The following is a 71,777-nucleotide window of genomic DNA, read 5'->3' on the forward strand; positions in this document are numbered from 1 at the left end:
ATTAGTTCCAGACCAGAGGGCTCCCACAGATCGATTACCAGAATTAACCGTCCTCCTTCCACGGCACGTAGAGTCCGCTGGCTGCAGGAGGGCCGAACGCTCGCGCAGGCCGAGCCCGTCGGCCGCAGACGGGGCAGGGCGGGCGGCTTCCACTCCGTCCCGCGCGCTAGCGTCCGATCACGCACGTGTTTTTGGGTCTGATTGGACACTGGTGGGGAGGCGCGGGGCCCCTGTGGCTCTGGCTGCTGCTCCCCCTCCCTGATCCCGTCCCGTCCCGTCCCAGTCCTAGTCCTATCCCATTCCACACCCCCACTTAAATCACCGCTTCCCGTAAATCCGTTCACTGGCGGGAAAGCTGGGTCTTTTCATCCCTGGGAACAAACGCAGGGGATTAGTCAAAGCAACACACTCACATCAAACACACAGACAAGTACACACATCAAACACAAACATGCATGCAAGTACACACACATCAAACATAAACACACAAGCAAATACACACATCAAATGCAAACACATGTACAAATACACATCAAATGCAAATATACACATTAAACACAAACATGCATACAAGTACACACAAACGCACATACAAATACACACACATCAAATGCAAACATACAAATACACACATTAAACACAAAGCACATACAAATGCACATACATATACACACACATTACATTCATTAAACACAAACACACATACAAATACACACATCAAACACAAACATACAAATACACACAACAGAAACAGGCGTACAAATACACACGCAAAAATCAAACACAGACACGCATACAAATACACACGCTACAAACACACGAATACACACGCATCAAACATGCATACAAACACCAAAAAGCAAATACACATCAAAAACAAACACACAAATACATCAAGCACAAATGCACACATCAAACCACAAACACACATGCAATCGCGCACTCATCAGACACAAACACATGCAAATGCACCCAAATCTAATACAAACTCATACAAATACACACACACACATTAAGCATGAACAAATACACACACATCAAACATACAGATACACACTTAGACACACATCAAACGCACGTCAAACACATGAAGACAGACACATTCACTCACATCAAACACAAGCACACACGCATATCAAGAACACATTAAGCAAACACATGCATCTACATACACACACACACACACACACACACTGTAAAAGTGGGTATGTCAGTTTGTAAGCTGAGGAGAGTCGGGGAAATTGCGTTACCGAAGTGCGAAACCTCAGAACTTTCCGGAATCGAAAACAGCTTGAGTTTCCCATTATGTTTTTAATGTTCGGGTTTGTTGTGTTTTAGAACTTGGACGGGATCCAATGGAAAAGCGTCGGCTCTCGCTCTTATGATGAATGGCCCTGACACCGGAGCTTTGAGAGCTAAGAGATGGGGGTGTCGAGGGCCTTTGGTGAAGAAAGGACGTGTCACTTGGTTCTCAGCTCTAAATCTCAGCTGAGGCTGTGCAATCAGTAGGTCTCAGTCTGTGTGTGGTTCTGAAATCTCAGGCCCTGCCTGTCCCCTGTTTAGAGTGGGAAAACTGTCGCCTTGCGCTAGCAGGGCGATAGCCCCATGTTTGGCAGAGCTTCATGTGTGAAAGCGGGGGTGGGCGGGACATCCAAAGAGGATGAATGGGCGTAAAGGTGTTTGTCTGCTCACCCGCGCCCGGCAGGCAGTCGTTTTGACCGGCAGGTGCTGTTTAAGGAGAGCGCTCCCGATTGGTGGGGTCCTGTGGTTGCTGTTTCAGCCTGAGCTTCTCGGGCTGGTATCAGGTCAGCGGGGAGGGGGCCGGAGCACGTCGTCACACACGTCCGGGGACACTTTGAAGTCAGAACAACTGGAGCTGTAAACCCCACGGCCGGCAGCCGGCGGGGAGGCACGAGAAGGCGTCTGTGTGGGAACGTCAGCACCTCTCGCTCTCGTTACTTCCTGTCCCTCTCACCTACCCACTTCCTGTGTGTTTCCATCACCTTTTCACTTCCCGTCTGCTAAGCAGGCCTGCCACGGCCGTCCTCATATCATCAGTGGCAGCTGAGGTATTTGTGTGTGTGTGTGTGTGTGTGTGTGATGTGTACACAAATGTGCAGGCGTCTGCTGATGTGTAAGTGTGTGCGTGTGCGTGTGCTTCTGTGAGTTATGGCTCTGTTTTCCTGAATGACTTCCAGGCCCAGCGTGCAGCATACACACACGAGAGGAGCGATGCATCAATCTCGCCCTGGTGCTGTGCATCCATCCTGCTGTTGTGCATGCTGCAGATTGCGAGCAGATTGCAAACTGTGAGACCTGCCCCCTACTCTCCGTTCTGCCGTTTATATGGAACCCCCCCCCCCCACTCTTGTTTTGCTCCAGATGTGGCCCCTGCCGCCCTGTGTCCTCCTGTGGCCCTGGACCTGGGGGTGGGGCTCCTGTGCCAGCTCTTGCAGGTGTGGGAGCAGGTGCCCGCGGGCGTTCTGGTGCTGACCGAGTGGCTGCTGGGCGAGGGCGAGCCGGAGGCGGGCGGCGAGGACACATCGCGCCTGGTAATGTGCCCTGTGTGGGGCGGGGCGGGGCAGGGCGGGGCAGGGCAGTGCAGGGCAGGGCCGGGCGGGCAGAGGGGGGTGGTGGAGAGATGAGAACCGGGAACTCTGCTCATTTTCATCATTTGCTCATTGGTTCATAAATCTGCAATGGACACGTTGTGATTGGTCTCCAGTCAGAGCCCTGAAAGCCTACTCAGATGGCTTCCTTTCCTTCCTTTTCAGGATGAATATGAAGAGGAGTTCCTGTTTGAAAAGGGGGAGCTGAACCTGTGGGCGGAGCCTCTGCGGTGGGCGCGGTTGCTGCACCGACACCTCTTGGCCCTCCTGCGTGTGCCGGGCGTGGCGTCGGGCGTGGCCGGGACGAGCCGTGCAGAGCTGGACAGGCTCAGGACTCTGGCGGGAGACCACGCCCACACCGCCCGGCAGAGGCTCCACGCCCTGCCTCCTCTGCCCCAGTTCTCCAGCACCATCGACCACGCCCGCCTGGACGTGCAGAGGGAGAGAGCGGAGCTCGCCCTGGAGGTTCTGAAGTCCCTGATACCGGCGGCCCAGTCCCATTAGGGTACCCACAACCCCCCCCCCCCCCCCCACACACACATCGGGCCTGTCCTCCAGGCTTACTACAGCCCCGAACCCCCAGAGAGAGAGACTGGCAGACGCACAGAGTGAGCGCCTGACTGACTGACTGGCTGAGTGAGTGACCGCCCGCCAGGCGCTGACACTGGGATGGTGGTGGGGAATGTGTCTGTGAAGGACTGTGCCAGCTCACAGGGTGATGTTCACTATGAAACTGATGAAACAGCCCAGGTCCTTTCTGTTCAAGTTCTGGAGCCACTAATTCCAGGGGGATGCCTACTCCTCCTGTCAGGGCTTTGAGTCAGTCAGGGGGTGTGCTAGCATGCACACACACACACACACACGCACGCGCACACGTGCACACTCACTCACTGGTAAGTTATGAGATGCCTGCAGTGCATTTTAACCGTCAAATATTGCTTTCTTATGTTTCACTCCCAGTTGACCTGGGGGGATGAATATAATTCTGTTGTACTGTATATGGTGATCTTAAATAGTGCCTTGCATTAGATTATTTTAGTTGAACAGCATTCATTTTAAAAGGACATTGAGTTTGAGTGGTGCAGAGTGAAACGTTATGTTGAAAATACATGCACACAAAGGTCCCACTGGTTTTCCCCCGCATAATAAAAAATAAGCTGATTATATCAATATTTTACATGACTGGCGTAGTCTTGAACTTAGGGGGGGGGGGTGTGCTTGCACATGTGTGTGTGTTTGTGTGTGTGTGTGTGCCCGCGTACGTGTGTTTGTGTGCCTGCATGCATATGTGTATCTCGGGGAGGTCACAGTAATATCTCTGTGTGTATGAGGCATGGGGTTTTTTTGGGGGGGTGTGGAGGGGGGTGGTGGGGGATGTGGTTTCTCGTGAATCTGGTTTTACGCTTCTCTACTTCAGCCTCCTGCAGTCTCAGCTGAGTGCCCCTAACGCTAAGCCACCATGCACATGGTGAGCTGAAGGACACACATCCTCAGTTTCAAACAAAAAAAGAGACTCTTCTGGAACAGCTTCTTTCTACCCCCCACGGCCCGCCTCGTATTATGATCTAGTCACAGAGCTTCCAAACAGCATTATTAGTTGCTGCTTTATGATACACTGACGGTACACAAAGCTAGAGGAGAACTTTCAGCACGTGTTAAAGACCAAAATTTGGACCAAAGGTTTTGTCATATTATTTCATATTAATATCACATTATGTATGCGTTTACGTGTTCAGAAAAATAAATAGCTATTTTTTGGGCCAAGTTCTTCTGTTGTGGTGTTCATCAGCAAAACAAAGTTAACCATTTCATATCTGTTCACCACAGTTTAAGTGCATGTGGTACCAAACGGATTTTGTATTACCTTTTAATTTTGCTGTAAATATGATTTTTTTTGTTGCTCAGTGCATATTTTGCCCTGCATGTTATGTTTATGTTTAAATACTGGCAGTTAAACAGAGATCATGTTGAAATGGCGCTGCTTTTCATGACTGGATGAGGGCATTATTTTTGACTAAGTCCACCTCAGTACTACCACAACCCAAGCTTAGCGTGCTGATGTTTGGTGCCCTGTGATGTCAAGCGAACAGCCTGTGAGTGAGTGTCCTGGTTACTCCTTACTCAGCATAAAAACGCTGCAGCTCACAGACGAGTCTGCGGGCGTTAGTTTATTTACTTACTAACTGCTAGGACCTTTTAAATGCTCTTTTAGATGCCCTCTGAGAAACTCTTTGCTCTCAGCTCTCAGTGTAGGTAACTTCAGGATGAAAATATGAGCCTGTAAAGAGGGATGGATTTGCCCTTTTAATGAGTAATGTAAGGTGGAGCCTGCCAAAGTAACAGCAGCGTATTCATCCCCTGGTGCTGAATTGGGGAGAGCCTGGAAGTGTTCAGCCAGGCTCGCGAGCACCTGAAGGTGACTTCGGGGGTGTTGGAGCTGAATTTTCTCTTGGTGTGAGTGGGCGGACACTGCGGCTCTGAGGTTTCCAGCTCTGAATGTGGAAAACGAAGCCCTGGTATCGGCCTATCACAGATTAGGCATTAGAGAAAACGTGGTTAATCTGTCACAAGGTCAACCCGGCGGGCCCGCTGGCTTAGTCAGTGTCGTCCAAATACAGAGAGCCCCTGTGTGCTCGTCCCCTTGTGTTTGCAGCCCCTGTAAAAACGGCTGCCAGCTCCCCCAGGCTTTTTTCTGTTTGTTCTACGGTCGCCCCTAGAGACGAAAAGGCGATTCATCTTTGCGAGCGGGATTCCCATTGGACAGACATCTGGGGTTCGGGTTCCCCCTGGAGCGCGGCTTTTCTTGCATCGCTCCTTTCGGCAGGGCCTGATTGTTCGGGATTTAGGAATCTGAATTCCGACGCAGGAACAAAATGTGGTTTCAATCTCCCTGCTCAAATGGGGAGGGGGGGGGGAGCATTCAGAGTCAGCGCTTAATATGGCATCCAGAAGAGGAGGTGGATTAAAAAAAAAAAAAAAAAAAGAAAAAAAAGTTCACTCCTTCGCTCCCCAAAGTCGCCTTGGTTACACAATTTAGACATTACAAAGGCGCAGTGTCAGATGTGTGTGACCCTGAGCAGAGAGCTGGGGGGGGGGGGGGGGGGGGGGCTCCAGGGACCTAGTAGCAATATTCCTTTACTGTAAAGTGACGTAATGTTTTGAATGTGCTCGAACGTCCTGGATAAAAACACAGCCAGCGTAATGGGCGAGCGGTTTTTGCGGATGGAGGTTTGTACAGGGGGTTTTTTCAGAGTTCTAAGGATGTCGCCGTCTCCGCATCAAGCCGACTCTTGACATTAAGACATGTTCTGTAAATGCTTTCGCAGTGTAGCTGAAGCTCTAAATTGAGGGTTTGTAGTAAATTCCAGCATGTTATGTCATTGGGTTGTTTTTTTTTGTTGCAGCGGTTGCTGCTTTTTTGTTTGTTTTTCCCTTTTCCTGAACAGCTAATCCTTTACCGTGCAAATATAACGAAATCATCTGAAGACTTCCCAAGTAACCCGAGTCTCAAGCAGCATACGTGAATTATCTCATTTTATTTTTCTGTGTAGTCACAGCCTTTTAATGGCTCAAGAAAATAGGATGCCGTTGTGGTGACTGGAGTCGCAGAAACTGGCAATTTATGGCGATAGAAATTTCACAAAATTGTTATGTGCGACAAACAGAAATAGGCAGGCTGTGGGTTCCAGAAATAGCGCCGCTCCGCTGCCATTCTGCAGCACTCCCTGACTGACACAGGCCGGATTGGAGCAGCTCGGGGAGCACAGGGCCATGCCCTGGGCCAGTGGGGGGGCGGGGGGGGGCAGGGACCACTGCTTTATTTCATCAGAACTTTGGCTAGTTTCCATGACAAACAGATGGTTCCGGTTAAAATAAGATACCCTAATTACCAGGTGATTAAATAATTTTGCTTGATTGGATCTGATAGAATTGCTGTTTACATTTACATTAACTAAATTGATGTAAAAAGGTTAAACATTTTACCTGAATGATCTGAAATGACTCGTATATGAAGTTCTCAAAGGTGAGGTCAACACTGGGCAGAGAGCAGGGAAGTGGGACTTTGTACGGGTGATGTAATATTGGCAGAAGTGATGATCGTTAAATTCAGTTTACTGGCATGGTCAGTACATAAGAAAAGTATCTGCCTACCAAGAGGTTTCCCTGTGCAAACAGGTAGACTAGTGTACACAATATTAATCCCTGGAGGAAAACTGGTTTGTCATACAATCTAACTGCAATACGTTGCATAACATTGGCATTGTCACTATACTCTTTAAACATGTTTATGAAATGTAGTTGTTAAAAAGCCACACAAATTAAAATTCAGGTTTTTATCTAGTACAGGTCAACGTTTCTTTATGAATGGCTGTACTTTCTTGTGACTTCCATCTTCTGGTACAGTTGCATGCGCTTATAGAACTAGTTGTAATGAAGGTAAATGGAACCCATTGTATATGCAACTGTGAAGCTTAACCAGTTGTAAGTGAAAAAGCGAAGAGAACACCAGTAACATGCGTTTTTGTTTGAAAATCGAGTATGAGAAACTGGACACAAATGCTGCCTCTAAACACGAGGGGGCAGTATTGTACCATGCCAGCATTGAAATGCATCACATTCCTGCAGTTCCCTTGAGTTGAGCAGCTTGCTTGGGTGGGGTTTCTCTTTCCGGAATGCAAGAATTTTTTTCCCCTAATTGCGTTCGATAAAATCTGTTCATTCATAAGGAATCGTCCTCACCAAAATTCAACATTCTGGTATTTCTCAATTTCAGAAAACGAAAGAAGCTCCTCAATATGCATGTAACCTATAAACTGTACAAAACTATAGTTGCGCCTCGTGAGCTTTGGTCTGCTCAGAAAAACGGGAATGTATATTATGACACTACTGTGGGTGCCTACAAGCACGTCTGGGGACACAGCGACATTGTTAAAACCTTTTAATGTGGGTTAAATGCGTATTGCGTCTGCTTACAGATTCAGAAAGGGGTCAGTTGGCTTGAGGAATATGACGGTTATGCAAGCACTGCAACCTGTGAAACTTGTCTCCACTCCGTTTTCCCTCCATTCTTATCCCTGGTGCGCGCGCACAAGCACACACATTCTGAGATGTGTCAGTGGGCGAGCAGAGGCGGAGCTCTAATCTCCCAGTTAGTTCACAGTCAAATCCTATTAACAAGTTAGAAACCACATCAAAACCGCAGCTCCGAAATGCACCCAGTTACGGTCTTTCGGTGTTTTGCGTATTTTTTAAATTTAGTAGTTGCATGGTCGCTTAACAGACATCAAAGAAAACTGTGAGACATATTGGACGTTGACATTTTGCAGTTATTTGCAGTACGAATTTAAGATAGATGTACGCTACAGCTAACTTGGTTACCGAGGTTCAAGGATGATGTTTTTAGCTGTAATTCATAGACGTACTTGTTTCATGTAAAAGCTGAAGATTTTAAGACCCTGTATATTCTCTCCCTGCGAACCAAAATGGTTTTCAGCCCAAGTGCGGCGACATACCTTGCATTTACGATTTGGTTTAGCCGTCTGTATGTGTAAAGTTCGCCAACTAGGACTCCAGAATATTCTCGGAAAGAGAACTTGGTCATAAAAGGATTGTTTTGGTTTAAAGAAAATTCGTATGCATGTGAGAATTGGGGTTAGCATACTTTATGAACTGGTTCATGGTTGGTGTCAATACCGAAACGTTGTGGTTTTTAACTTTCAAGTTGTCTTGCTAAGAAAAGTAGCCACTTTCGCGAAGGTGAAAGAGTCCGTTTGTACCTACATTCATTTAGAAAGACGTATCACTTTTTAAAAGCCTGTTTAAAATTCATTTAGGTGATTACGTTAAACGATTAATTTAACCATTAAACTAGTTCTAATTAAGAATGTACTCATTTGTATTATAGCAGTAAATACTGAGCAAACCTAGAACTGCATACGATATAGTGCCAAATAGACCGCTAGCTAACTTAAATCCAAAGTCAAGTTTAGGAGGATGTATTTGTGAAGCGATTTCTTGATGTAGATTTCCACTACTAAAACTTAAGACGCGGAAAACACAAAAGCCAACTATTGTTCACGATCGTGGTCTTGGATCGAGGATAAGGAACTTCGCGTTTACGCTTGCTTATTATGCAGCCCTCGCCGCTCTGATTTAGTACTAATGCAGCCGGACGGAGCTGCACTGAAGAGTAATGAAAGGAGGGGGTGGCCAACCAGCGATCCGGCGATGTTCGAAATAAGCTCCTCCCCCGTAAGCAGCTGCGGGCATTTATATACATGTGCAGGCAGGATTCTCAATTGCAGCACTCTGGCGCGGCGGTTCTGGAGAAGAGATCTTGCAGCAAAACAAGAAACTTTGTGCTTTCAAATAGGTTTGCATTGGATCGATTCTGGAATTGCACACTTCTCTCCTCCCGATTGCGCCTTTCAAAATATCAGTCGTGGCTAAATAAATTAATCCGTGCACCCAAGGATCCTGGTTGGTCCTCCATGAGAGAGTTACTGCGGCCGAAATCCTCAGAAAAAGAAATGTCTGCTACAATTCTGTCCGCTTTCTACGACATCGACATGCTGTACAAGGTAATTAGCTCTTGGTCTTTCGAAGTTATGTTGGGTTTGTGCACAACCACGTTTTTATTCTTCTAAGCTAGCTAGCTAACAACTTTTAACTAGCCTGTCGGTCGTTGGTAAAGTACTGGTACAGAATTGCCACGCTGTCTATTTCTACTCTTAAAAAATAGGAGGAATAATATTTTGGGAGTTATTCAACTTGCACTTACTTTGTCAATATCACTGGCCGATCTACTCACTTTGCTTTTAATTTCTCAACAGCAGGAGAAGAGCCTTAACATAAATGCAATCCACCTAAATAGTATGCTGGACAAGAAAGCGGTGGGGGCTCCGGTGACAACATCGAGCACGTCCAACAACTGTTCTTACTCGACTGGCTTTTTCCGAAGGAACTCGGCTAGCAATGCGGACTCTTTGACCAACTGCAACAAGTACCCAGTGAGTTCCTACAGCAACCTAAAGGAGAACGCGACCAGCAGCTCCACAACTGCCATGATGAACAAGGAAAACAAGTTCCGTGACCGCGCATACAGCGAAAACGGGGAACGCAGCCAGCAGCTGCAAGTCTTGCAGCAGAAGCCGGGTTCACAGATCAACTCAACCCGCTACAAAACCGAGCTCTGCAGGCCGTTTGAGGAAAACGGAGCGTGCAAATACGGAGAGAAGTGCCAATTTGCCCATGGGTACCACGAATTGAGGAGTTTGTCTCGCCACCCCAAGTACAAAACCGAGCCCTGCCGCACCTTCCACACCATTGGCTTCTGCCCTTACGGTCCTCGCTGTCATTTTATCCACAACGCTGACGAGCGTAGACCAGCACCCAGCAATGCCAACATGCAAGGAGAACCGAAAGCGGCCAGGGAGCTGTGCGGCTTTGGTCAACGGGAGACGGTGCAGCAGCACGCCACATATAATCAAAGGGACAGACCAAAACTGCACCATAGCCTCAGTTTCTCTGGCTTTTCAAGTCATCACGGACTTGAATCTCCACTGCTTGAAAGTCCCACCTCGCGTACACCTCCACCCCCTTCATCCAATTCCTCATGCTCATCCAACTTCTACGATGACGTCCTGTCACCCAACTCGATGTCATGTGTGAACAGCGCCTTCTCTTTCCCCGGACAGGACCTGAAAGCCCTTCTCACTCCTCTTGCCATTCATACCCAGAATGGTTATGGCAGTCAGTCCAATGGTGCCTACTACGGAAACCTCCAGACCAACGTCTGCCCCCCTTCTCCCCCGTACAACATGAGCCACTTGCAGTCCCTGCGTCGCCTGAACGAGTCGCCGGTGTTTGATTCCCCTCCGAGTCCGCCCGACTCCCTCTCAGACCGGGAGAGCTATGTGAGCGGGTCCCTCAGCTCTTCTGGAAGTCTCAGCGGCTCTGAATCGCCCAGTTTGGATGCTGGAAGGCGTTTGCCAATTTTTAGCAGGCTGTCGATCTCCGATGACTAACTCCTACTTTAATTACTTTATCTGCAATAGATGTCTGGAAGGGTTTGAGATTCCAATAGTCGACGCTATCTTTTCTGTTTTCCCTTGACAACGTATTTGACGAGCAACGACTAAAGCAACAAGATCTGCTTTTAAAATAAAAACTGCTGAGAGACAGAACCCATTCTTGACACGGCATTAGTTTTTCTTTACGTAACCTTAGCTATATTAAAAACTAGACATCACCAGAAGGCATTCCATCGGTGACTTTTGAGCTGCAATTAACGGCAATCTTTGGTCTATCAGGCAAACTACACACAAGGAGAGAGATTCTGGACAACTTTATAAACGAAAAGACTAAGCGGTTTTAAAATTCCTCCATCCTGCCAAGAATATGCCTTGACATAAGTTCAGTTTCAGAGTTGTGTGCGTTTATGTAAGCTTAAAAACTTCCATTCCAAAACTAATCTGTTTCACAGCGCCACACAGTGGTTTGTTTGGTTAGAGTAGTTTGATGCTTAGTTAAAAGCACTCGGAGTTCGGTTTGTTTTGGGAAATCACTGCTGATGGTTGAATATATATTTTTTTAGCTGTTTTGAGTGATTACATAGCGGTTACTTGCTATGTACTATTTAACTTATTTATTATCTTGTGAAAAGTATAGGCTACATTGGTAATTTTTTTGTGTCCATACTGTATTTATCGAGTATGATGAAGCAATAGATCTATATTCTTTTATTATGTTTAAATTATGATCGCCATTATTAATCTGCATAAGTGGAGTGTATGTTCTTTTCACAGTAATATATATTTTGTTTTTTTTTTGTAACTTCACTTGGTTATTTTATTGTAAATGAGTAAAAAAAAAATCTTAATTTAAGAGATTGTATGTGATATTTATTTCATTAATTTTGTTTCCTTGTTTACGTTTATTAAAAGGTTTTTTGCGTGATTGCTGTTTGTTTGGAGGTCTCGTGTCAATGCTGTGGAAGGTGTTTTTGAGAATCCCTCTGTAGGTTTTTTTCTGTAGAATGTAATTGATGTGGTGTACAGACCGTCCAAACATTATTAGCCTTAAGCTTTTTTCCCTTTTCTTTTTTTTTTAAAGATCAGACTTCAGTGACAAAGAAACCCCACGCAAATAAATTAACCAAAAAAGTATTTTGCACGAGGTCACACTGTGATTCCAGCCACGTGCTAGAGAATGTAGCAATCCCTTGCGCCCCAGTGTTATCCTGTCTAGTGCCTGCAGGGGTCCACAATCTTACATGCCTTAAGATTTATCCAAATAAAGTATTTTTCCTAAATGTATATTTTTACACCAGTTGAATTGAATGTAGTGTTGGGTTTGAATTACATTTTATACCAGGTTGTTACCACTTTTGACCTAACCTGGAGCTGCAGCTCTTTTTTGCAGCTGTCTATTTGTTTATTCCCCATTCCTAAATGTTTTCTTTTATTTTTGATTATTTTAGAGATTAAATGGTCTGAATCTTCCAAACTTGCTGGACGGGGGAGTGGTTGAACAAGTTTTGTTTGTACATAGTAGGTACACGGGATGCGCACTATGTACTTTTTTGACTACTTTATCAGAAGTAAAGCTTTTTGAATGTAACAAAAAAACGGACAAAAAGACAACAGGAGTTGTAATATAAATATTTTTTGGGGAGTCAGTTCACTACAAATTGAGTGTGAGACTGTTAACTTTGTACTGTACATTTTTGTAGTTCTCCCAATAAAATCATTTTGGAAAAAAAAAAGTGGTTTTCCAGTCTTTTCATTTACCTGGAATTCGGAACAAACTTGTCAGTAATTTGGCTTAAACTTTCTCTGAGAGAGACGTGGTGCAGCAGATCAGAACCTTGTCATTCTGCAATCTTTTCACACATTTTTAGTGTTACTTGTGCAGTCCAATTCTGTGTTATGCGGTCAGGCTTTCCAGCAACCTGGTCAATCAACACTTTTGGCTGAAGCCTTTGTTCTGCTTAAGACAGAAAGTATTTTAACTGCCAAGTCAGTCCTTGCCTTCACTCATTCTCTCCTGGCCTTTCCACCGAACTTTATGAAAACCCTTACATGACAACCGACCCCCCTCCCCCCACGCCCACCCCCCCCAAACACCCACACTCAGACTCCGCCAGAAGGCATTCTGATGATTGCATGAATGACAAGACGTTCCGCAAGCATTCCTCTCGAGACGGAAGGAATCCAAAACTTCCTGCAGCCTTTGTCATGCGTCTGGGGCCCCTTTTCTGTGCAGAACGAGCCGTTTGCAGGTTGAACGGCTGCTGCTCCTGCCCCCCTGCATTTCCCATGCGGAATTCCAGAGGTGTGTAAGTACCTGGCTTGCACACTGAGCGGGCGATGTCACAAGGCTCTGAGGGACGGGGGGGGGGTTGCTGCTTATATGGTCCAGGGGGTACATAGATAATATTTTTGAACTGAAATTGCAAAACTCTGTTTATGTGCAAGAGTGCAACAACAGTGCATGGTAAAATTTCAGTTAAATCAGTCAATGGGGAATCATTTTCAGTGGCATAGCAATATAGATTCAGGATTAAAATGTATTTGGGGCTGGGGGGGGGGGGGGGGGGGGGGGGGGGGGGGGGGGGGGGGGGGGGGGGGTCAAACTGACCCAGGCAAGAGATTACTACCAGATACATTATTTCAGTCAACATATGCCAGATGTTTACATGCCAGGTGTACACATTTAGCACTTGTGTATATACATTTAAAAATGCACTGTTTGCCGTTTGGAGTCGCCGTTTCTTGAAAGGGCGTGTCTCTCCCTACAAATCAATTCATTGTCAAATAAAGGGACCGCACCTCTTTGCTAACGGGCCCGAATGTGGCCTGTGATTCTCTGCAGACGGTGTGAAATGGGTTTGCTCTGAAACCCCGGGCCGTGTGGAGGTGTTTCCCGTTTGCACCACTCCCAGAGAACAGTGCCACCCCCGGCGCTCCTGTGCGTGTGCAGCATCACTCTTCAGGCAGAGAGGTGTGTAGCTTTTAGCCTTTCAGTTTAGAATTGGTTGGAAGGGAAGCCTGTTATTTCAGCTACCCTTCTCTCTGTCTCTGTCTCTCTCTCTGTCTCTCTGTCTTGGTGGAAACCTGTTTTTCATGGATCTACAGTATATGTCTGGCCCCATCCCAACAATGCTTTGGGACACTAACACCATTTCCCACGTATTTTCCCAGTGTAATTTTACATGTTTGTTGTTCTTCATGTTTTGTTTGTGGAATGTATTTTGCTGCCACAGGTCATAAGTCCAGCCCAAAATGGCTAGTAAACGCATTTTCACACATTCATAACAGCATTCAGCCATTCTACTCTCATTTGGTGCATCTATCCGATTTGCTTCTAGATGTGCGTGACAACTTTTGGTCCATGGTCATGCACAATACGGCTATTATCCAATGTCTGATTTTCATGAAGTTTTGAGGGTTCACTAATTTATCTCAGATTTGCAGAATGTCTCAAAAAATTGGTTCTTGATGTACTCTTGACAGTAGTTCAAATTCACCAGCCAATTCAACATGAAAACATTGTGGCCTGGAGTCTTCGTTAAATTAAAGGCAGGAGGCCCATGTTGCTTTGAGTACATGTGAAGAACGTTTCCAGCGAAGCGTTGGGTTCAGCAGGTACACACAAAGGGCAGAGCTACGCATGTTTAAAACATCGCGACACAGCTTGTTATTCAAGGGCCTTTCAGAAGCAATCTGCTCTTTCAATGGTCTTTTCTATTAGGTTATCGGGACCAGTAAAGTCATTAAGAAAATAAAGCTCAAGAGGTAATGTAGCGTGGTGAGTTCACGTCGAGATAAGGTGGGTGATAACGTTACGCAAATATTTACAATGTCTTCAGGATTTCAAAACGAAGTGTTTATCAGAAGGACCTGCTAGCCTCACAATGTGTTTTTCCTGTGCCAAGGAGGGCTTGTGTACCTGTGTGTGTGTGTGTGTGTGTGTGTGTGTGTGTCTGTGTGTGCACACATCTGAGATGCCTGTTGGTTAATGGGTCTGGGTTTTACAATGACAGGAAATACTCCGAGTTCTGATTACGGACTGACAGGAAAAGCACAGTTCCCCACCACCACCCATTTCCACCTCTTTTCTCCTCCTGTTTTTGTTGTTTGCCCCCTGCCCCCCCTTCTTTTTTTTGCTACTTCTAGAAAACTCTTTTCTGTTGGTAAAGACAGTGGAGGTGCTCCTCACAGCCATCTGGAAATTGTTACAAAAACCGGATTATGATGAGTTCCTGCGTGTATGTTGAATTTGGTTTTTCTTGTTGAAGAACTGTTCTGGGATGTTCGTTCGTCCCCCCCCCCGCTGCTCCTCCCCCCATTCTTGTGTGGCCTCGACAGCAGTCCAGCACCCCGAGAGTGTGCTGGAGTGGCTGGGGACAGACGCGGGACACTCGGGACGTTCGCAGCTGTGACTGGTGTTCTGTGTTTGCCTCGCCGTCTGCCCCGTCATAAATATTTATACTGCGTGCATGAGGTCAGTGTTTACTCACACGGCCGACGGTCATTCAGGATGCGGACCAAGCCAAACGTAAAGTTAATAAGTTACCACTGCCGAATCTGCCGGGAGACATAGTTCCCCTTGTGTTCACGCGCTCGGCCTCACGCGTTTCAGACTTTACCCTCGGCTTCAAACTCCCAGCTTTTCCCCCCCCAAAAAAAAAAAAAAAACGCTGAAATGGGCAAACCAGCCGTGCAACATGCGGTGGGAGCCCACCCATGGACAGGTTACAGCTCCTTCCAGTGACCCGTGTCCTTGTACTGGGTGTATGTCCATTAATAGGGACTCATTTCCTGTTGAGTAGCCAGAGCAGAGGCCAAGAATCTACAATACAATGCTCTGAATCATGCTTGTGCTTAACAGTGCTTACACAAAGGCCCCGTCAGCAATCAGGTGTGATTCCGGGCTTGTAGCACAGAGCAGATAAGCAACCTGAAGATTCTTCTTCAGGTAGAGTCTCTGTTTGGAATGTCATCCCCAGCCTGTCAAACAAAAATAACATTCTTAGAATGTTGCCATAGTGCTGCAGCAACAAATAGCTGTTCTGAAGTCTTGTGAGAAGATCACATGTTATTAAAGCGTCATGGTCTGCATGTAAGCAAAACTGACCATCTGGTGGCATTATGTTCTGGTAAAGATGGACGGAAAGTGAATGCTCTTTCACGTGCAAACTCATTTTCAGCTGCCGATCCGGTGTGGACGGCCGGCATATATGATAGATTTAAAATTTCCTGTGGCTTCCAGCTAGTGAGGGGCTTCCCTGAGCAGAGAGAGGAAGAGGACCCACCCTTGTCTTCCTCTCTTTCCCATTCATTCACACGTTTGACTGCTGGAGCGCACAGTCACTTCCTGCTTCCTTTCGGGTGGTGGGGCCTCCTGTACGGAATTGGAATACACTAGAATATTTTAAACCAAAAGATAGCATCAAGATCTGAAAAGAAATTCTAGCACTTTACAATATGTGGGCTAATATAAAAATGATTGTTGCTTTCAGTTTCAGTTGTCACAGTAGTTTTTGACAATACATTTCTCGTGAAATATATCTGTAATTATATTTTCCAAAAATACCACACGTGTGGTTTTAAAGTGTATTCTATTTTCATAAGTGGTGGGTGTTGAAAATGAAATGGAGACTTTGGGCAGGGGCGGGCGGTGGGCCCAGACTGTGGGTAGAAGTGTGTAGATGGTACCCCGGTCCCAGCACCAGTGCAGTGCTCGCAGGTGACCTGGAGAAAAACCCCCCAATCGCGCGCGGTTTATAGCTCACACACAGCAGGTGTGCGCATCTCGCTGTGGGGCCGAAGTCTGCCAGTCAGTTTATTGAGCGGGAGTTGTAAAGTCAGATACAGACGCACAATAAAAGAATCCCGTCGGATGTTGCTTTGATTGAGGCGGGAGTGGTCTGCCGAGTGCTTTGTGGCTGTTTGCTAGCCGATGGCTGCGATAAGAGCCTGTTCCTCATTGGGCAGAAGGGGAATGACTCAAACCGGACAGATTAATGGCCTGGTAGATTATTTTCCAGGCGTACAGGCTGAAATATGATCACCGGACACAGATTCGTATACGGAAATAGAGTATACCAAAATATATCATAAATATGTGGAGCCTTGTGAAAATATAATGAATGATATATTTCCACAACCACACACATACTACTACAGGGTTGTTTTTGAAGTCAAAATAACCGTGAATGATACATAAAATATAATAGGTACAGTCTCAAGATAATGTGAGTCTTCAACATGGGTTTTGCCCATGGTTGTATGGTGTTTTTTTTTTTTTTTTATTTGTTTTTTTTTAAAGCTTGCAATGTTCACCCCTTTTCCTTCCACCAGTTCTAGAGCATTTTTAAAAAATATTGAAATAGCATCGCCACATTGTCACAGCGGTACCTTGGGACCAGTCCTTCCTATTAAACAGGAAGTATCCCAGCATTCCTCAGTGCTGAGTCAGAGCAGGCCCTTAAGGTGGCGGGTGGGAAGCATTCAGTCACTCAGTACTACAAAATGTGCTATTGTTTGGCAAAAAAACTATGACGTGTGACAGAAGCCAAAACGTTTTTATGTAGTGCCATGGAAGTTAGATTCTAGGAATTTGGCTTGTAAAACTAAACTAGAAACAGATACACACACACACACACACACACACAAAGTCTTACATTAATTATTATTATAACCATGAGCAGATTATTTGAAACTATAGGATCAGGCATTTTTTAGAAACTTGAATAGATGTGCTAGTAAGCATTTACATGCTGGCTTACAAATGTGTACGTGGCATAAAAATAGATCAGCTGTCCCATGTCATGGCGTGTAGAATGTTGTAAACTTTTGTGTTTATATGGGAATTACTGAGGTGGTTCTTTTTTTCTTTTAAAATGCCACACTGCAGAATGGCCAATAGAGAGCCGATTTAAATCTGGGACAGTGTCCTTTTTGAAGTTTAAAACGGCATTATGTGCTCCTGGGACACAGTAGATGGGGTCAAAGGTGACTTTGACCAGGATGTCAGGAAGGGGACGGGGGTTGTGTAGTGGTGTGCTTATCCACATCAGTATTTCATATTTCTGATTTTCAAACAAAGGGCCGTGTTGATACAATCTCCTGGGGTGGAGAGGAAATGAGTGTTTGTGCACCTTAATGCCTCGCTCTCTCTCTCTCTCTCTCTCTCTCTCTTTCTCTTCCCCTGTCTCTCTCTTCTCTCTCTCTCTCTTTCTCTTCCCCTCTCTCTTTCTCTCTCTCTCTTTCTCTCTCTCTCTTCCCCTGTCTCTCTCTTCTCTCTCTCTCTTTCTCTTCCCCTCTCTCTTTCTCTCTCTCTCTCTCTCTCTCTCTTCCCCCCCCCCTCTCTCTTCTACCCAGCATAAAGTATCAAGGGCAGGATATTATTGAGTCAGGTTAGGCTCACCCTCTGCTTGCTCTCTGAAACGGAAAGGAAACACAGCAAAGAGGAGAAAAAAAAGAGAAACAGAAAGAGAGAGGCGCCGCAGTGGGCCCTGTGGAGCAGCCTGTACCCATGAGAGTGCTGTTCGCACCGATGCCTGCACCTCTCAAGGGTCTCACCGCACACAAGAGGCCTGACAAGAGAGGTGCCTTTAAATAAACTACTATCTGTCCTGTACGGGCCTGTGTGTGTGTGTGTGTGTGTGTGTGCACGCACGCTTCTGTAAAGCTGTCTCCATTTGAAGACAGCCTGTCATACACACACACACACACGCACACACACACGGCAGTGTATGTTGCGACTGCGCAAATATGAAAGGCGTGTGCTTTTCTTGACGTGCGTTTGTGGCTTGTGGGGACAGGTCTGTAGTGTTGGCCTGCATTTCTGCATCTGCAGCCAAAGTGGTGTCAGAACAACAGACAACTGAAGCGTTTTCTTTCTCCGTGAAACCTGTGTTGAAAAAACCCCTCAAATACCCGCTACGCCCCCCCCCCCCCACACCCCCACGCCACAGTTTCCTTTTCACAGCTTCTTCATCTGACTGCCTTGCAGAGCAGGCCTGAACCTGCTGTTGTTTAAAGCCTGGGGAGACGGACCAGTCTCGCCCCCTGCAGGGCATCAGCGTCTCTGCGCCCTCTCGAAAAGCTGTACACAGCGGGACAGAAGCGAGTCCAGGCCCATATTCAAAAAGCGTCTCAGGGTGGGGTGTGCTGATCTAGGGTCGGTTTTTCCCTTTTGCTCATAATAGGTGAGGTGAAGATATGGACAGGGAAGCACTGATCCTGGATCAGCAGCCCTGCCCTGAGACACCTTTCTGAACGCAGGCCCCAGGTTTTGTGGTCGGCCTTTTCCTCCTGGCGTGGAACCGGGGCCGGTGCACCGTGAGGTCCCCCCCCCCCCCCCCCCCCCCCCCACGCGCCATTCCGCTTCGGGCCCGAGCGGCGATCGTACCCACCGCGCGGCCATCAATGAGCCCCTTTAACCTGCTCACAGGAGCGCGGGGACGACCTCACGGGCCGGGCAGGGGAAGGCAGGGCGCTCACAGACGCCCTTTATCCCGCAGGCTGAGGCGGGGTATTCATGGGCCCGTCCTGGAGCTCTCCCTCCACTGATGCACCGCTCTGAGCAGCCACTGTGTCCCACTCGCTCTCAGCGAAGGGCAAACTTTCCTCATTCTGTAGCCCTTAGTGCTGTCCCATGGCCCACCTCCAGGCCCATGCACACAAACACACACACACACACAAACACACACGCTCACGCATACCCTTACACACTGACAAGCACACAAACACGTCCACACTCGCTTTTACGCAAACATGCACAACAACATACAGACACGTGCCCCATGCTCAAACGCACACATTTTCTTTCACAAATACACAAATTCACGCACACATGTTCACAGACTCACAAACACACAAGCACGCTCTCCCATATGCAAATGCACATACACACACATTTTATCTCCCATACACAAGCACACACACAGGCCTGTCCTCAGCTTGCCAGTGGTGGGTTTTTAATCACTTTTTACCTTGACTTCTAAACTGGCCAAATAAGAAATTCTACACCTGAAAAGTGCAGGGGAAAGCCATTTGGCTGGGGAAGAGGTGTGTATATATACTTTAGCTTTTGCTGACCGCAAGTGTACAGGAAATTGGGAAATAAAACTATTCTGTAGTTCACAAGGAACCTACTTTTTCTCATTCAGGATTTTTTGGGAGTAATGACACACATGAAGCTCTTTTCAGGAGTCTCTTCGGGGGAAAATGTGTTAACAGGTTTGAACATTTGAATAGGCTCCAGCACTTTCCAGAAATTTGGTCCGTGCTCCCGTGTGTGAGGCTGATTAATACACAGAAAACTTTATAAGACGTTGTTGGGCTTTCTTTGATAAAATATCAGTCGTTTAGATTTATAGTTTTTCCCTATACATCCAATCTAAGAGCTTGATATTGACTCCATGTTTTCTGGAGGCCTCAATCAAAATTTCAGAATGAACTGCAGGGAAAGTGTTTTGTTGGACGCTTAACGGTGAGAATGCTGCAGCTCTGACAGGGTGTAATGTTTGTTACAGAAACCTTGCCCGGGTCTTACCGTTCCCAGAAGCCACGGAACATGCATCGTGTGTCAGTGCTGACTCCTGATGATCACATGCTTTTCCATTCAGTGAACATAAACAAAAAGAGAGGTGCATTCCCCCCCCATTTTCACATGGACTGTAACCCACCCCACCGTAAATGGGTCTAAAACACACAGCGGCCCGGCGAGTCACCGGGCTGACGTGCGTTTGAAACGCTCTGAGCCTGAGACTCCGACCTTGCCCCGGCCTTGTGGAGGTTGCAGTTTAACTTGCAGAGTGGGCTGAAAACACAGATGCGCCTGTCCAATGATTAACTCCCCGGCTGAGTGGAACACGCTCGCTGAAAGCAGCGTCTGCTTCGCGTAGCCAGTCTGAGTCGCTCGCGGAAACCTCGTCTGCGACGACGCGACGGTGCTGTCAGACCAGTTACACAGCCGCAGAGAGAGCGAGGGATCAATGACTCACCTGGGCCTGTAGGAGGGATCTTTATTATCTGTATTGTTTGTGCAAGTCGTGATATAGGTCATCTGTCACTGCTGACAAGTATTCATGTGACACACATTTCGTCAGTGACTTATGCAGCTGGTGCAGGTTCTGTGACTAAGGTGGGCCGCCCTGCTTGTCGGTATGAGAGAGGTTGGGCGGCTTGCCCGGAGTGAGATTCGCAAACCCCCTGCAGAGTTCCAGAGGTGTCGTTCCCTTCCACTTTCTTCCACAATCTTCCTCTGGTCTTTTTTGCACAAAAAGCGGGAGGCCTTTGCTTTACTGTGGAAAGATACTCTCGAAAATACGCTCCTATGAGAGCTCCTATGAGAGCTCCTATGAGAGCTCCTATGAGAGCTCCTATGAGAGCTCTTCTTATTCCTATTCTTTTGTCACCATTTCTCATGTGGGTTAAGATTCAAAATAGATCTACTGGCCAGCTTCTGAGTGCTGTGGCCGGTGAAGGCATTTGCCAGAAGTGCAGACTGGGCTGTACAGAAATCACCGAAGACCCTGCTATGTTATTAGCCACCCATGACAAGGGAGTTTGCAGTGAGAGGATACAGCTGTCGTTTTCCTATGAGGGGTAGGATGGGTTTCAGTTGACTAGGGGCCCACAATCCTCGCAGTTGTCGTCAGGGAGAGATGCACCTCTCCTGTAGTACTATGTGGTGTGGAAGATAGTCGCTGCTGCTTCCAGGTGAGCAAATTTAGAGGGAGTGCTTCTTGTATGGGTGTGGTGGGCACATGGTAACTAGAGGGGAACAGTTGCCAATTTTATTAAATTGTCGAGAAAAAAATGGTGGGGGGGGGGGGGCTTAACAAAAAGGGGGTGTGGCTGGGAGGGAGGTATCAGAACATGAGAACTGTGAGGGGAACGTGAAGGTCAGCCCATGGGGCCTTGTGGTTTTAGGGCGGAAGGAGCCGGGGGATGAGCTGTCGGCTGATCTGTCACTAACAGCTCCCTCGCCCCCTTCTGCTTCTATTTCACACACATGTGTTCCGCACGTGTGACCCAAACCCAAACCCAAACCCAGCCTGGGGCCGCGGGGCTGGCCTCTCCACCCTGCTCCAGGCCCCGCTCTCCTGAGGCTGGCCGCGAGCACAGCGAGGTGCTGGTGCTCCTGGGCTCAGCTCCACGCCGCTGGGGGCCGCACCACGTGCGAAGGGGACCGCTGGAGAGAGAGAGAGAGAGAGAGAGGGAGGCCTGATCCTGCAGGTCGGCCCAAAGACCGGAAGAGAGACCCCGGAAGAGAGCGCCGGCTATCTGCTCAGGGTGGGCTGCTGTGATGCTGTGGAGTTTTAGAGATGGATCAAAACCCTCCACATACACCCCCCCCCCCCCCCCAAGCAAACACACACACACACACACACATACAGGCAGACACAGACATGCACACACTCACACAAACACACACACACACGCACATACAGACACACAAACACACACACACACACACACATACAGGCAAACACAGACATGCACATGCACACACTCACACAAACACACACACACATGCACATACAGACACACACTCACACAAACACACACACACACACACACGCACATACAGACACACAAACACACACACACACACATACAGGCAGACACAGACATGCACATGCACACACTCACACACACACACATACAGACACACAAACACACACACACACACATACAGGCAGACACAGACATGCATACGCGCACACACACGCACACACGCACACACACACATACAGACAGACACACACACGCACACACACATACAGACAGACACACAGACACGCACGCACACACACAGACATGTACACGCACACACACACACACACACACACACACTGAACATTCTCCCGCTGATCCTGGCCAGAGAAAGCCCCAGCGCAGGGGCGGAAATGAAGCGGGAAGATTTCTCTCCCTGATAGCTTGATAGTCGGCCTTTGAGTAAATGTTTTCATAACTGTACATTACATGGCTGTCCAGCTTAAGCAGAGCAGTTCGGTCTGCTTCCATTTTAAGCTTTCCTCGCAGTTTTCTAACCTCCACAAGCCGAGCGCTAGATAAACTGTTTATAAACTGCTCAAAGTTTTACCCCAGGAAAAATATATGAACCAATTTATTACGAATGAGTGGTTTCGAGTCAACATCAATTCTGGTCACATATCTCGGTTATATAGTCATATTCATGGAGCGGGTTCCATCCAGTTAAGTTTACAGCATTTTTTTTCATCTTCTGGAGGAGGGAAAAACAAACCAGTGATTTTGGAAAAGGCCGTGTGAGAGACACACACCCTGTGTTTTGAGTGCTGTGAGCATAGCTAATGAGCATGGCCTCGTTTCAGCCTTCTACTGCCTCCATCTGAGTGAATTTATACTCCACCAACTGTGCCACCACATAAACGGCAAACCGAATATACTAAGCAAAATGTTACAAAGGGCATTTAATCTACATGGCCAATATTAGTGTACTGTGATGTATTTCCTGTATATTGTCTAATAGTATAGAATGTTTTTATTTAACAGATGATAGGAGGTACGTTGAGATCTGATGTCTGATTGGTGGAGAAGGAGGTCATCTGAAAGAGCATTTTAATGTCATATGTTTCGAGAGGTGGTCCTCTTATGGAAGCAGTTATCAGCTCTCTCTTTGTGTTTTGTTTGGCATTTCAAAGGGCTGTTTTTCGTCATGGATGATGAAATGGTGCACCGTTGCCCCCAGAGACCAGCACAAAATGGTTACCTGGTTACCTGGGCGACCAGCAGGATCGCTGTGCCATCCAAATCTCAGCATGGTTTTTCCTGCTTCTGGGATTACTTGGAGGGAGAAGTGGGGTACTTGTGACAGTGACCTACTTTCGCTGTCCTGCAGGTAAGACGGACTTCAGGTGCTGTGTGTGACTTGTGTTTATGCTGGCAGACCCTGTGGACACACATCTGTCCTGTGGGCGCTCACTGTAATCTCTTTCACAGTGAAAGCATACTGCTATTTAATGAAAAATATACTGCAATGCATTGAACAATATGCTCCAAAGTACACGTCCAATGCAAGCCAATGCAAATTTCTCAATGCAAATTCAGTACAAATGTCAAAATATTGTTGAAATTATATGATGCATTAAAATAATATGTATTCTGTATTTACGTTTGGCAAAATTCCAAGCAGAAGTTTATTTCACAAATAAGTCAGTGTTATGCACCAACAAATAGCTTCATACAGTAGTAGCCTTAGAACCAACAAATACCAAATGCCATACCATGCCCACCTTAGCATAGGCAAACACAGTCCTGGTTTGCCACCAAACAGACAAGCACAGTGCCATCGTAATCCTAGTCTTGACAAACACAGAGCTGCTATATAGCCTATGTAACAGTACCTGTGTACCCCAGTACCAAGGGACTTGTGAGCAAATTACACTTCATCCAAGTAGCCCCCCCCCCCCCCCATTTCACTTAGGGGAACTCTCTTCCTTCTCAATGTCTACATTTAAACATCCCCTCCATCTCATAAATCAAAGTGTGTTTGTACATCCATCCAAACCACTAAGTCTGCATTTACATTCTCAAATACTGTACATTCCAGCTGCAGGACAAGCACACACACTTGAGCTGGCCTGAAATTACTGTAAATGTTCCATGTATCTTCATGAAGTAAGCAGGTACAAGGACAGCGTCTAGCACAGTTTGCTAATAGAACACGGGGTCCACTTGGCTCCAAACCACACATGGCCTGAACGAATCTTTATTGCTTGTCGTCGCTCTCGTTTTCTCTGTCTGTGGGTCACATGATCTCGTACCCAGGACTCTCACCTGCATTGACCCTGCTCCCCAAACTCCCCCCGTTAGCCCTCGGGTTGTGTCCTGTCTGACAGCTGACTGAAAGCCGTAGATGTGTTCCATGTGCTGTAAGGATTGGGGGATGGTGGTACGGGTGTGGCAAAAAAAAACCCCAGCATCACGTGTAAATTACACTCCAAGATGAACTCCAGACTACCACTCCCACCCCACCCCAAGCCCCCAACACCCACCCACGCACCACCCCAATTAGCCCCCCAACACCCACCCATGCACCACCCCAATTAGCCCCCATGTGCATGCAAGCCAGGTAAAAAAAAAAAGAAAAAGAAGCTATGATTCTATGGGAAACCTGTGAATGGCGACAGACACGTCTTACACTGCCCTGCCTGTGTCCTGTCTCCAGCCATGTCCTCTCATTCCAACCCACCCCCCTGTCATAACATCACTCTCAACCAAGCCATATTCTCAATGAGCACAGACGTTATGCAAGAATCCGGTAAGCTTGCTTCTTTCGTCTCATTTTCTGTAAATAATCCGAGACCGTTAATGGCGCTCCGCATGCAACAGGCGGCAGTTTCATTATTCCTCTCGAACCATACCGTTTCCTGCGCCTCTCCTCAGTTCAGAGCCAGCGATTGTTCTGAGTTTTATTTTCGTTTGCTGCGGCTTCAGGAAAGGAAGGCGAAAAGCCAGGAGAGAGAGATGGACCTTTGTTTGCGCTGGAGAGCGAGGTCTTGCCAGCGCAACCTATCCTGTTTACTCTCTGTGTGGCTCGGGGTCCCTAGGGGGGATTTGGTGGACAAACCCCAAACACTCCGGTTCCACGGTTCTGAGGTGATTGTCCGGGAAGCGGATCGATTGTTCTCCCCCCCGTAAAGATAAACAGAAGAGACACATGTTGTCCCCATGGCATTTTTTTCTCTCTCTCAAAGCCAGTTTATCTGAGATGAAATCAGGGTTCTGAGAAACCTCATCCAAAGCCTGGGCCACTATCTGGTATATGGGTTTGTTTGTTTCGGTTTCTCTTTGTTTTTCTTATTTTGAACTGTGAAGCGCGTGGGTTTCTGCCTTAACCCCATCTGTTATTTCAACTGGTTTTTAAGAATTTTGTGCAATTGTTTGATTTCCTTGTTCTCCGTTTATTTTACACTGTGCGGCAGGGAGGTCCCGGCCAATCAGGGTCCCTTGTCTCAGTCTCGTGCACTTTCTTAAGTGCCGGAGCTCCAGAGAAAAGCCATTCGTGAGTGACAGAATGAGTGCACGTCTTTAAAAACCTACCTACCTGGGGAAGTGATGGCCTGGTGGCCTATTCAGACCCTGAGCCTGTTCCTCACACGGCCTCTCATTGTATGACTTGCAAGTTCTCCCTGGGTTTCTTTGCCAAATCTTTGTTCAGGGGCAAGGCCCTGGAACCTGTCGACTGAACACACAGGATGATATAAATGATTTCCTGCTCACATGCTTAATCTGTTTGCTTTACTGTGAAGCACCTGCTAAGCCTTAGAACAAAGAGCCGTACATCTGTGCAGCCCAGGCCCCGTGTCCCTGCGCTGCCGAGCGTTAGCCCTGCCATGTACTTATGAAGCCTGCTCGAAAATGTCAAACGCGCCCAGATGCTGGGCCTCAGGTCCTTCTGGGACGCATCCTCTGGGTCCACAGAGCACAGGCGATGCCGACCCGTATTTCGTCGTTGCCGTGTTAGTTTGGGGGGATGGTGACCAGCGCTTCCGGCCTTCTCCTCGCGGCAATGCTGATTGGTGGTCGCGCTGACCTCCGACCCCGTCCGTCTTCCATCAGCCTATCCCCCTTCCCGTCCCCCGCCTGGAGGATGTTCCGTGGCGGTCCTCTGAGAGACTGGGTGAGCGGGTTCAGCGTGGAATACGGCCAGCGGGGCCGCAGAGGAATTCCCCCGAGCCCCAAGGACAACACCTGACGCCTGAACTCGCCGGCGTTCAGCGTCGGGATGCGCCCTGTTTGTTTGACTTTCTTCCTTCGCAGTGGAGGACATGTGGACAAATATCTGGGAACGGCTTGTGAAAACAGCGCGGACCCTGGTGAAGGCAAACAGCGTAGAGCGAGTAAACAGAGTGATGGAGGGGAAAGAGAGATCTACCAGTGCGGTTGGGCTTATGGAGTGGAAGGTTCAGAGAGAGAGAAGGAGAGAGAGAGAGAGAGAGAGAGAGAGCATGTTGCGCGATCAAAGGTGAAATCCCCTGTAAAGATGAGTCATGTGACTCGATTGTTCCTTCATAAACAGGAGCATATGACTGGCCACGCTGCTGAGTTGATGTTTGCATGGGTTTGTCTACAGCCCTCCTGACCTGTTCCTCGCTGACTCGGCAAACCGGTACAGTAATAACAGAGCTAGGGTAACACAGGTACTGTACAGTGGAGCAGGTAAAGTAATAACAGAGCTAAGGTAACACAGGTACTGTACAGTGGAGCAGGTAAAGTAATAACAGAGCTAAGGTAACACAGGTACTGTAATAACAGAGCTAAGGTAACACAGGTACTGTAATAACAGAGCTAAGGTAACACAGGTACTGTAATAACACAGCTAAGGTAACACAGGTACTGTACAGTGGAGCAGGTAAAGTAATAACAGAGCTAAGGTAACACAGGTACTGTACAGTGGAGCAGGTAAAGTAATAACAGAGCTAAGGTAACACAGGTACTGTACTAACAGAGCTAAGGTAACACAGGTACTGTAATAACAGAGCTAAGGTAACACAGGTACTGTAATAACAGAGCTAAGGTAACACAGGTACGGTACAGTGGAGCAGGTAAAGTAATAACAGAGCTAAGGTAAAGCAGGTACAGTAATAACAGAGCTAAGGTAACACAGGTACTGTACAGTGGAGCAGGTAAAGTAATAACAGAGCTAAGGTAACACAGGTACTGTATTAACAGAGCTAAGGTAACACAGGTACTGTACAGTGGAGCAGGTAAAGTAATAACAGAGCTGAGGTAAAGCAGGTACAGTATTAACAGAGCTAAGGTAACACAGGTACTGTACAGTGGAGCAGGTAAAGTAATAACAGAGCTAAGGTAAAGCAGGTACAGTATTAACAGAGCTAAGGTAAAGCAGGTAATGTACAGTGGAGCAGGTAAAGTAATAACAGAGCTGAGGTAAAGCAGGTACAGTATTAACAGAGCTAAGGTAACACAGGTACTGCAGAGTGGAGCAGGTACAGTAATAACAGAGCTAAGGTAGAGCAGGTACTGTACAGTAGAGCAGGTACAGTATTAACAGAGCTAAGGTAAAGCAGGTACTGCGCAGTGGAGCAGGTAAAGTATTAACAGAGCTAAGGTAACGCAGGTACTGTAGAGCGGGTAGGGCTCCTCTACTCCAGTTTGCTCAGTGTCTATCCAGGCCACTGCCGGCAGCTAGGGGCACAACATGTCTCTACAGCTCCACAGCGTGACGTGCTCCACACAGGTCAGGTGCCGAGAATGCCATGTCTCACTTTCAACGCTCTCACCTGCCTGCGCTTCACCTGCCAATCTCCCGTAAATCACCTGTGACACGTCAACTGGCAAAGAGAACATCCAGGTCTCTTTAACAGGGAACTTTGCCGGAGCTTGTTAAACGTGGCGGGTGGGTCTTATGAAAGTCCTTTCAGCGCTCAGAAAATATTAACACCTACATGCCAGTGGGAAAAAAAAAACCTGGCAATGGGGTCTGTGGAAGACAAACTGCCAAATAGCACAGGCTGACATTTGACATGAAGTGACAGGAATTTCCTTCAGAGAAAGAAAAAAGGCTTCACAGTAGCTTTGCGAGAAGGCTAGGGTGATGGTTGTTCGACACAGTTTAAATGTCAGTGATGGGTTTACAGTAAGATTCGGATGGGTGCCGAGTTGTCCATTGACTGTCCCATTCAAAACTCCCTCTGTCCCATCACCACAGTTTGCTTTGCCAGTGGAGAAGTGGCTTACCGCGTGTCCTAAAGGCCATGTTGAATCGATAAATGGGGACTCGGGAAGGTGAATCCGCTGAGACCAGGTCAGTCCAGCTTCCAGCGGCTTCAAACGCTGCAGCAGTGGCCTGGTGTTTGTGGCTTTTTAAAAAAGATTTTTTTTTACAGAACCAAGCCAAGATAACAGGTGTGAATGTGGCCGACGGTGACCTAGGGGGGCCGGGGGCGAGCCTGTGTGTATTTCTGTTTGTGTGCATGCATGTGTGTGTGTGTGTGTGTGTGTTTGTGTGCACGCACTTGTTTCTGTATGTGTTTTTTCCACCCCCCTTAGCCCTACCCCTTTCTTGGCTTTCCTGTGGCTCTCTCTTCCTCTCTCATCTTGGTAGGAGACCTGGTTCTTGCTGGAGGAAGCACCTAATTGTTTTTACTTCAGAACTGAGACCCACAAATCCCCCAGGGCTTCCCAGCAGGAAATTAAAGTCGTTAAAGACTCGGGCTGAAGGGCCATTTAACTTAGAAAGAAGAATACATCTGCTTATCAAATTACCTCATTTAAATTTCAGCTCAATTCTAGCATCCTTTCCAACCCACCCCTAGAGGACTTGCTGAGTCAGAACCTGAATTCTGGGTTGAAGAAAGTACAGGACTGGTAAGGGAAAAAAAAATTAAGCCAGAGGTGGTTCAGTGTTTGGCTAAATTTATTTATTTATTTATTTATTTATTTATTTATTTATTTATATTTTTAACATTTCTGATACATAGTGGTTTGAAAATGTCATTTCTTTCATCTTTTTCTTTCCAGACAATGTTTTGATAAAACGATCGCTGTATCCTGTTTACTTCTCGTTCAAAACAAACCCCCCCCCCTCCCCCCCGAAACCAAAAGCACTGAACAGCAGAAAGGCAGCGGTGCGGTGATGGCTGTCTCAAAGTTGTTTGCTCGTTAGCGGGCTCTGATGTCACGGCGACGTCGGAGCGCTCCGAGCGGGCCGCGTGCGTGAGCATGTGCGCGTGTGCTGCCGGCGCCGTGGTGACGAGCAGCGAAACTCCGGGTGCTTTTTAACCCCGTGAGCGCTGACTCATATCTGGCTCAGTGTGGGGGGGGGGGGGGGGGCGAGTCCCACACAGTCCCGGTCTTGCAGAAACTCCTCGCGCTGGCGGGTAGAGAGATGGGGCGAACCTGCGCCGCTCTTCCGGGAAGCGCTGCTTCGCGCGACCGAAAAAAGAGCTCGCCCCAAAAGCCCTGCGCCTCTCGGCTGCTCCCCGAGGAGCGCACGCCTCGAGCCCGGCCGTGGAAACTGCAGAGGGAGCGAAACCTCCGAGGCCTTTTTCCAAAACTGGCCCCGTTCCTCCTTCAGAAACGGGGTTAATCTGCGCTGGCTTGGGGCAGAAATCGACGAGACCGCTCACCCCGTGGCTGCCGCTGAATACCCCACGCATTCGTGCTGTGGAACAGAAGCTCTGAATCCAAAACAAAATGTGTTTTCAGTTTTGTACCTGCAAGCATTTCCACTTGTTATTTTTGTTAGGTTGCTGGAAATGACTTGTAGAAAAATTACATTCTTACCTCAGTCTGAGTTGAAGCTGGACACAAACCCTCCAAGCAAGTGGTTAAAAAAAGGAGCTGAGGGAACAGATTTTCTGTGTTCACAGTTGGAGTGTGTGTGTGTGTGTGTGTGTGTGTTTGTGGAGGGGGGCCCCAGCTGTGGATAGATGGGTCACCCCCCAATATCTGGCTGTGGGGTCGAGGGGTCAGAAGGGTAATTTCGCAGCGGCATGGCAGGAGATTTGTTCTGTCTTTGAGCGAAAAAGTGGTCGGCAGAAGGTCTTAAAGTTAATGCTGGTAAACAGTGGCTGACAGTGGCTGACCGTGGCTGAATCTGATTTTGTCCAGCCAATGAAAGAGCGACTGTGTAGGTGAACGGGTGCGATTGGTTGCAGCTTGGGCATGCTCTGACACAGAGAGGGCAGCGCCCTGCTCGGTGGGCCTGGAGTCCAGCTGCTTTCTCACAAGGTCCGACATTCAGAACCAAGTCCTCGAGCTCCCGCCAGCCACGCCCCAGACTGACTGGGCAGTACCGTGCCACTCTTCGGGTGGCACACACTGAGAGATGTGTCTACTGAGAGTGAGATGACACGACAAGCCATAGAAAATGTACGGTGTGGTTACTGGGACCTCAGAGCAGGGAGGGGGATACACGGTCGGGCAGGCCCCATGTAGAATCATACTGGAAAGTCCTTAGAAAATCAGCTATGTGAACTGAGAGGTAGCATACAAGCTCACACGTCATCAGGGACTACTGTAACACGCACTGGTTTGCTCCGCGTGTGTGTGTGTGTTTGAGTGACCCATAGCATCATTCTTTCTGAACTTTTTTCCATAATAAGGAACTAGTTGGGAAACCTGCTGGTTTCTGATGCATAAAACCTTTCCCCACCGTGACTCTGAGGGGCTGCAAGGTTCAGCGGTCTCTGGCTTTCCTGAAGCACATGGCTTACTGCTCCACAAACATCTCGCTCTTCAGGGCTGGTACTTTGGAGCTAGACAGGGGGTGTGTTTAACATTTGGGGTGAGGATGATGTGGGGGGGGGGGGGGGGGCGTGGTATTTATCAGCTTTCCTTTCATTGAAAGCATGATTATACAAAACGCACTTCTCATGGAGTCTGCCCACGCTCTTACTCAAAGCAAACCCCACTTAAGGGCATGGAGGCTTGCCTGCTGGGGTGACTTTATACCCTGTGCCTAACACTGTGATTAGAAACCTAGAGGTGACTCATACGGCTCCTTGCAGGTTGTGAAACTGTTTCAGTGTGCTGCGAACATATGCCTCCTTGTGGGCTTGCTTTTCCCAAGATCTCTGAAAAAAAATATCTTAACTGTAAACCCCTGTGACTTCATTGGTTGTGGGTCCGATGGTTTCTGTGTGTGATTATATTTACGGGTTAACGTCCTTCAAAATGTTAACTGGATAGATGGTTTGAGGTAACTGCTATATGACTAACTACGAAAAATTGTGCTTAGCATTGCCTCCCTATTAATTGCTAGTTAATTTTTTTATTTTTTAGTTCTCCCATAAGAAAATTAGGGCCAAAATTGAGTTTGAATTTAAAAAAGCAAAGACTTTATCCATTTGCCAATCAAAGCTAAGGACAGATGTTGATTAAATTCTGGGTCATCTTAACTGTACATTATTTTTTTTATTGATTTTACTTAGTCAGTTAGTTGCATTTTTAGCTTTGCAGGGTTCACAAGCAACTCATATTGAAGGAACAGGAGTTAGGTGGCTGATCCTACTGCTTAAGGGAAGAGAAGGGGTGAAAATGAATGAAGTTTAAGCCTGATTTTGGCTGACCACAGAGACCGGAAGTATTCAGGCTGAGCCAGAGTTCCAGGGGAATGTGAGACCTGACAGGAAATAAAAGGCAGCATCTGTGGGAGCAACTGGAAGAGATGGAAGGACAAAGGATAGAACTCGGAGGAAGAGTGAAAAGGGGTCTACGACAGGGAGGGACTGACCAGAGGAAGAAAAGATGGCAGTCCCGTGCAGAACAGACAAAGAAAAAGAAGAACAAGAGAGGGCAGTTTGAGACGACCCATAAAAGAAGAGGAAGAGGAATAAAATGGAAGCTCTGTGGATGATCTAGAAGCAGAGGTGGGAATAGTGGAGGAGGTAGGGAGGAGGAGGAGGGGTGGGGGGTGATGATGAGAGAGTAACGTGGGTTAATGTGGTAAAAAAAAGTAGAAATCATGGGTTTTGGAAGCCAGACAGGAATCTATGGATGGAAGGCATCTGATGAAGCAGCTAATAACAGTCCTGGAGCGTGCAGTGGAGTTTACAGCTCAGGAGGCTGGAACGCTGCATGCTGGGATAGAAAAAACCCCACTAGACAGGCACACACACAAGGTATACTATAAATACATGCATACAGACCGACAGAAAGACAGACTGGCAGTCCAGACAGCACGATTGTACAGCAAGGGATACAGACACACACAGATTATATTTCTCTGCCGCACACAGATTCACTAACACACACACACACACACACATATCCACTGTTGCTCACAGTGACATCCACACCAACAGGTTATTTTCTCTCTGTCACACACACACACACTAAGAGCACACAAGCACATAAAGGCACATACATGCACCCTCTCTCTCTCTGCTTCACACACGCTAACATGCGCTCAAACACACACACGTACGCCCGTCCTCAGACGTCGGTGTGAGCTTGTTTATGGCAGTGTCCCGTTGCCTTACTTCCTTATACAGTCTCCTATCAGCACGGCCCAGGCCTCGCTGATAACGGGGCCGCACTTTCTCCGGCCACACCTAGCGGGTCACGTGACTCCAAGTTTCCAGGGCGGCTGATAAGGGTGTCTGGCACGTAGCGATGACACAGTGCGAACTGCGAAAAAGAATTTAGAACGGGAAAGTTTGAAAAGAAAGATTTATAGGTTTATAGGTGATTATAGATTCCAGGGCCCATATTGATAAAGTATCTCAGATCTTGGTTCAGTGTGGCCTTTTATTTCATAATTGACAAGGTTGGATTCTGGACAGGGCAAACCTGATCCAACATTGACACTCCTATTCTGAGACCCTTTTTGAAAATGGCAGCAAAACATACTTCTGTGTCATCAAAAACCTGCTAAAGAGATTTGAAAGGGTGCCCACCTAAATTTTGAATTTCAAAGAAATGCGTGGGATTCTGTACCTGGCCGGACACGTTTGGGCCTCTTCCTGCTGTGGGTAGAGTGGGATTAAGCTCATCAGAGCTCCGTAGTGTAGATCTGCAGCCATCTCTCCCACCTCTGCATCAGGTGCCCCCGGACTGCTCCTCCTCCAGGAGAGATACGCCTCTTGTCTGATCCTGTCTTAGTGTGATTCCTGCAGTGTAAAATAATCATTGGCTCTCCTGCATTGCTGTGAGGCCTAATGTGCGTGAAATAGTGAGATTATGCCGCGTACAGTGGAGTGATAGTCGTCTTCCTCAGGCTCATCCTGAATTTCAACTGAGTTCTGCTTCCAGTAGACAATGGGTCTGTTTTCCTAGTGGCACAATTTGGACTTTACTACGTGTGCTGAAATAAGGTAGGGCAGAGGCCAGCGAAGACATTTTTATCATTTGGCTGCGTGAGCAGGCCTCTCTCCACAGACGAAATGATAAAGTCACCAAATGCTCAACTCCGTATTCTTATGATTGAAAGCACTGTCTTCCGTCCATCAATGCCCAAACACTCCAGTTTGACGGGCTTTTGAAAATTCATTAAGAAATGTGACAGAGCAGTGTAATTGACGTTCGGAAGTACCAGACACTTCAGTTATCCAAATCTTCTGTAGATTAGTTAAGACAAAGCAAAGAGGGGAAGAATGTAGGCGATGACCATGCAGCCTAAAAGATCTGCTCTCCTTGAAAACACAGTCCTTTGGTGTCAGGATAAAAGCCATATATTTATGATGCCAGAAGCACGCCAGAACTTTTTGTTTAATTACAGATAGAGCCACAAGTTGTCTTTGTTCCCTGTTTTGTCACCTGTTTTGAGTGTTTTTCCAAAACACTACAAATTCCAAAATTCCAACCCCAGCTCCCCTCCCCCCCCCCCCCCAGAAGGAAAAACTGTGTCACTGTGCCAAAATTGTTGATGTTTCAAAACTTCAAAGCCTACACCGCGGGCAGATAGTTTTATTCTGCAACCTCAAGCTGACTGGCGCTCTTCCTGTGCGGTCAGATCCCCTAGTCATAGTGTCAGTCTGTACTGGCCCCATCGCGGTGGAACAAACTTCCCAAAGTGGTCAGGGCAGTTTTTGGCTGTCTTCAGACTGACCGCCTCTTCAGGCTGCTTCTTGGTTCCTCTGCCATTGCTACCCCCACAGCATTCCTATCTCCTGTGCCAATTATGTTATGGTATTTTGTAAATATAGTTTTAGGTTATATATTTTATAGGTCTATGTTTCTCCTCTAATCGCTTGCTATAGAGGTAGTCTGTATGTATTTATAATTTGTACTTTAGTTTTTGGTCAGTACAGTGAACTTGCACTGCTATTTTAGTGATGTTACATCTTCACTTTTTGAACTGAGAATGTTGTTAGCCAGGTCTAGTGCTATTTCTCATATTAATCATGTGAATTCACTTATGTTCATCCTATATTGTAAGTTGCTCTGGATTAGAGCTTATGCTATTTGAATGAACTGCATGTTCAAAAAGAGAATCTTCCCAAAAGATAGGACACAACAGATGATGCATAGAAAGATGTAAAAGATATATGGCTCATAAATTGAGCTGTATCATCATTAGTAACACGTACACAGTACATGTTCTGACAGTCCACAGATCTGAGTGATAACCTGATTCAACAATTCCTTCAGCTCAACAGGTTTTAGAAAGCCTTGGAAAAATTCCTTAGTAGGAAGCTCATCGAAAAACAAAACAACATTTCTGAGATTTGGCTGGAGGGATGGCAGAGGAAATGGTAAAGAAATGGGGGGTGGGGGGGGGGGGCAAAATGCTGACAGGAAATTGCATCACAGGAGATTTTTTTTCCAGCTGATCCTTGCCAAATCATGTCATGGCCAATTTATGACTTCTCATTATCGACCATGTTCTGTTGGGGCATGTGTGAAACTGACTGACAGGAGTGAACAGGCAAACCGTGCACTGCTTAGAGATCAGATCTCTGATTTCTTTTGTGCAGGGAGGAGAGGCAGTAACGGTTCTGTTCCAGCTCGGTTATGGTGGCATGAAGCCTGGAGCCTCAGCACACCGACAGACAGCTTATCTTTCCCTTTGGAGTTCTGGGAAGGTGAGTTTGGCAGCTGCTGGCTCCCCAGTGAATGTTATTCATTGGGGGAGTTACCGGAAGTGCTGCCCCCAAACATTACCATAAAAAAACCCCCAGAGACACTGCTATTCTCGGGAATGACTTCAAGCTGGGCATGACATCAAATCAGCCCGTATCAGCGCGACCACAGCCTCCAAATATGCAGAACTGTGAAACTGAAACTGCCAGATATCAACATGTTTTCTTTGCTCAAGAGCAAGGGGCCCTTTGAATGGAAAGGCAACTGAAAACGACTTTGATGAGCTGAATGAGCGCGTGTTCTATTAGCCCTCTGTAAGATATGACCACATAAGAAAGCTGCCTGCTTGCTCTGATGGCCGTCTCTATGGGACGTTTCCATTGTCTGTCATTTCCTGTTTTTCAGACATGGAGGCGGAGCTCCAGTGATTGTGAGAGTTCTCAGTATTTCCAGTCTTATCTGCTCAGGCTGGGGGAGGGGGCCTAATGGAAAGATATATACGGTAATATATTGCTAATATGTGGACGATTCGGAATATAATGATATATATATATATATATATATATATATATGACAGCAATGTATTTTCAAAGAAATATATTTCAAGTAACTAAGTGGCACTAATTAGTATATTTCCCCTTATATTGTTCTATATATATAATAATGACAATATGTTATATTGCGGTATATTCTGTGTCTATAAGGGTGGTGGGAAACTAGAGTACTGACTGTTACACATAAGCCTCCTGGTGACGTCTATGACATGTCTCAATCAGAGTAAGATAGAAGAGAGAGAGACAGAGTGACAGAGAGACAGAGAGAGGCACAAAGGACAGAGAAAAAACAAAGGGAGGTGTGGCAGTTAAGGGAGAGAGGGAAACGAAGGATAAAAAGGCATGAACAGGGAAAGTATGATAGACTAAGCACCTTCCTCTCTAATGGCCCACGCCCCCTATCGCAGGCAGGATTGAAAGAACACAAAAACACTGTGAGGACGCACTTCCTCAATCACGCTGTAAACCAGCCGTAATTTGCACCAGCGTATAGAGACTGCTGGAGGTGAATGCTCGGGACCTCCTCATGTGCTAAGAACCCAGGTGACCCTTTCAGGCTTTAATGCTTCAGTCAGCTTTCTCCAGGCCTGATCGCTCAGGGGGGCGTAGGGGACAGGTTGGATCAGAGAAGGTCACGCACTGACCCAGTATCTCCTCTACCCCTCTTGCACCTTGGCTCTCACGATAAGTGGCACAGGCTAATTTTAGAAGGTGACTGCGGACAGTTTCGTTTTCCTTTTTTTAAATTTTTTTTTATATGCACCAAGGACGTAAGAGCTTCTGAGAATGACCTCCTGAAAAACGATACTTTGCAGCAATTCTAATCGCTACAATACGCCCGTCGATTTCGGCGCTGACCGCGCAAAATTGAGATAACGACTGGAAGAGGCGTGTGATTGGGTCTGAGAGCTGCTGGCATGGGCCCCGGGTCGGAGGCTTCTGGCGGGAAACTCCCGCCGTGTTTGTGCCTTCACAGGGCGCGGAGCTGATTGCGGCGAAATCCAACGGTGCCACAGGAAGCCGGTTAAAGATTGACCGGCCCTTTTGCTGAGCTAACCGCATCCCCGTGAATGATTTACCGCCAAATATTGTAAAAACGCTCGCAGGTCGGCGGCTACGTCCCGAGCGCCCGGACTGCCGAGCCGCTCGCTGCACCCGCAGACAGCCCCGGCAGTAAACCTCGACCCCGGCGACCTTCACCGGCGGCCAGTTGATTTTAAACACCTTGTAGTTTTACGAGGAGAAGAGAGCCAATGATTACCAGCTGCTTCAAGGATAAAGCAAATAGTTACTCAGTGATTAAACCCCTGTCTAGTTGCTCGGGTCTGTTTGCGAAACATCACGTACTGTACGCCGCCGACATTTTAATGTGCTTACTGGCCCGGGCGCTTCGGGAAGAATGAGGACGTACCAGTGTGCTGCGTCTGCTCGGATCAACCGCTTTCATTTTAAGGTCCTTAAAATCTGTGGAGGTAGCCAAGAAATAATTGGTCCAAGAGAACTCCTTTTGCCAGTCTATGTAGAGAAAAACTCTGCTGAGAGGGGACACCTGGATGTGCAGCTGAAGGGCAGCCGTAAATGAGAGCGCGAAAGAGCGGGAAAGATTAAATCCTGAGTCACTAAAACAAACAAAGCGTTTTCGACGTGGTTGGCTGTTACGGTGAAGTTGCTGAATGTTACATTTCTGACGTATTTTGAAGAGAGGCTGGGAGGCAGAAAGGTAGCGATTACCGCAGCGACGGGGAAATTGGGGGCAGAAATGCCGGGAATGCAAACATGTGCCGTAACTCTGAACTTCTCCGCGAGCTCCACGCGGAGAGGGCAGCCTGTGTCAACAGCAGGTCAAAGGTCAGAATAGCACAGAGGACAGGGCGAGAGTAATGCCCTCGCCGGTCCCTGGGGCAGAAGGGGGCGGGGGAGTGGGGATGGACTAGGGTACGGCACAGAGAGCGAGGCCAGAACACCTCATCCCTGTACAACGGCAGTGGTGATAACAATAGCAATAACGACAATAATAATTGTAACTGTGGAAATGGCTGAAATCTGGCTGCTGCAGATCGTGGTAGCTCTGGGGGCCTTGCTGAGGCCCCTCCAGCAGGGATGCGGCCGGGCCGGTCTGCTGGAGGTGGATCTCTGCAGAGGGATGCTTGTTTCTCTAGAGACAGAGTGACCCGGCTGTGTGAGCTGGGGGGGAACAGCTGTGTTTATGGCTGGGTTCGGGGTCTGGTCCCCTCGGAGGGCGTCGGATCGGTTCAAAGACCCCCAGCCTGTCAGGAGGGGGAGACGGATGGGGCAGCAAGGCCTCGGTGATGGGGTCCGTATGGAACTGATCAGTGCAGTGTCTGTCATAGCGCACATACGCACACGTATACACACACATACGCACACACACACACACACACATGCACACGCACACTCACACGCACATACACACACCTACATACACACACGCACACAACCACACGCACATACACACAGACACACAAACACACCTACACACACACTCGGACACACACACACATGCACACGCACACTCACACGCACATACACACAGACACACACACACACCTACACACACACACGGACACACACACACACACACTGAGGGCTTAGACAAGTCTCTTGTCTCTGCATGCCTCTGCATTCCATCTGCCTGTGCATCCCATGGGCTGTTCATACATCTGATTCCACTCTTCACTCTTATGTGATGTGATGTGATGTGATGTGTTCCCGCAGAACAGGAAGCAGAGGATGTGAGTTAGCGGAAAGGCCGCAGCGGAGTCTCCAGTGAAGGCACGGCATGGCACGACGCGGTGCGCCGCGCGACTCATGGGCCACTCTGAACTCAACCGGCACTGGCAACCTGGTCACTCTGCGGTCCAGGGTGAGTAAACAACCAGCCCCAGCCGCTACCAGACCAAATATGCCAAGTCCAGGCGGGCCGGCAGGAGAGGTGCATCATGAGCGCAGAGAATGGGGCTTTGGTGCCTCCAGGTGGATTCTGGGTGACGGGACGCAGATCTCTGGGGAGGGCACGACAGAGAGACCGAGGGCGGGAGGAGACCGCAGTGCTGGGCTCGCCATTTCGGCTCGCTGGCATCCCAAACTGGCGCTTGTGTTCCCAAGGACACGAACCCTCCCAAAGCTGTGATTCCTGCGGCCTGTCTCGCTCTAAAACTGCACTTTATTTCTGTGTGTGAGTGTGTGTGTGTGTGTGTGTGTGTGTGTCTGTGTGTTTGTGTATGAGTGTGTGTGTTTGTGTGTGTGTGAGTGTGTGAGTGTGTGTGTTTGTGCGTGAGTGTGTGTGTTTGTGTGTTAGTGCGTGTGTGTGCTTGAGTGTGTGTATGCGCACGTCCATGTGTGTGCTTATGTGTGTGTGTCTGTGTTCGTGTGTGTGTGAGTGTGTGTGTTTGTGTGTTAGTGCGTGTGTGTGCTTGAGTGTGTGTATGCGCACGTCCATGTGTGTGTTTATGTGTGTGTGTCTGTGTGTGTGTGTGTGTGTGTGTGCGCGTGTTAGCGTGCGCATGTGTGTGCTTATGTGTGTGTGTGTGTTTCTGTGTCTGTGTGTTTGTGTGTGTGTGTGTGTGTGTGTGTGTGTGAGGGTGTGCGCTGGAGGGAAAGGAAGAGCATGTTTTTGCCAGTATCCTTTTTCAGCCTGTGTGTTTCTGGTTGAACCGTACCATGCCCTGCTGCCTGGACTCTGACCTGTTGGCCGAGACTCACGTCCATCAGCATGCCGCTTACTGTCATGGTGAATGAACCGCCACAAAAAGACTCCACCCAGGGAAAATTCTGCCCACATTCTTTATGAGGAACATTTCTTTTGCTTCAGTGCAAGGGAGAAATGTAAGACAGAGTTATGTATGTGTGACTTGACCTGGATTTCAAAAGAGCCCATTATTGCAGTCAGCTGTCAAAGATTTAAAATGTTATGCAATGCACCCTCCAGCAGCCTCCTGATACCAGCCACCCTTCAAAGCATGAGATCAATGTCTCTGATATGCAATAAAGAAAACAACAAAGAGAAAGAAATATTGGCCTGTACCTCTTTTGAAATTCTGAGATTGGCTCATGAAATGGCACATGACTTTAGAAATGAAATAAATAAATAAAAAACGGCATACTGCAAGTGCAATGTTCTTGGATGTTTTTTGAGAAATATGTGTCACATTCCCCTCCTCCAACCCCCCCCCCCCCCCCCCCCCCCCCCGAGGCTGATTACTGACTGTGCTGTCAGTGAATTCCATCATCTGTGCTCCGTAACATTTAACATTCCTTCCAGAACCTTCTCTGCTGAGGGGACGCACTGACAGCCCAGTGCGTGTAGGCTTCTGGGCCCTGAGATACGGAAGGAGTGGGAAAAAATGACGGTATGTCGCTCACCCAGTGACCACCCTCAACTCCCTGGGCAAGCGGTGACCGCAGCAACTGTGGCTCCTCACCCATTGGCTACTGCGGTGACCATGGCTCTTCACCCATTGGCTCTTCCGGTGTTATTGTGACAGTTTGTTTGCAGTCATGTGTCGCAAGGAGTGGCCTCTGGCCCGTAGCTCATCTCTTAATCACTGTGAGAAAGTTCGACGGGACCGTTATTGGCTTGTCAGAGCTTGCTTTCGTGCTGCTGTACTAAGCAATGGAAAACGCCTCAACTGTGCGAGGTCTCTCATTGCCTACTGTGGAGCAAAATAGAGCGGTGGCTTGCCTGGTGCGCGATCTGTCCCCCGTGATCGGGTTCTCGGTTGTGAGCCACTCTGATCTTAAAACAAAGAAGCTGCTAGTGGCGACTTTAATACTGTGCCATTCTGATTACGCCTCCCCTGTGTGGTATAGTGGACAAACCTGTCAACAAATCTGAAAAACAAGATGCAGTTTTTCCAAAATAACATAATTTGGTACTTGCTTAATGCTCCAAACAGAGCCCATGTTGGGGCAAATGAATTCAGAGCAGTGGGCTGGCTATCGCTAAAACTCAGTCACATGTATAAGATCATTAACAGTACAGCACCTGGATACCTGAGCTTACAAATAGCTATGGTTGGTTCTCAACCACAACACATGTAGTACATGTAACTGTAGAGCACCCAGACGAAATAGTATGGCATCCAGCCCATTCTTTTACACTGATATTGTAGTTTGGAACAGCCGTCCAATGCAGGCTAAGCTGTCCCAGGCCAAGGGTATCTTCAAAAGACAGGTTATGGGTTTTCTATGGAGGAAGTTGGATGCTGGGCTGAGATATTCTGTAATTTTATGATTACAGAAGTTGTGAAAATTACTGGTTGTGATTTGTTAAGCATTTAGGGTTTTCTGTTTTGGTCCTACTTATTGATGCATGTGTGCTGAGTAAAATGTTTTTGATGAATGCTATCATAATGATGTGGAGGATTTTTAATATTTCATTGAGGGCCATATTGGAAAGAAGTGTTTAATGCTTTGACATGTTACCTCTGGGCTGTACAATGTGTACATATTTCAACCCAAAAATCAAATGAAATCAAATCATTGAGCAGGAACCTTCTTTTCTGGGAAAGAACCTATCCCTAGAGAACAATACTATCATAAATCGTTGAGTCAGACACAAACCGCGGCCAACGCCTGGTTATGAAAGAGTCTGCTTATTTGGCTCATAAAACTCTCCCACTGAGTCCTGTCAACAACTCCAGATTTAACCAGTCCTAGACCTCTTTTTGACAAAAGATGGGGCTTTTCAGGGAAGGTCCATTTTAGGCAGGATTGCTCTGTTTTTTTAACACAGTAGTATAACCTCTCCATGATCTGTTCACAGACAGGAGTTACCAGTTTCTCAAGAGCGCAAATGGCTACACCGTCAGACTGGAGGGAACCGTCTCTTATCGACCGTGTCACTAACATTAGAGTGACTTTGCCCAAGGCCTGTCCCTCAGCACTTTCACATGAGCTCTCATGCCCACACTCTTGCTCGGGGGGTATGGGTGGTGGAGGGAAGGATTTGCATGGCGTAGCACCCAGCATTTGGGTGTGGCAAATTAACCAGGAAGGCGAAGATTAGATATTGAGAAAGAACCTCATGCGGCATGGTCAAGTTCACAGTTCAGCTGAATTGTGAACCCTGATCTGGTACAGCGAGGTCATGTCTGATAGACAGGGTGCTTAGTCTGAAGCTGCACACTCTTGTTGACTCCAAAAACATTCTTATTATTAAAAATACCAATGTTTCAACACTGCTGTGCCTTTGGCAGTAGTTTGTCATCAGGGATTCTTTGTCGAAAAAGAATACCAGATGAGGACATGCAGGTGTCAAGATGGCGCTTGTAACAGTAAACATTCTTCAACTGCCTGTCTATCAGGAAAACATGGAAAACTTACCAAAACACCAATTTACTCGTATATACTGGCTGAATGTGTTTTATAATGATGCAAAGATCACTATAGATCAGATTGTCCTCTCTTTATCTTCCCATATAATGAATTATGGAAGAACAATAGTAGATATTAGACTATTGTTATTTCTTCCTTTAGTACATATTGTTAAATGTCACATTACTGGGTTTAAGAGCAGGGATAAGGATTTAAATATTACTTTAAATAATTACCCCAGGGGACATTCAGGCTTCATAAGGGGACTATTGCACATGCAGTATATGTGTGAACACTCAGATTGTATATCAGGAAATGTGTTTTTAAAATTTGACGTTTTCCAACAGCTCTGAAATGGACAGTTTTGTCATGCTTGATTTAAGCTTCGCTTGTTTTTTTGCTTGAGATCAAAGAATCGAGTGTTTTTGTGTAATAGAGCAGAACAGAGCAAAGTCGTATAGAATTCCACGGCTAACCTGATAGTTACCGGATTAAGAATCTATGGCCGGCACCCCGAAATCAGTCAAACGTCCTGCGAGGGGTTTGCAGGGCCGAGCGACAGGCGGGGCGGCCCCCGTTTCATTCAAGTGTCACGTTTCTCATTCAAGTGTTTGTGTCTGAGGCGCACATATGCACACCGACACACACACACACACACATGCCCGGCCTATTATTCATGCTCGCTCTTCCATTAGAGAGAAGAGACAATAGAAAGTTCTGGGAACTTGCAGGCACGGCCACACTGCATGATGTAATCGGGTTCAATGATAGGGTATCGGATTACTCATGTAATCATTAACCAATTACAGCCGAGGGGCTACAATTGTAGTGCGCCGCCCTGTAATCCCGCGGCCTGTTCGTCAGGACTGGAGCCATTGCGCACAGAGCAGGGCCCTTTGGCCCTTTGGTTCCTTTGAGTAATGGCTTCACTGGTGCTGTCACTCCCAAGGGGGAGAGAAGGGAAGGCACTCCCAGAACCAGAGGACCGGGGTCGAGGGTTTGTAACGCCGAATTCAGGGGCCCGGTTTAGCACAGGTTCTGGTCCTCAATAAGAAGACTGGATGGAGAGAGGGAGGGAGGGAGGGAAGGAAGGAAGCGAGAGAGAGAGAGAGAGACGGAAAGGATGACGAGACAAAAACGAGTGCAAAAGCAAGGTTGAGATGACCGAGAATACTGGGGAAACAAAGTGTGAAAAGGAAAGAGGTAGTGTGCCCTATTGGTAATGTACAGCTTTTCCGTAAGCATGACATTTGAGTCGATGCAGGGCTCCCAGACAGTATTTGGGTGTGTTGCCAGGTTAGGCAGGTTTCTGAAACCAGGAAGACAAAGTGAAAACCCCCAACAATACAGAAGACATTCATATGCTGGAGATGTGATTAAACAAAACATTCTGTGCCCCAAAACCTTCAGTCGTCAGTCACAGATAAATTCTAAATGTTGAGCCACCACATCTTACTGATGCCAAAAGTATAAATGTAAACTGTTAATGTTCAAGAGGTATTAGGAATTAATGACTAAACTAAATAAACCAAATGCTGAAATTGCATTTCTTAATAACAGGAAATATTTGAAAATGGGTTCCATGGGACGAAAGCTTCGGGCTGCCAAGGAATCTTTCATTCGATTACATAAAAAGAGTGCTTCTCTGGCATTTCTCTCTTTATTTGTTTCTTTGTTTGACATTTGGAAGGAAATCCATTCACAACTAATAGAACTGGAGTCCCAAGTTGTTGATAAGAAAGCAAACAAACCCATTTCATTCAGATTTAAGAATGACACACTCAAACCAGAGCCTAACTAGGTCAATGCAACGTCCTGCATGATCAGTTAAAGTCAGGCATTTATAGCTGACTGTACTGGCTGCAAATTTGTTTTTAAAGATTATGCCATCTTTATAGTTAAGGGCAGGGCAAAGGAGAGGTGTCGAAACAAGTCTAGTTATCAATAACCTCACAGTAAGATATGACACCAACGTAAGAAGGCAAATTGTAGATAATTAGCTGAGCAGATAATTATGAGTTAAGCTTCTCGTCCTTTCATGTTTTGCCATTGACTCAATGGTAGCAAATAATGATGAATAATGAATTACTGAAGCAGAACTTGTGACATACCTTGTGACAGTTCTTTATTGATTGCATTTACATTACATTGCATTACAGGCATTTAGCAGACGCTCTTATCCAGAGCGACTTACACAACTTTTTACATAGCATTTTTACATTGTATCAATTTATACAGCTGGATATATACTGAAGCAATTCCGGTTAAGTACCTTGCTCAAGGGTTCAACAGCAGTGTCCTTACCCGGGAATCGAACCTGTGACCTTTCGGTTACGAGCCCAGTTCCTTACCCACTGTGCTACACTCCGTCCAGCTTAAAGACAAAAGAGGCCCATAACATTGTATAAATGATGATATTCTCATCAAATGATGAGTATCCTTTTTTGACAGTTGCATGGCTTGCAAATAGAAGTGGGTGTGAAAAGGCAGGTACTGAAAACAGTAAATTACCTCGTTCTCATGTCACTGAAAGTCACATAACTACAAGAAAGGTTTTTGGCACAAACAGCACACGCTGTGGTTTGGAGCTAATCTAAATTTGTCTGTTTTTTTAATACATTTTCCACTAAAATTTCTAAATTATGTGAGCAGTATTATGGGGGTAGAGTGGGAGTACAGTGGAAATATTAGCTGACTAACGTCTGTCAGCGTCTTAGCATTTTTCTGAAGCAGTGACTAAATGGTAACAGAATACTGAGATATGTAGCAAAAAAGTACTGAGAATAAATCAAAGGTGGTGATATTGCAGTTATGGGCGACACACAATAGGACGGTAATAGATGCTCTTGGAAAAAATAACACAAAAGGCATCTGAATTGGCTCCGGGCATAAAAGTTGCAAGTGAAGACTTGCGATATTTCATTAATTAAAGCTACGATTTGATTGAATGGGCTGAGCAAAGGCGAAAAATGACAGATTTTTCAGGGTGAGTTCTACCAGCAGAACAGGAGGGCATAAGTAAAAAATTAGTTCACAGTAAATTCCAGACTGATATCAGGCAGTACTTTCTGACACAGAGAATTGTTAATATGTGGAAGAAATTGCCAGGTCACGTAGTAGAGGAAGAGAACTTCAGGTGCTCAAGTGCACACTTGACACAGTGCTGGACACTTTCTAGTCTGTAGGCAGTGTAAATTACTGGTTCTTGCCGTTATGTATTCTGTTCTTCCTGTGATGTTCAAGTTTCCATAATCACATGCTTAGTGAGCTGCTGCTGCATCATTAAAACAATGTTGCAAGAACAATGATTTGTCAACACAGCAGGGAGCAAACTTCCCTCATCTAATGAGCTCCATAAAATATGTGTAGAGGGAAATTCCCCCAAAATTTGAAATGTTACTTATGGCAGCCATATTGACAATGTACGCATTTGTTTTATTGATCTCTATTCTTTTTTCTAAGCTCTTTCTCTCTCTCTCTCTCTCTCACACACCCTTCTTTTGTGGGTGACAGTAGACCTGGTGACACCTGGTCATCTGTGTAGAGAAGACATTTGATTTCTGTGTCAGGTAGAGTGAGGCTAGGAATTTCAGACTGCTCCAGTAATTTTGCCAATTCATTTATGTAAATATTGAATAGGGTAGGACTCAGACTGCACCCTTGTCTCACTCCACACCCCTGAGTGAAGACATTTGTTTGCTTAGTTACCATTTTAACTGTACATACATACTATTTGTGTACATTGATTTAATGACATCACAACGTTTCCCCCATATACCACTTTAAATAACCTTAAAGAATTTGCCATTCAATGTTAACAAATCAAGCAAAAATTTTGGTTTTGTTTTGGTTCACATATTTGTCCATAGCTTCACACTAGCTTCCTCCTCCCCAGATCGATGTCTCACTTACAGGTGTGGAGTTTGGGGAAGGCAAAACCTGACACTGGTTTACTAGACATTATATACGATATAATGCTATTTACAAACATGAGAAATTGAATCATTGTTTAAACTATTCAACTGCAACTGTTTAAATAGCACATGGTTCAGCCATGAGCAGTTGGTGTATTTGAACAAATCTCATTTTCACTTTGGTTGCAGGCCAAGAAGCCTTTCACCAAGCGGAGTACCTTTCTGCACAGTGGGGAGGGGCTTCACTGAGGATTTCATCACTTCCTGAAAGGTATCTTTTTTGATATCTATTTTTTAGTTTTGGTGGCCATTTGCACTGTGATTCTATCGTGTCCTCTGCAGTTTGGTGAAAAGCGGTTGCTTGAAGAGCCTCTTCAATGAACCCCTATTGCCGACCGATTGGAGAAAAGAGAAAGTGGCGATACGGACTTGGGTTTAAAAGTGAAGGTGTCTTGAACAGGAAACCATCAGATCACACATCCGGCACTCTCCACTCACATGACACTGCCTCTCCCATCTTCTCTCAGATTTTTTTTTTGTTCAGTCGAAACGCATCTGAAGAAGTCAATAACTATGTGCGTTAGACAAATATACTAATCCTATTAAAATCTCTTAGAACACTGTAAGTCCAGCCTATTGAATTACAAAAAAAAGGCACCTAAGAATTTCTCACAGTTCTTATGTTTGATGACCAATCATCCCATTCCTGAAGATTTTACTGCAAGTGATGGGATGAGAGCTTTCTGGTCCACACGTGTGGCAAACAAATGCAAGATGATGTCTTTAAAAAGGAATAATTTGTGGAGAGAGAGTGTGACAAACATTCATTTAGTTGGTGACTGGTTGGTTATTTAGGCTCACAAGTCCTCACTTTCCCAACACTAACAACTGCTCTCTGGTCCACTTTCCATGGAGTGCTTGGAACCTGATAGAAGTTGATGCATTAATCCAGTACATATTTGCCTGAGAGAAGGCTGTGGCAGAGCAGTGCTCAGTAATCACTCAGAACTGTTACTGGGCCAGGAAAAGAACTGTTACTAGGGGCGGCTTTTCAGAGAGAACATGCACCTGTCCCTGGCGAAACCGCAGCAACCGTGCAACGCATGAGATGACACCGCAGTGACATCCATCCGATTCACACCTCGCCCCAGATGAAAGCGGTGGTGTCACCCTGACCCGACCTAGACGCGAGCATGCAGCAGTGCAGCGCCCTTCTACCTGCGTACGCTTTAGGTGTGGAACGCTACCGTGACAACCGCCACCAACCTCAGCTCATGTGATCTGATCGTCTTCTCCCCCACGCTCTTTTTTCACACTTCATGGTGTGATATCACAAATATTCGATTATAACATTCTTAAACTGAACACTCTAATGCTGATGTAACAATCATTACTGGTAATTGAAAGGAATGGAGTTGTAGAACACTGACTTTTTTTTATTGGCTGAATTTTTATTTATTAATTCCAAAAACACCTACTCTTTGAAGGGTGAATAACTGTTTAAATGTAAGCAAACTGCAGAGTCTTGTTCAATGGAAAACCCAGTGTGTGGCGAAGGTCATCTCTACCCTAAATGTGTGTGTCTGGGCGGAGGACATGCAGTGAGTCTATATTGACCCTGACCCCTCCCACCTGCCCCAGCGCGTAAGGACGGCGACTGCGTTCGCTCACGTACAAGAACAGGCCGTACGAGTAACTGTGAACTTTGGCGCTCCCACTGAGCTGAGCCAGTATGAGCTGACTGTCGCTCTGACTGAGCCTCCAGTTACTCATCATCAGCCAGCTTCTCAGGTACCTGAATGTGTCTCAGACTCTGAGTCATTTCCTTGTCTCTGCACAGTCTCTCGAAAATAAAAACAGCGCTGCCTTTGAGACCTGCCGTATCACCTAGGTGACTCACCGGGCCGTTGCTGGCATTCGTTGGCCTTTTTTTTTTTTATACAGCTTCGATTGCATCATCATTTCAATGTTGTGGTTTCAAAGTTGGGCCAGTGCAGTCCTGCTGCTTAGGCAAGTTCTGTACACCTCTCTGGTGTTTTTGTTCCTTGTTGTTCTTCTCTTTTTATTTATCTATTTTGTAATATCCTGTTAAGCGCAGAGTAAAAAAAAAAAAGAACACAATTAGAGGAACTTGGCGGTCAGAAGTGACCTGGACAAATTTCCCCTCTTCACTCCGCTCCTGCTCTTCATCTGGGGAGAGGAAATGAGGGCCACGGGGCCAGTGGGCAGAAGGAAACATCACTTCCTGTTGGGACTCTGCAACGCTTCCAGGGGGATCCTTTGTTACTTGTTGGATGGCTGTTTCTCCTCGGGGTGCTATCCTTGCTGTACAGTGACCATGGAAACGGGGCAAAGTTCGCCCATCTATGTTGTGTTGTAACTACGGGCAAGCTGCCAGGATGACAGGCAGGGGGCTCTGAGGTCAAAGGTCATGTGTACTGTAGAGCTTGCAGATGCAAAGCTTTGGGCTGGAAAACCCAGGAAAGGGGAAGTGCACAGCTTCTGTCCTGACAACATGGCAGTATCTCTGCTGACTGGAGGTTACCATAGGACTCACGAATGCACTCGCATGCATGCTCTCTCTCTCTCTCACACGCACGCACACACACACACTCACACAGGCAGTATATTTTTACTTGCCTACATAAATATATGTATATACATGGGTATATGGAAATGTATATACACATGCACGCACACACCTATTAATGCTTACACATATATACACACATACACATGCACATAACCACTTGCACACAGATACATACATGCTCATACATGAATGTACACAGACACACATACACATACACACACTCCATAGTGATGGCTGCTATAGTGATATCAGAAAGCATGAGGGTGGCTCTGAATGGTGGACACACAGGTGAGACAGATGCCAAACACATACATGGCATCAAAACCAAATGCCAGACCAGATCTTGTCTCTGCTAGTACTCTCTCATGTGAGACATCATTGCCTGAGCCCAGGCCACTTCTACAATCATCTCGGATGATGTCATCAAGACATCTTACTGAATGAACCATTTCCCAGTGTGGCTCATAATACAACCTTTATTAGATTTGTTTATTTTTATTTATTTTTGGCCTGATCATTTCAGGTCAAGGAACAATGCAATCAATAGCAACTGAGATTTCACAAAAAAAACAAAAAGGCCTGCACATTTCATAAGTGTACAAAAATGCACATACGATTACACAAAATAGCCCCACACCCTAGTGGTTTAACCTTATTCCCTGTGCCGTGTGTTCAGTTGGGTCTGAAAATGCGATGACTGACGGCTGGTTTTATAGGCCCCGATTAACGCTAATCTTTGACCACCTTACCTGACATAACATGGCGTCATCACAGATTAGCGCTAATGGGGAACAGGAGGTCATCTGTGTGGACTTTGCCCAGGGGATGGACGTTATAGCCCTGCACCCACACCCTGTCTTCCCTGGCGGGGCAGTAAAAGCCTGGATCCAGCCTGTCTGGCTGATGCCCACGATACACTTTACACAAACCAGAGCTTAGTTAATATAATTATTATCAGTATTATTATTATTATTATTATTATTATTATTATTATTAGTAGTAGTAGTAGTAGTAGTATTATTCTTATCTTCAAATTCATCAACTATTTTGCTGTTGCAGCCTGAAGTTTCACCAAAGCGTCCTCTAAAACTATTGATTTCACAAGGTCCTTGTGTTTCAGACCAAAACAAGAACTTTGGAGTCCTCTGCCTGGTCCAACTCCCCACACTCTATCCAGCGCTTTTTGAGCAGCTGAGGGGGGGGGGGGGGAGCGCTCGCCCGCCCGCGTTGGTTCTTCACAGGGACGGTTTGCACGGGTATCGCGCTGGCGGTATTGCGCCGGGCCGTTCTGCTTTTCCCAGCGTCGCAGGTCGAATGCTGAATGCGAGGGCCAGTCTTTCACTCGGAGGGCCTCCCCTCCTTTTGGTTTTTGCAGGACTCCGGGTTGAAGAGAAGGGCATTCACAGGCCTCCAATAGAGACATCTGCAATCTGTCGCTTCCAGCAGCCGCCCCTCCGTCCTTTTTTTCTGCACCGAACCCACCGCGAGCGGGGACAAATTGACCGTGAATTCTCCCTCTCCTGGCAGCCCCAGCGCCCAGCGCTTGGCCTTCCTCCTTTGTCTTTTGTGCACAGTCCTGAAGAGCACTTTTTTCCTTCTTTTCTTTTTGTGTGCGTTTGTGTGCGTTCGTGTGTGTGTGTGTGTGTGTGTGTGTGTGTGTGTGTGTGTGTGCGTGTGTGTCTGTGTGCCACTAAAGCCCCTCTCTCCCTCCTTCTGTCTTTTCTGGTTTTCACTTCCCGCTCTCTCTCTCTTTCCCCAAGTGGAGAAAAATCCCGAAGCGGTAACGAACTGCATTCCAAAAAGGCCCATTTACATTTCCAGTGAATGGGATTCTGTTTGACAACCGGCCACAAACGAAAATGATTCTTCTCTCAACACCCCCCCACCTCCACCCCAAGTCCTCATATTGTACAGAATTAGTGGGAGACCTGCTGGATGTGGAGCTGTGGGAGGGGGAGCTCCGTGCTCAGGTCAGGTTTGGGGTACAGGAGGGATGAAGGAGAAAGGGGGTGCTGGAGGGGGATTTGAGAGCCATTGATACCAAAGGCTTCATTCACTATTATAGCTGAGGTGAAGGGGTGAGTCCCTGCACTGTATGGAAAAATAATCCCTGAGAACATCAAAAAGGAGATTCGCTGAGATCCGGATAAAGCCCCTCCTCTGTGTCGGAACTTTAAGAGGGACCCCCAGTTCCCCGCCTCCTGCCCGTTCCCATCTCCCTCTCCTCAAATTCCTCTACAGGACGCAGGCAGCCCACAGCTCCTGTAAGCCCCATCTCCCCGATGACGGTAAATGATGTAGAATGGTTTAGAAGACTGTCATACAGGTCCTGCGCCCTGTCCAGGGGTTGTTCCTGCCTTGCACCCCAATGCATGTTGAGATAGCACCCACACCACAACCCAGAATTGAATAAGCGGGTACAGATAATGAGTTTCCTGATAAGAATTCTTCCTTTATAGCCTCTAGGGCCCCTTTGTTGCCGCTGTCCTTCCACACTTGCTTGTGTGGGTTCTTTGTTTAGCTAAGTTATGCTGTGCAGTGTATTTTGGCAACTATATATAATCCATATAAATAAAAATAAAGTATATTTTATTTATTTAGAAACATCATTGTTTTTTTGAGAGCTCTATAAACACTAGCTGGTAAACTGCTCTGCCAGGTAGGTCTACCCTCCCTCCCCCTTTAGTCCCCCACAACCACCAAACCCCCTCATTGTAAAGAAGTTGTCTGCACTGGTTAAACGTCTGGACATTCAGCCCAGTGAACATTTTTGTGGTGCAAAATTGTTGACATATAACATCTAGGCGTTCAGGTGAAAACTTGGCTACATTTTATTGAAAAGTGAAAGTTTTCTATCCAACTAGGAAGTAGGCCAGGCTACATTCGGGTAAAACCTGAGCTATATTGTGGTTACCCTAATCCGATTATGTCAAAACATCTCTTGACCTAGATTTCCCCCCTCTGGATGTCTAAGTTCTGGATTTTGCTTAATCGGAGAGGTCAAGCATGCCATTGGCTTCATGGCCACCTCAGTGACTGAAACTGTACTTGTTTTGGATTGTTGGTGGAAATTGTCAAATGTAAATGGAACTGGAATATAGAAATGGTAGATTCTGGAAATGGTAGATTTAGGTATGAGCTCAGCTTTCCGTTTTACGTATGACCACTGAATGACGTAGCCAACTGCTCAATAGTTCCTACAACCCAACAGATCCTGAACTGACAGAATAGTCGACAATTGTCATTAGTCAGTTCCCATGGCTAGTCAGTAGTTCCTTCAGTTGTTCCTTCCTAACAACTTCCTTCTTTCCATTGCATGATTACCTACTTTTCTGAACGGCCTGTGATGCCTGGTGTACTGTACACTCCACCATACAGCCCAAAGTTATTTCAAGGGAACATTTACAGACCCCCTGCGCCCCCCCAACCCTCCTGCCCTCCCAGTCCTCCCTCCCCAGACCTGGGGTATCGCTCACGCAGGGACAGAGCCTCTTGTGCTCACATCTGCTGCAGCGGGAAGGTGGAGCCCCCCCGAGGGGGCTGGCGCTGGGGTAGGGGAACTTGGCTTTGGAGCACGGGCAGATGCCACAGAATACTGCTCCGGCTGCCATGACGATAGCATTACAGTGTTTACAGCCTGCCAGTCCGGCTGCCTTTCTGCCCCCCCCCCCCCCCACCCCCACCCCTGCGCGCCTACTGTCCCCTTCCTCTTCTAATGTAAATGCAGGGCCCTTTGGGGGGAGGGAGGGGGGCGGCGGGGCACCGAGGGAGGTGTTTTTGTGTGTTTTGTTTGCTGACCCATTTTTCCCTCTGTGCTCTTGTTGGGGCTGTCTGAGGCCCGATTATCATGCTGTGGTTTATGGCGGCTGCGCGCTCGGTTTTGTTACCTTATTTATTTATTTTTATTTTTGTTTTACAGGGGCCCTGTCTGCCCCGGGGGCCTGCTGCCCGCCGAAGAGCCAGGCACGATGGCATTCCCAACCCCCCTGCCCCTCCCCCCTCCCGCCTCCCCCCTCCCAGGCCTCTGTGCCTGAAGCAGTGTCAGGGCTGACCGCCCGGAGCCCCACACCCCACACAGCCGCACATTAAAGTGGGAGGACACAGTCCATTGAGGAGGCCTGGTGCTATTCTGCTGCAGCCTCCTGTTCCAGGAAACTGCACAGCAGTATGTGGTGGATGTCTTCACTGAAGCTGCGTGAATCAGCGCTCATTTTACATACCTGTACCAGCTGTGGTCGGGTGTCTCATGTTAATATATATGTTGTCGATCATGCATATCATTTGTGTTATGAATAAGCCTTGCACCCCCAACAACGGCTTCTCAGGAAACGTGTAAAGCTATTTTAATTTTACATTCCATTGCTTCAGAGAAGCTGTAGCCCCTTGATGTTCAAAACAGACTTTATTACAAAGCCATGAAGCACTGACAACTCATGACTGATGATGTGAGCTTTCTGTTTATGTGTCAAACTCTGGAAAAGTGGAGATACAAGGTTTTTTTGTTTTGTTTTACATTGCCACTGATAGAAAAACACACACGTATGTACATACATTAACAAATAATACATTTATTTGTACATTTGGTGCATTTTGCGCAAATATTACCTTGTGTTCGCAGATATCTGATGAAACTCACCATTACTTTCAGACTGAGTGAGATATTTCCTTGAATCAAAATTTACTTTGAAATCCCGGCACATTTGAAAGGCACATTAAGAACGATGTAAAGAAGTTTATCTTTTGTGGCGCATTTTCATTGAAATATGACTCACAATAGATTCTTCTGATAAGTTTTATTGACGAGATGAACCTGATAATTTGCAGTTCAAGGAAGTTCACTTTCTCATGCGAACACTGTGTACACGCTCACAGACAATTCAATTAATACACTTTCTAGGATGGACCAGATAGGCCCTGCTGATGTAACTGGGCTTGGCTGGGAGCCATGATCATTAGCATTGAGGTTGTAGCCCCCCGGTTCTCTGTGTAGCGGGTAGTTTTTGTGGACAGTGGCCGAGGGGGGCTGGAGTCTAATATAACGAGGGCTTGGCTGGTCCCATCTGCCCAGCTGTGTGACTCTTTCTCTGTGTTTCCGAACCCATCGGCAGGGCATTCATGGCCCCGCCCCCCTGCCCCCCCCAACACACATGCACACACACCTGACAGGGGAATCAGGTCGCCTCAGATTTTGGCCTGCTGGTACGTAAAAGGGGCACAGCGGGGCAGCGGGTAAACGGATGGGTCACAATCAAGGCTTTGTGTGTGTGTGTGTGCGTGTGTGTCTGTGTGTGTGTCTGTGTGTGTGCGTGTGTGTGTGTGTGTGTGTGCATGTGTGTCTGTGGGTGCGCATGTGTGTCTGTGGGTTTGCATGTGTGTGTGTGTATCTGTGTGTGTGTCTGTGTGTGTGTGTGCGTGTGTTTTGTGTGTCTGTGGGTGCGCATGTGTGTGCGTGTGTGTCTGTGGGTGCGAATGTGTGTGTGTGTGCATGTGTGTCTGTGTGTGTGTGTGCGTGTGTGTCTGTGTGTGTGTGTGCGTGTGTGTCTGTTGTCTCCGTGCTTGTTTTTTTCCTTGTTTTATTTTTCCTTTTTCCTCACCCTGTCCACCTCTCCCTTTCACTCGGAGATTGTAAAAGAAGATTGCTGAGGGAATAAAGCTCCACTCCAGCCAGGCTTTGTCCGCTGTCATGGTCGGGCCGTAAAAAATCAATATCTGAGGAAAATGGGACAATGGAGCCTTTCCCAGGGAGACGGGGAGTGGCGGAGCGGCCTCAGCCATGCATGGTCGCCCCTGTGGACCTGAGGCTGTAAAGGGCCTCGCGCAAGCAGCCCATAGCGACGTCGCTAGGGCCTCTAACGGTCCCACGGTGCGGTGTGCACTCCGAATTAGCTTTAGGAGCAACCAGCGGGTGCGTGTAGCGCATCCAATAAGGTAGGGTTCTCGGAAGCAGAAAAACCTTCCGCCCCAACGGTATGGTTTAGTCACATGGGATTTCAACTAGCTTTGTTCCCAGTTGAGTTTTGAGAGATTTGCATAGATCTGGATGATAAAATTCAACGTTCTGATAAATACCCAAAATGACAAAACATTGATGGTAATATATCAGATATTACCAATTTAATGCCTGATAAACCATTTTCATGACACTTTTTTCCGTGGCACCAAATGTGATGGTGTAAGAAAACAGAACCCAGATTGGACATGCCATTTACACACAAGCCTCCTTAGATTTCACTTGTGTTTCACAGGCGACCCTTGCCTTGGTTTCTTGTAAAATACTTGGAAACCCATAAAACCAGACTGACTCATTTCTAGCTTAGATGTACAGATAAAATGGCAGACAAAAACATGAATTGGCATGAACTACTTTTGTTTCGGCTGCTGACGTGCTGAACACCAGAACCCAATCTGTATTCAAGCACTCTTCAACGAAATCTAAATCATCGATGCAGTAAAGGATACTATGCGGGTTTGATGGCCTGAGCCATTTTGGGACACGCGCGCGTTTTCGCCAGATTTTTTTTGCCACGTGCGCCAGCGGTGTCACGTGCCAGCCAGGTAGCGTGCCTGCGCAGCGACTTCTGCAGACCTCTTCAAAGGCTCGGTGTGTCAGCGCGTGGTTCAGACCGCGTTTCTGAGCGCTGGGGGGGGGGGGGGGGCGTAGTACGACGGCCGGGTACTCACGCTGGAGGCCGACAGCACGCAGAGTAACTCAGGACGGATGATACCATCAGAACACCGCGTCCCCAGATGTTAGCGAGCTTTTTTTTCTCCCTCTCTTCCGGTAAACACAGCTGATCTGACACCCCGAGGAAACTCTTACTGGAAACGACTATGCTGCAACTCTCACTGTCTCGAGAGGAATGTGTGTGTGTGTGTGTGTGTGTGTGTGTGTGCGTCGTCTGGGTGTGTTTGTAAGTGGAATAAGCTTAATTTTCAGAATTGAGTAAGCTCCGGAGATAAATTCTCTCAGTAAGACTGGGGGGGGGGGGGTGTATAATAAGAGCAGCAGCACATGGCTAATAAGCACATAGCAGAGATATGAGAGACCAGAATGATGATCACACACACACACACACACACACACACGCACAGAGAGCTACCCATGGTCTCATGGTTTATGTGCGGTAGACACCCTAATCATTCTGTCACATTACATCACCACATGTTCCTATCAGGCACGATGGCTGAGGAGCACGACTGGTGTTCAGCAGTGCTCATCCTGCACGCAACCTGGCCAGGCAGTTCTCACGTCTCCCAAAAAAATCTGCTGTATTCAGGCCACTTTCAGGGAAATGTACACACACACACACACACACACACACACACACACGGTGTGTACAGACAGCTGAAAGTGGTGAGTAAACGCGGGCCGTGCTCTCTGTCTCACCGATTGGTCGCTTTCCACAGTGAACCACATCAAACGGGCGACGTCAGGAGGCCACAGTCTGGGATCTCGACTCGGCTGCCTTCACACGCTGGGGCAGACAGACCCGCCGTCCCACCACACAGACCCTTGAGGCTGAGTGAAAGAGTGCAGTCAGCCTGATTCCTCTGCGAATCGAAACCCTCTCAGGAGGGCTGCCGATGAGACCATTTCGTGCGCGTTCATTCTGAAACTGGCTCAGACAGACGAGCAGTTGTGCGCCATTCAGTTTTTTTTCCCAGCGTGGACGTAATAGGAGCTATGCTTTGAGCCTTCAGGAGAAAGGCGCGAGGGTGACTCTGAACAAGGAAACAGTGTTTAGCTGGGTAACCAATCAATGCTCGGTACAACCAATCGAACACTGACTGTGATATTTCACCCATGATCATAGTACCTATTGATTGACATATGCCTTCATAATGGATAATTAACGCATCTTTCATCATGTTGCCATTGTCCCATAAGGCATCTACAATGATGGATATTTACTACCACAGTAAAATGCTCAGAGCTCAGTCAACTCTTACAGAGTTTATATGAGTCCACTTTGGCCAGAATAGACTCATATAACCTCTGTTGGAGTTAAACTACCTCTGGCCATTTTACTGTGAGGGCCATGCAAATGAACTACAGTTTGGGTGCACTCATTTGTAATGCATACTTTTTAAAGGCAAGGTCCATCAATGATATTTGTTATTTAATGGTACTGAATGATGAACTTCACCCCATGTTAAAGGACGTCTTTCCTGCAGACAGGGGTGCCTTTGAAGATGTCCCTGTCCATAGTGTGGGCACAGTTAAAAAGCGGTTTGAGGTTCACAACTTCAGTGTCGTCTGAGTTGTCACTGCCTTCTCAGTCACCATATCCGAACTCAAATAAGCATTTGTTGAGGTTTCGCTTTTAGCTTTAACCCTGCATTGAGTGATGTTCCCGTGGATGAGTGGTGTTGTGCTCTATAAGCTGGTCGACTGACTACACATGGTGGGCTAACACCCTATTTACTGACTAATATTTGCCATTTATTTCTTTTTTTATCACAGTCTGTAGATTGCATATGGGAGTAGCTGCAATCTTCTGGTTACAAGTCCAGCTCATTTGTCTCCGTGCAACAGTGCCAGAGTCAATATCCTCTTTCACCAGGTCTGTTGCAATGATCAGTGTTTTGCATCTTATGCATTTTGTGTACTGTACATTTCCATTCCATGATTTTCAATGGCTGTGTCGTCATCGGGATTCAAACCTGCAGGCCTCAGATCCAGTATCTATTGCTCTGTCCATAGTTAGGTGTGTGATGGAAACTCAAGTGGATGCAGCACATGACAAGTTATTGCTTGTTCACAGGTTGCTTGTTCATTTGCTTGTTTAAATCTTGGGTGGAACACAGTTGGCCTTGAGCCAGGCAGTTATAGTATAATGTAATATACATAATGTAATGTCACAATGTATGTAGAAGGGCAATTTTCTTTTCTAATTCAGAAGCAAGGCCTTGTTGTTGAAACTGTGTTTAAGGGCCAATGTGTTCTCAAACTTGCAAGAGTTGTGAATGCAGACGCGTGCACACACACACACACACACACTTACTCACACTCACACACACACACACACACTCACTCACACTCACACACGCACGCACACGCACACTCACGCACACAGAAGAACACATCGTCCTCGCACGCTTTAACAAAGGGAACAGCACGAAGCGCACACTTGCTGGGAAGGTGCGCAGATGGGTGTGCAGGGCGGTTTGCAGTGTGTATCGCAGGCTTTTTCAGAGCAGGCCCGGGCTGCCTGTTCTCTGACGGGCGCGCTAATCTGCTCTCTCATCTCCCACGCATCAGCAGAGGCAGGCCCTACCTGCCGGTGTTTACGCAGGCTGCGGTCTGCCGGCGATGTTTACGGATGGAGGAAGATAAGGACCTGGTTAATCTCGCCACAGTGGTTTCCTCTCTAGAACACAGCCGCGTGCTCGGAGCTGCAGCCAGGCTGCAAGGCTAGCATTACTGTTAACCCCTTGCCAGTCAGCCATGCCCGGGTCATGTGCACACACATTCAGAACTCGCACACAAACACAAGCGCACACACGCCAACGCACATACTTGTGCGCACACGGTTGTGCCCACACACACACACATACTTGTGCACACACAGTTATGCCCACGCACACATGCATGCCAACACACATCTGATTGTAGCTCTTAACCTTTTTACCAAGAGTTCAATGTAATTTAGATAACAGACCAGACAAATGTTTTGAAGGTATACTGCTGCAATTCAGCTGGATGGCCACTGAATGTGTCCTAAAAACACTGCTGGATCGGTTCAAACTCTGTTTCTGTTATGCCCCTGAACAATGCATAACTGCACATTATATTTGAAAAGGCTTCTTTAAAAGTACAGTGTCATTTTTTTTCTTTTTCTTTTTTTTTTTCTTTCCCTGTGCTCAGCAGGTGTGGTGCAACCTCAGTAAACTGGGTCATTTCTGTTTGAAAAGGAGCAGAGCAGTGATAATCAACCAGCCGATAAGCGACCGCGCAGACTCCCAGAGTGCACTTCTCCTCTGCTGAAGGACAGGGGAACCAGAACAGATGGACAGGCCCATTCTCTGATGGTGAACTAGCGAGGTGCTGAGAGGAGGGAGGCGGGGGTGTTTAGGTTGGAGGGGGGGGGGGGGGGGGGTCAGTCCTGTGACAGTGCACCTGTCCTGTCAGAGAACCATAGCAGTGTTTAACCAGAGCTGGCAGCCCTTCAGCTTGACCCTGTCTCCACTGGTGACCACGGCTCTCTCATCCCATTAAGGCTGAGCGTGCTGGACTGGGCCGGGGAGGGGGGGGCGGGCTGGGGTCCCCTGCTGAGCCTGCTCGGTCCTCTCAGGGGCCCTTGACACTCACCACAGCCCTGAACAAACGTCCCCCTAATCCCCTCTGACAGGGACCAGTGGCTGGTCACTACCCCCTCAGGACAGCAGTGGGGAGGGGGGTGGGGTAGAGCGGTGCTATGCGGGTTTGGACAGGGGCTTTGAGGGTCAGGGGGAGGGATTCTTTCTATTGAACTGCAATGATTGCAAAGTAAACCTGTGGAACGGGGATCTCAGACTCAGATCCTGGAGGCTTGCGGTGTCTGCTTGTTTTCAGTGTTTCCACATTCATGTATTTTAGTCATTGATTGGCTAAAGAGTCCCCACCCCACACCTGGTGTCTAAGGCTTAAATCGGCTGCTGACTGAAAGGAAACCACAAATGCCTGCGGATATTGTGGTCCTCCAGGACTGGCGTTTGAGATCCCTGCTGGAAAAAATATCACAACAAATCAAATTTTGACAAGCGCTTATTTTTTTTTTTTCGGGCGGTGGGGAAGGGGAGGCGGGGGATGAGTGCGCACTATGATTAGGATGTCAGTTAATCCTGTGTATGTGATGCACAGTTTACGTGCATTGCCCACTGGCTCAATGATGTGTGAGAAAGGAAAACCGGCTGTGTTGGTGGGGGATTACTCTGATGGGCTCGCTGGTCTCTTTAATAGATGAGCAGACATGACTGTGACCGGCTAATTTTGGCCAGTTTCCTGTAACCGTATCGCAGTGGAAGACCCACACGCTCGCAGGGTTTAAATATGGAGGCCAGGGACTTGAGCGTCCAAACATGCTCGCGGGTGGCTCTGGGTGCCTGTTGCCACAGAGACGGGTCCTGTAACTCCATCCCCTCACTGACCCGGACTGGAATGCAGAGATTGTCCCGGCAACATTCGGGCAGGGGGCGGGGGTGAGATGGGGGGGTGGGGGGGGGCGGGGGTGAGGTGGGGGGGTGGTCAAGCCGACCTAAGGGTGAGACTTACTGCGGTAGTCATCGCGGAAACTCGAGCCCGGGTCTGGTCACCTAATCTGGTCTCCGTCTCTGCTGCCAGACAAGCTCGAACCTGTAGCCCCCCAACCCCCCCGCCCCCCTCCCACCCCACCCCCATGCTAACTCCAGCAGACAGGCTGGAGCGTGTAGTCCTCCCAGAGGCTTGCACTGCCTCCACCCAACTTTACACAGGAACCAAAGCAAAAAAACCCAGAGGGCCTCCTCTCACAGTCATACCTCCAGTCCTCCTGCCAGTGCTCTCTGGGGAAGATGAGCTCAGTGCAGTGCGTCAAAGACACACAGTAAAATGTCCAGAGTTCATTTAACTCCTACAGAGAATGCATGAGTCCAGCGGGGATCACATGTACTCTGTGAGAGTTGATTTAACACTGTGCTCCGGCCGGTTGCGGATCTGGACCTCCCTGCCTGATCCCCCGCCGGGCTCCTCAGGCTGAGCTGAGGTCTGAGCGAGACTGACGTGTGTCAGCTGAGAGACGCGGGGCTCAGACAGAGCAGCGCTAATATATTTCCTGCGCCGTCGGGTTGCAGGCTAAACTGAGTCCTGCTCCTCCCCGCTCACGTGCTTCGCCATCGGGCCGTCTAACGTTTCTGTCTCACGCCGGCGTGGACCCTGTGTGCGAGCTCGGCCTGTGCCTCGAACCGACCTGACCACGTTGGTCTCTGTAAACCCGCGTTCTGAACTGGCCATAGAAGGATTGGCTCCCTCTCTCTTCGGCCTGGTTCCTGAAAGGAGTCTTTCCTCTCCACTGTTGCTTTTGGCCGGCTTTGTGTGAATTTAGGCCAGGGTGCTCTGTGAAGCCTATTCCGGTAAATGCTCTGTAAAACACGTTTCACCATTTGTTTCATTTTTGGATTTAAAGTTACCTCTGGGGCTTTCAGACCCCTTTTTAAGCTGCGGTGCGCCACCACGGTTGGGACCGTCGCATGAGGTCGCTTGACATGTGGCCAACCTCAAAGACAGACCACTGAGGACGGAGACGAACGCCCCCTGGGGCCAGAATGAGGCATTTTCTTCTGTTCTTTTTGGAGTCTGAATTTAAACATGCTGTCCGAAGCCAAAGTGGCAGGCTGGTGTCAGGCAGAGGTGCCGTGGTTGGGTTCCAACCGACGTGTGTTTGAGCCATGGTGGCATCTGCTGGTAGAGAAGAGGCCTCAGCTTTATCACAGGGATACTAAGCCATGCATGTTCGGTCAATGGGGGGTGAGGGTGGGGTTCTTGTGCTGTCTACCAGGTGGCCAGAGAACACGCCCCCCCCCCCCCTCCCCCAGTCGTGCAGTGCTAGGTTTAAGGTCAAAAAAGCATGTAACAATTGGTGTTGAACAGAGATTCAAGGGCTCCTTGGAGGAGTCAAGGCGCTGATTATCTGTAGAGTGCAAACGGATTTGACAGAAAAAAGAGAAAGAACTCGGCTGTCCAATCGGCATTCCATGAATAGATGCTGTTCCCTGGAGGATCGGTGATCCGGCCCTTCCAGGAGAAATTCTACAGCTGACTGCTGCTCTGTGGGCAAGCCAGGGCCTGCTCGGCTCCCTACAGTCCGACCCCTCGGCTGGACCGTACCAATTCCTCCCTCCTCCAATGGACGAGCAGGAATGTTCCACCATGTGAGTGCATGAGGGGGGAACAAGTGCGTGGATCAGGGGCAGGGGTGAGAGGGATTGGGTGTCTGACTGGGGGTAAAGTGTGGTGCGCCAGGGCATCTGTGCTTTCCACACCTGTCCCCCAGCCTTACAGGCTATAAACAGCCCGGTGTCGGGTCTTCTGTGGCGGGGCAGGTCTGCTGGGCCGGCCCAGCGTCAGACACTCCTGGAATCTGCCCCGCGAGCCGATTACGCAAGGCCAAGGGCACAGCAACACGACACCGAGCGCTGCCAGCCACGCCGCCAGCACACACTTATAAACACAGGAAACGCACACACGCGCACGTATGCACCCTTATAAACACAGCACACTAATAAACACAGCACACACTTATAAACACAGCACACACGCGCACGTATGCACCCTTATAAACACAGCACACACTTATAAACACAGGAAACGCACACGCGCGCACGTATGCACCCTTATAAACACAGCACACACTAATAAACACAGCACACACTTATAAACACAGGAAACGCACACACGCGCACGTATGCACCCTTATAAACACAGCACACACTTATAAACACAGGAAACGCACACGCGCGCACGTATGCACCCTTATAAACACAGCACACACTAATAAACACAGCACACACTAATAAACACAGCACACACTTATAAACACAGGAAACGCACACGCGCGCACGTATGCACCCTTATAAACACAGCACACACTAATAAACACAGCACACACTTATAAACACAGCACACACTTACAAACACAGCACACACTAATAAACACAGCACACACTAATAAACACAGCACACACTTATAAACACAGCACACACTAATAAACACAGCACACACTTACAAACACAGCACACACTAATAAACACAGCACACACTTATAAACACAGGAAACACACACACGCGCACGTATGCACCCTTATAAACACAGCACACACTTACAAACACAGCACACACACAAAGCAACACAACAAATGTACGCACACTATGAAACAGCACACACGTACACACACACACACACACACACACACCCTCTCATGAACACGGACACACACATATACACACAAATTAGAATGCATGTGTATATACATATGTGCACACACACATGCACAGAGACCTACATGTAGACACGCACCCACACACATGCAAGCCCAGGTTCCCCGCACTGGAAGCCCAGGGCTGTATATAGATATAAAATCATCCGTGGGAAAAGGTGTCAATGCTCTACTGCATCACACAAAGCAAAGGATGCACCTGTATTGGGCTGCAAACCGCAGAAACCCGTTTTCACTGAATGTGCGGGGAAACGTTCAAATTTAAATGAAAGAAGTGCATTGCTAACTTCAAATCCTTCAAAGTCTCTTTCTTGTCCATTTATACGGAGTGAATCTCCAATATGCTGCTTTTACAGAATAGCAAGACCTGTCAGATGGTCTTCGGATAACAAACTCATTTTTAAAGCTCTGGTGGCAACCGCCGCCTGCTCCTTCTCTTCTCTGTCAAGCTCCAGTTATAGAGGATGGAAGAACTTAGCCACAGCGCCCTCTAGTGCAGGGAAACTGTTGCTGTCGGAGTCTCCTGGGCTGCAATGGTAAGGGGAGCTGAGGGGGCAAGCTGGCAATTAAACTTTTTTCCATTGTGTGTGTGTGTGTGTGGGAGGGGGCTGGGTGGTGGGGGTTGGAGGATGGGGTGAGATGGGGGTGGGGGGCTGGAGGTCTGACAAGTGCTGATTAACCCCCTCCCCCCCGCTCCTCAAAGCTCCCGGGGCCTCCCTCTGTCCCTTTTTCTTCCCCTCTCTCCCTTTCTCTCCCATTCTCTCAAAGCCTCACCTGTGTGGAGAAGCTTGCGCTTTACCTTGACTGACAGGGGTTTCGGGTTCTCAGTGTGCCTCCGTCCCGTCCCGTATGCCCCCCCCCCCCCCCGCGCCTCTGACGGAGAGAGCCGATCGCGGTGACGGGTCCCCGGGCCGGGCCCATTGTCCGGCGGGCCGGGCCGGGCCGGGCCGGGGCGGCTGCCAGAGAGGCCATTAGTGCCGGGCGGGCCGCGCGTTTGAAGGGGCTCCCTCTGGGCTGTCTCTGGAGGCTCGCCGCCGGACGGGCCGTTTGATGGGGCTGACCGCGCGGCACTGGCGGTGAGCAGCGCCAACCCCCCCCCCCGCCCCCCGCGCTCACGCCCCCTGACAGCGCCGCGTCTCTGGGAACTGTCATTCGCTGAATGGCGGTACCGAGCGGTAATAACCGAGGAAACGAGAGCCAAGCCCGCAGGAGGGGGGGCGGGCGGGGGGGGGCCGGGGGGCGCTGGGGGGTTTAGAGATGGCAGGCTCAGTCGCACACGCAGGTATGGATGGTATGGGTTAATAATACACATCACAAACAGCCGCGCACACACACTCAGATCCATAGAGACCGTTTTGGACACTCCCTGCCCATACCGCCTCCTACACAGCAACACAAGTGCGCACACACCATGCCCTCAGCCGCACACCAAACGCCGCACTAATGCCCCTGACCACACTCGCACAGACAAGCCACAACACATCCGTCACATCGCACCCACAACGTCCTCGCAATGTCCCAGCAACCTCTCTCCAACGTTCCCCTGGTGGAGACGCCGAGCTGGGGGCCTGCACGGAGGAGAGGGGCCCACTTATTGGCCGTAAACAATCTTTTGATGAGTCTTGCAGAACTTTGGTGACTTTTCGCTCCGTCCCTCCGTCTGTTCTGTCCTTTCTTTATTGTGCTGTTTTTTTTTTGTTTTTTTTTTCGGTTCTTTAATCCAATTTGGTGGGAGCGGGGCGGCGGGGCAGCGGGATGGCGGGGCAGCGATCCCCGTCCAGGAGCCGGGCCGCGGCGTCTCTTGCCCCCGCTGCGCCGAAGTTTCCCCCTCGGCCCAGCTGGCCGGAGTTATTACACGCAACAATATTAGCAGGGAGAGGGGCCGCGCCGCTGAAAGGGCCCATTGTGCCGGCTTCTATCAGGGCACATTAATTATGGGCTGTGGAGCACGGTGCTGTGAGTCAGAGCTCTCCCTCTGATTACAGCACAAACACGGGCTGTGGGCCTGAAAGACCCCCTGTGTGCCCCCCCCCCCCCCCCCCGCATGGACTCTTTAATGAAGCCAGCAGAGAGAAGGGGGGTCAGATGGCGAGGGGGGGGGCGAGGGGGTTTGGCTGGAGAAAACTGTCATTAAAGAGCTTTATGTATTTACTAGTAGCCGTTCAGCCTGGCGCACTGGGGTGGTTGGTGGGGAGCGGGTGAGAGAGAAGGAGGGATGGAGAGAGAGAGAGAGAGAGAAAAGAATTCTGTTGAAATTTTTATTTTCCACAGGGATTTGCAGTAGGTGGCTCTGGGATAAAACAGCAGGCATGCCCCCTTCAACCCTCCTCCAAATGGCCCATACCCCCCCCCCCCCCACCCCCACCCCAAAAAAAGCTTCTATCAGAGCCTGTGAAGAGCCGGTACAGTGAATACAGTACCTGATTATGCCCCCCCCCCCCCCCCCTTTGTGTCGCTCTTCAAGAGCGGTACTGGGGGAAAAGGTGCTGTTTGGGGATAATGAAATAAAGGAATGCGTCCCCCCCAGCCCCCTCCCCCCACTTTATTCCTCATTTAAACGGAAGGTTCCCACAGTTTCTTTGAAGTTCATTATAATTGGGGAAATTGGACCTCTATTAACTCCTTTGCACACCTTCTAAAACTGCTGTCCCTGTATGGGTTGGCTGGTAATTACAGCACTGCACTGATATTCGCGGACTGTCCGTTGACGTAAAAAAAATAAAAAAATAAAAATCTGCTAATGTTTAAAGGGTGTGACGCAAATGAAAGTTTTTAAAAGCGCAGTTGCGGAAAGATATGAAATTAAAGCTGTGGTTTTTTCATTGTGAAAACCCCGAGTTGGAGTTCCTCTTCAGCTAAGGCACTGTGGGTGGACAGTGGGAAATTTATTTTTCATCTTTAGTCAAAGCTACAGAATTGTGGTCACAACCAATTATCCCACGACATACGTGGGGTTACTTCGTAATCATTTCAAATTAACACAATTCTTGGAACAACAACTTTTTTCTCCACACCAGACAAAAGTGTTCATAGGTTCATCAGTACAAATAATAAATAACACCAAAAGAATATCTTGCTAAAATAAGTGGGTCCATATAGCAGTAGGTCATTTTTGCAGGATTTAAAAAGAGGAAAATACGCTGCATTCTGTTACACTCCATGCTGTTTTCCATAGCACCCCCTGCCGTCACCAAAAGATTAACCGCCCAGCTCGGGATGATGCTATCTGTTGCATAGCTTGTCTACTGTTTACCCTGTTGGGGTAGAAATACAACCCATCTGTATTCATGGACCAACCCACAGACCTAACCGTAATTCTCCTGCGATGTGAGGTTCTGGTGTACGACACACTGCGCATAAATAACTGCAAAGTGGATAAATTAGCTGTAGTGGAAGAACGCTGGCTCGGGAGCCACGTTGCTGGGCATTCTGGGTATTCCGCGCATGTGTCCTGCTCACATGGCTGTCTGCCGATTGACAGATCCAAACTATGTGGTTCCTCATCTGGAACTGGGAGAGAGAGAGGGAGAAAGCAAGAAAGAGGGAGAAAGAACAAAGCAGAGACTGAGAGAGGGGGAGTGTGAGGCATGTATAGAAAGAGAGGGAAAAAATAAGTTTTGCCTCCCCCCCCCCCCCCCATTTTGTTTAAAACTACGTGCTTATAATGCTGTAGCTATATTTACCCTTATTTATTACATGCAAATAAAGCATATTGAATTCAACTGAGAGAGAGAGAGAGGGTTGGCATACAGAAAAAAGTAGAGAGAAAAAACCCCAGGAACAGACAAAAAAAAGTCTTGGCAGTTCACAGGAAAGTTTCTTTTCTCCTTCTTGCCCACACCACCCCCCTTCCTCCTCCCTCCCCTCCTCCCCCACAACCCCACACACTCCCCCCTTGGCCCCCCTTGTCCAGCCTCAGTTCTCCCCAGAGAGGCTGTTACATAACTTATTTCCACCATTACCCCCCCCCCCCCCCACCACTGCCCTCCACCTCTCCTCTCCCTCTCCCCTCCCTTCCCCACCATGTAGCTGTGAAATATTTTCACTAGGTTCTGTGTTGGATATTGAACAGACTCAGTCACACATCTAGAAACTTCCCTGGTCTCTGCCTCTCTCTTTCTCTCACTCCTTCCCTCCCTTCCTCCTTCCCTCTCTCCTTCCCTCCCTCCCTCTCTCTCTCTCTGGCCTTTCACCTCCCTGACAAACACTCAGTAGCATTAATCAGGCAGCTCTGTCATTGTGAGCATCTGTGATAATGGTCTGGTTTTTATCATTGGTGTGACCCCCCTCCCCCAATCTCACCCCCGCAGACCATGTTCCCACAATGCACTGCCCCAAAAGTGGAGTAAAGTGGAGACCTTCACTATGTCCACAGTAGGACAAAACAGACATTTGGAGGATAATGACAAATTTCAAATTAACCTGAAAAGATAAAAAATAAACACATAAACACTTTCAAAATGCAAAAATACAGAATATGCCCGCAAATAGATGCAAGTTAATTGATCAAAATACTATCAAAATACCAATACCATACAAATCTAAGAGTATATGTGAATATTTGTCTTGACTAAAAAAGTCAAGTCTCACAGCTTTTCTTAAGCAATTTTTTTTACAGTAAGCACCCACCGCATACAGAGTACTGACCGTATACTCTGTGTGTAAAAGAATGTCTGTGTTCAAAGTGTTACGGATGCATTTCGTATCATTAGAGGTGTCGTACTTTCGTTTAAAAAACTGAGGTCAGAATAAATTTAAAGGCTCAGTGCCCTCAGAGGTGAGTTTGTAGGTTGCATGTGAAATACTTGGCAGCACCCAGTGGGTTTTAATAGATGACTGAATTCTTTCTCGAATTCCTGAACAACACTTTGAATAGCATTGTATTTATTGCTCAAGCGCGGACGTCACTGGAGTTATTAAATTTAATTTTGAACGGCTGTTTATGTAACAGTGGTTGAGGGAGAGGAGGCAGCGATTTCTTGGATGGCTTTGTGAGGTCTGCGTGTTCGTGAGCTTGCATGTGCACATTTGCGTGCGCGCGCGTGCGCGTGTGCTGGCGTGAGTGCGTGTGTATGTTCCCTCTCCTTCAAAAGCGGCTTTCTCTCAGTGTTGACGTGATGCTTAAAACAATGGCGGGAGGCTGAAACAAGGTTACGGGAGCCTTGTTGAGAAAGGTGCCGCCGCCATTCCGTGCCGTGACGCTGAAACAAGGTTACGGGAGCCTTGTTGAGAAAGGTGCCGCCGCCATTCCGTGCCGTGACGCTGAAACAAGGTTACGGGAGCCTTGTTGAGAAAGGTGCGGCCGCCATTCCGTGCCGAGACGCTGAACGCTAACGCCAGCCGCCCTGGGGATGCAACTGGCACCGCTTTGGCATGTACCGGGCCCCGGCTTGGCGCGGCCCTGCCTGCGGCATTGGCCGGGGTCTGAGAGAGCGTTCTCTTTTTATAGTTGAATGCAGGCCTGGGATTTCGGGAGAAGGGGTCTGAATGGTATCATATTTTGCATTTCTAAAACGGTCGACAAAGAGAGGGGTCCGCTCTCCCCGCTCCCGACCCAGTAACGCGCCGCGGGACGGGCGCCTGAGCGAAATGCTAATGAGCGCGGCCCGATTAATACGTGTGACTGGGGCTAACAAACGCCGCGGCGATGGGAGGACTGCTAATGAGTGATGAAAGAGCGTTTCCCATACTCAGCACTCATTTCTTTTTCTTTTTTTTTTTGGTGGCGGTGGTGGGGGTTGGGGGGGGGGGGTGGTTGGGGGGGGGGGTGTCAGTTGGGGTTGCAAAACAGATTAATGAAGGCCGCATACCACAGGGCACAGAAAGAAAAGTAAAAAGCCTTGATGGAGAGACAAAAGTAAGTTTTGGAAAATGCTCATTCCCTGGCGGGCTAGCAGCACTGACAGAGTGGTAGAGTGGGCATATGAAAGCTATTGCTGGGGTTGGGGGGGCAGTGTATGTATAGGAGTGGTGCAGGATGAAATTTTCCGAGGGGGAGGGGGGGGGGGGGGCTGGGGTGGTGAGTGTGGGTGTGGGGGAATGAAACGGTCTCTCTGTTGCTGCTGAATTAACAAAGACATTTAATTGTTACCGTTCTATATGGGGTAACATTGCAGTGTGGGTGACTGAATTGATAAACAAAAAATAATTCTGCAAAGTAACAATTACACTAAATTGAAGGGGTATTAAAACTGTTAATTAGCTACCATCTACCATCATTTGTTTTTGTTCATTTATGCTGGGTAGGACTCTTATATCAACTGAGCCCTAGCACAGCTTCGCACTGCCAGCAAGAAAATTAAACGCTGTATATTCTCAATTTCCAAAATAGCGGGTCTTAAATCTTTCGGTGCTTGGCTTGTCTCAGGTGTTTCCACGTGGTTTCGATTGACCCATTTTCCCCTCGCACAGGAGTTGAGCAACAGTGCGGTTTTCTAGGAGTGAGAATTTACTTTGCGCTCCTCAAAATGGGAGAAATCGGTGGGGAGAACCGGGGGGTGGGGGGTGGGGGGGGGTGATTAATGGCCTTCTGCATTATAGTTACGCTCAAGAGAACAAAGGCTAATCTCTTGCACATGCGATTCGGACCAGAGGAGGAACTGCCTGAGGAGTCTGGGGGTGTGGGGGCAGAGGCTGTGATTGTGTTACTGTAGGAATGCTGAGGGAAAGTGTGTGTGTGTGTGTGTGAGTCATAGTTAACATTCTGAAACCCTTTTTATTTTGTACGTGTAACTGCAGTCTCAAATACATAATAACAGTGTATTTCTGTATATGGGTGAATACACATAAGCTTATATGTTAGAAATGGGGGAAAATGTTGAGGGCAACACATTTTAAAGACTGGGAAAGTGTAACAAGTGGGGAGAGGGAAAGAGTGGAGATAAACTCATCGAGCAGAGAATGACCGCACAAAGAGGCTGTAACACAGAGAGCAGTGGGTCTATGATCGGCAGAACACAGGCTTGATACAAATACCCGATCTTTCACAAGAACATCGCCTTATATAATTGTGTGTGATGTGCGAGCGCGTTCCTCGTTCTCCCGCGCGGTTACCGAGCTGTGTGAGCGGGACGTACTCGAGCGAGAGGGTGGTCCCGCGTGCAGCTCCAGCTCCGAGGGAGCGGCGACTCGTCCTTTGTCCTCAAATTCTGCGCAGGATGCACTTGAAATACTAAAGTTCTGGACTCCTTGTCTCTGCCAGCAGAGCTCACACTGTGACTCTCTCTCGACGCATATAACTGACCGCATTCAGGCTGACCCAGTTTCTGTGTTCATCTTCTCAAAGGTTATTTTTTTAAAAAAAGAGTCCAGAGTTGGGAATCAAAGAGAAGACGGCAGATCAGCTCTCCCACAGCAGACGTTTCTTTTGGGAGAAGACCGCGGTGTACGATTTGGCTGTGGAACACGGATTCTGGATCTGGCGCTCGGCTCGGCTGGCTCTTGGCTGGTAGCAGCGTCTGGGTTATTTATCTGCTTGACTCTGAATTCTGGGCAGAATTAGGTGGTGGGGTAGTGCAGGGGTGGAAGTTGGATGGGCGGGCGGGGGAGGGGGGGGGTGTGAGGGACAATATTGCGGTTGATGGGTTCTGGAACAATATAGCCTCCAATTCCACAATTAATCCAAGAGGCTAAAGATGCCATTGCTCCCCTCTCTCCTTGATGGCAGCAGCAGGTGTGAGAGACAGAGTGAGCCTTTGGAGTCGTTCACCTCACACATCAGTCACACAGTCAGGCTAATTGATTGTGCTGCTTTTTTATGGTCCAAGGTTTAATGGCCAGTCAAAGGCCTGCCAGACTGCCATTGTGTGTGTGTGTGTGTGTGTGTGAGACAGTGTGTTTGTGTGTGTGCGTGTCTGTGTGAGTGTGTGTGTGTGTGTATGTATGTGTGTGTGAGTGTGAGTGTGTGTGTGCCTGCGTGTGTGTGCATGTGTGAGTTTGTGAGTGAGTTTGTGCCTGCGTGTGCGCATGCGCGTGAGTGAGTTTGTGTGTGTGTGGGTGTGTGTATGTGTGTGTGTATGTCTGTATGCGTATATGTGAGTGTGTGTGTGCATGTATGCATGTTTGTGAGTCTGTGTGTGTGTGTGTGTGTGTGTGTGTGTGCATGTATGCATGTTTGTGAGTCTGTGAGTGTGTGTGTGTGTGTGTGTGTGTGCATGTGTGTGCGCTTGCATGCCAGTGTGCATATATGTGCATGTGCCTGTGGCTCTATTTGGAAAGAACACTGAGTTCTGCATTCTGAGTTTTCAAATGGACCCCAGTACCTATAAACACAGATTTAGTGAGCTCTGTTTCTAAGCCTGACAGCCATGCCTACGCTTTCCACATGCAGGCTGAACTATTGAGAGCGCAACAGGAGTAACCCAGCAGAGACCTCTGCTTTTAATCTGCAGGAAGGTCACATCCACTGGCATCTGGTCGCTGTACACAACGCTGGTCAGCAGGACACTGACGGAAACCTGGAACTTTAAACTGAATGGTTACCATGGATTTAGTTTGCCAGAAAAGACTGAACATGAGCATATTCATTCCTCCACACCATCGGTTTGCTTCAGCTTTTCTCATTTATTATTTTGAAAGCCTTTATCATTTTTGGGGCAGTTTCAACTGTCAGTCAGCACGGAACAGCTTTCTCGATCCGAGTGAAATTTGAGTGGATATATTCTAAAAGCGTCTTTGCATGAAATATAATTTTTGGTGTCACAATCCAGAATGAAGACCAGTGTGGTGGCACGGGAGGAAATTCTTACTGATTGGATGAATGGACTGCAGCATCAGCAGAAACGACCAGTACAAAATCACCCTATCTCTGTCTGGCTTCCTCTTTGTGTGGATTCTACAGACTCCTCTTTTGGTGCATGAAGTTGTTTTTATTCAAGGTCATTAACCCTCCTCACGAATCCCTGCTGCTCCGGTTGTTTAGAAAACTTTGTTTCCCCCGATCCTTTGGCAAAATATGAAAGGCAGCCTTGTCTTCCGCTGTCTCCTAGAGCTTCTCCACACGTCTCCATCGCGCAGATTGAATATCTCGAGACCTGCTCAAAGCCAACTCTCCAGATGTGGCCGACCAATGGGAGGCCGCCGCGCTCTGCGGCGACTGCTGAGCGAACTCCTGCAGGACGCGCCGCACCGCGGGGTCGGGCTCCGCTATTTCGGACGCCTGAAAGAGGCCGCTATTCTGCGTCCCCGGGGATGGCGGCGTTCTCTTACGCGGGCCGGCGTTCGCCGCCTGACGCTCGTAAACCCAGCGACGCGGTGAAAG

The 71,777-nt window shown here is 47.8% G+C and overlaps 2 protein-coding genes and 2 long non-coding RNA genes across 8 annotated transcripts in view; 3 read left to right on the top strand and 1 right to left on the bottom strand.

Annotated features, from left to right (window-relative positions):
• The window catches only part of thada (THADA armadillo repeat containing), an 81,916-nt gene extending 77,547 nt beyond the window's left edge, over positions 1–4,369 (top strand). For both annotated transcript variants that reach the window (XM_035400864.1, XM_035400865.1), the window contains exons 37-38: positions 2,383–2,552; positions 2,775–4,369. In XM_035400864.1, the coding sequence (XP_035256755.1) occupies positions 2,383–2,552; positions 2,775–3,113 (509 nt within the window). In that variant the 3' untranslated portion in view covers positions 3,114–4,369. The remainder of the gene's footprint in view (positions 1–2,382; positions 2,553–2,774) is intronic.
• A 4,524-nt stretch (positions 4,370–8,893) lies between these two features.
• zfp36l2 (zinc finger protein 36, C3H type-like 2) lies at positions 8,894–12,373 on the top strand. The gene is made up of 2 exons (XM_035400596.1): positions 8,894–9,190; positions 9,443–12,373. The coding sequence occupies exons 1-2, from the start codon at positions 9,101–9,103 to the stop codon at positions 10,634–10,636; spliced, it is 1,284 nt and encodes a 427-aa protein (XP_035256487.1). The 5' UTR covers positions 8,894–9,100; the 3' UTR covers positions 10,637–12,373.
• A 17,104-nt stretch (positions 12,374–29,477) lies between these two features.
• Positions 29,478–33,412, bottom strand: LOC118217770. Its single transcript, XR_004763294.1, has 3 exons — positions 33,083–33,412; positions 29,927–32,773; positions 29,478–29,820 (listed from the first exon to the last, which is right to left on the bottom strand). It is a non-coding gene; the product is annotated as an uncharacterized LOC118217770 (long non-coding RNA).
• Positions 33,413–34,967: 1,555 nt separating this feature from the next.
• LOC118217769 lies at positions 34,968–52,568 on the top strand. Of its 4 annotated transcripts, none has more exons than XR_004763290.1 (6): positions 34,968–35,169; positions 35,573–35,669; positions 38,458–38,605; positions 40,004–40,091; positions 46,161–46,242; positions 52,484–52,568. It is a non-coding gene; the product is annotated as an uncharacterized LOC118217769 (long non-coding RNA). The 4 variants fall into 4 exon arrangements; XR_004763292.1 differs by having other exon boundaries at positions 38,463–38,605; XR_004763291.1 differs by lacking the exon at positions 34,968–35,169 and adding an exon at positions 35,303–35,481.
• Positions 52,569–71,777: the final 19,209 nt, after the last annotated feature.

The sequence above is a fragment of the Anguilla anguilla genome, chromosome 18 (assembly GCF_013347855.1).
Source record: "Anguilla anguilla isolate fAngAng1 chromosome 18, fAngAng1.pri, whole genome shotgun sequence".
In the NCBI taxonomy this organism is placed as follows: domain Eukaryota; kingdom Metazoa; phylum Chordata; class Actinopteri; order Anguilliformes; family Anguillidae; genus Anguilla; species Anguilla anguilla.

Bases quoted from the DNA above. Each gene is read 5' to 3' on its own strand.
- zfp36l2 (XM_035400596.1), top strand. From the start codon at position 9,101: ATGAGAGAGTTACTGCGGCCGAAATCCTCAGAAAAAGAAATGTCTGCT. The intron at 9,191-9,442 runs GTAATTAGCTCT...ATTTCTCAACAG, and splicing joins ACATCGACATGCTGTACAAG to CAGGAGAAGAGCCTTAACAT.